At 38.7% G+C, this 72,089-nt stretch overlaps 1 protein-coding gene across 1 annotated transcript; it reads left to right on the plus strand.

The window, feature by feature from the left end:
* Positions 1-38,821: 38,821 nt before the first annotated feature.
* LOC101675404 (centromere protein V-like protein 3) lies at positions 38,822-40,491 on the plus strand. The gene has a single exon (XM_045068418.1). It carries the CDS (start codon positions 38,888-38,890, stop codon positions 39,671-39,673), a length of 786 nt encoding a protein of 261 aa, XP_044924353.1. The 5' UTR covers positions 38,822-38,887; the 3' UTR covers positions 39,674-40,491.
* Positions 40,492-72,089: the final 31,598 nt, after the last annotated feature.

Here is a 72,089-nt window from a genome sequence, read left to right on the forward strand (position 1 = left end):
AGCCTGGATGGGAGCAGGGGCCAGGTGCCATAGCTGGCCTACCACCTCAGTGAGCCCCAGCCCACATCAGCCCAGAAGTCCCACCAAGGCAGCCACAGTGCACCGCACAGTGGGACACACCTGGTCAAAGCTCACTACAACTCCAGCTGACATAGGTGTGAAGCACCCCAGAACTCTCCAGGCCCACACCACTTCAGCACCAGATGACTTGCTAGTGCACTCCTGGCACAGAGTACTCTGGAACCTCCTGGCTCCTGTCTTCTTTGGCTCTAGTGACACCACCAGGACACACCAGTTCATGCCCCACCTCGGTTCCTGCCATGCAGTGAGGGCATCCACTGTGCTGAGCACTGGCAGACCACCACCTGCTCTCACTTCAGCTTCAACTGTCCTGCCAGGATACCCTCTGTGTGGAGAGCCCAAGAACCACCCCAGCCCATGCCCACTTCACCTCAAACAATCCCATGAGGACAGCCCCAGCACAGACTCCCCCAGGATCCAAGCCCACACCAGCCACAGCTCCAGCTATCCAGGCAAAGTCACCAGGCACCCAGTCTACACAGGGAATGAGCATACAACCATTCCTGGAAGGTTAGAAGAAGTAGCTGTTCTACCTAATTCATAGAAACAAACACAGAAAGTCAAGCCAAATGAGGAGACAAAGGAATATGGTCCAAAAGAAAGAACAAGCAAAACCTCAGAAAAAGAACTAAATGAAACGGAGATAACCAATCTACATAATAACAAGTTCAAATCTTGGTCATAAAGGTGTTCACCAGGCTGTAGAGAAGAACAGATGAACTTAGTGAGAATTTCAACAAAGAGAAAATATATCAGGGTGCCTGGGTGGCTCATTGGTTAAGTGCCTACCTTTGGCTCAGGTCACGATCCCAGGATCCTGGGTTGGGACCCCACATCAGGCTCCCTGCTCAGCGGGGTGGCTGCTTCTTGCTCTCCCTCTCCCTCTGCCGCTGCCCCGCTGGTGCTCTCTTGCTCTCTTGCTCTCTCCCTGTCAAATAAATGAATACAATATTTTTAAAAAGAGATAGAAAATTTAAAAAAGAACCAGTCAGGGTTGAAAAATGCAATGACCAAAATGAAAAATGCACTAGAGAGAATCAACAGTAGATTAGAGGGTACAGAAGAACAGATCAGCAATATGGAAGTGTAAAGGAAAGCACCCAAGCTCGACAGCAAAAGGGGAAAAAAAAAGACCTTAAAAAAATGAAGATAGTTAAGGGATGTCTCAGACAACATCAAATGAACATCAAATGCAGATGAATATTTGCATTTTGGCCATCCCAGAAGGAGAAGAGAGATAGATAGGGATTTTAAAAAAAAAAACAAAACAAAAACTAATTCGAAGAAAGAACAGCTGAAAAATCCCCTACCCTGCGGAAGGAAACACATACAGCTTCAAGAAGCACAGAGAGTTCCAAACAAGATGAACCCAAGGAGGTCTGCACCAAAACACATAATAAGTAAAATGCCAAGGATTAAAGATGAAGAGAAAATTTTCCAAAACAGCAAGAGAGGGGTGCCTGGGTAGCTTAGTCAGTTACATATGCAACTCTTGATTTCAGCTCAGGTCATGCTCTCAGGGTTGCGAGACTGAACCCCATGCTGGGCTCAGTGCTGTGCATGGAATCTGCTTAAGATTCTCTCTCTCCCTCTCCTTCTTCTCCTCCCCACCCCCACTTCTCTAAAACAAAAACAGACAGACAAACAAATCAAAAACCAAAAACAGCAGGAGAGAAAAAAACTAATATGGACAAGGGAAACACCATAAGGCTCCCAGCTGATCTTTCAGCAGAAATTTTGCAGGTGAAAGAAAAGTGACATAATATATTCAAAGTGCTGAAACCAAAAAACTTACAACCAACAATATTCTAGCCAGCAAGGTTATCATTCAGAAATCAAGTAAAGATAGAGAGTTTTCCTAGGCAATTGAAACTTAAAGGAGTTCATCGCCACTAAATTGGCCTTAGAAGAAATACTGAAGAGAGTTTTTGAAGTGGAAAAGAAAGGGCCATAATTACAAGTAAGAAAATTATGAAATGAATAAATTACATGAGGAAAAGTAAACATACAGGAAAGGTAGTAGAGCACTCACTTAGAAAGCTACTATACAGGTTAAAAGACAAAGTAGTAAAATCAATTGTATCTGAAAAATTAGTTAAAAGGACTCACAAAATAAAAAGATATAAAATGTGACAACACACACATAAAATGTGGAAGGGGGAGCAAAAATTAAGTTTTTTAAGATTGTGCCCAAACTCATGTGACCATCAATGTAATATAGACTGCTATATACTTAGGATGTTCTATATGAACCTCAGGATAAACAAACACCCAAATCCTATAATGGGTACACAAAACATAGGGGCGCCTGGGTGCCTCAGTGGATTAAGCCTCTGCCTTTGGATCGGGTCATGATCTCATGGTCCTTGGATGGAGCCCCACATCAGGCTCTCTGCTCGGCAGGGAACCTGCTTCCCCCTTTCTCTCTGCCTGCCTCTCTGCCTACTTGTGACCTCTCTCTCTGTGTCAAATAAATAAATAAAGTCTTTAATAAATAAATAAATAAATATTTTAAAAATATATAAAAAATATATAAAGGGAAGGAAAGCCAAGCATAACACTGAAGAAACTCATCAATCAAATGAAGGTGAGCAAGAGAAAAAGAAAGGAACAGAGAAGAGCTAGGAGAACCAGAAAACAATTAACAAAATGGCAGTAAGTACATACCTATCAAGAACTACTTTAAATACAAATGGTCTAATTGCTCCAATCAAAAGACACAGGATGGAGGAATGGATTTAAAAAAAAAAAAAAAGCAAGACCCCACTACCTGCTGCCTACAACAGTCCTACTTCAGACCTAAAGACACATACAGACTAAAACTGAAGGGACAGAAAAAGATATTCTATACAAATGGAAGTGAAAAAAAACAAAAAAAGCCAAGGTACCAATACTTATATCACACAAAGTAGACTATAAAACAATGTCTGTAACAAGAGATAAAGTAGGGCATTACATAATAATAAAGGGAACAATCCAACAAGATGATATAACAATTTTAAGTGTCTTTTCTCCCAACACTGAACACCTAAATACATAAAGAGCATGCTAGATATTAACAGATATGATGGGAGAATCGGCAGGAATACAATAATAAGTAGGGACTCGAATGTGCCCAAACTCATGTGACCATCAATGTAATATAGACTGCCATATACTTAGGATGTCCTAATTACATCAATGGATAGATCAACCAAGAATAAAATCCATAAGGAAACGGTGTCTTTGAATGACCCAAAGGACCAGGTGGACTCAAAAGAGATACACAGAACACTCCATCCACAAACAACAGAATACACACTTTTCAAGTGCACATGCATCATTTCCAGCCACGACAGTATGAAACTAGAAATCAGTTATAAGAAAATACTGGGAAAAACACAAACATGTGGAGGCTAAACAACATGCTACTAAACAACTAATGGGTCAAAAAAGAAATCAAAGAGGAAATAAAAGAAATGCAAACACAATCATTGGCACATGGTGACCACATTTCCAAGAAGGAAATTTAGAGTGATACAGGCCCACCTCAAGAAACAAGAAAAAAAATCTCAAATAAACAATCAAACCTTGTACATAAAGGAACTGGGAAAAGAAGAATGAACAAACCCAAAGTAAAGAGAAGGAAGGAAATAATAAGATCAGAGGATAAATCAAGACAAAACAAAACAAACAAACAATGAAAAGATCAAAGAAACCAAGAGCGGGTTTTTGAAGAGATAACCACAATTGAAAATCCTTTAGCCAAACTCATCAAGAAAAAAAGAGAAGACCCAAGTAAGTAAACAGACGCACAGATCAATGGAACAGAATAGAGACCCAGAAATGGACCCACAACTCTATGGTCAACTAATCTTCCACAAAGCAGGAAGGACTATCCAACAGAAAAAAGGCAGTCTCTTCAACAAATGGTGTCGGGAAAACTGGACAGCGAAATGTTGAAGAAAGAAACTGGACCATGTTCTCACACCATACATGAAAATAAATTCAAAATGGATGACAGACCTAAATGTAAGACAGGAAACGATCAAAATCATAGAGGAGAGCACAGGCAGCAACCTCCTGGACCTCAGCTGCAGTAACTTCTTATCAGACATGTCTCTGGAGGCAAGGGAAACAAAAGCAAAAATGAGCTACTGGGATCTCATCAGGACAAAAAGCTTCTGCACAGCAAAGGAAATAATCAACAAAACTAAAAGGCAACTGACAGGATGGGAGAAGATATTTTCAAATGATACGTCAGATAAAGGGCTAGTATCCAGAATTTGAAAAGAACTTAACCTCAACACCCAAGAAACAAATAATCCAATTAAGAAATGGGCAGAAGGCATGAACAGACATTTCTCCAAAGAACGCATACAAATGGCTAACAGACACATGAAAAGATGCTGAATATCACTCATCATCAGGGAAATACAACCCAAAAGCACAATGAGATACTACCTCACACCAGTCAGACTGGATAAAATTAACAACTCGGGAAACAACAGATGTTGGCCAGGATGTGGCGAAAGGGGAACCCTCTTGTACTGTGGGTGGGAATGCAAACTGATAACCACTCTGGAAAACAGCATGGAGTTCCCTCAGAGAGTTAAAAAGAGAACTACCCTATGACCCAGTAATTGCACTACGAGGTATATACCGAAGGAATATGAAAGTGCTGATTAAAAGGGGCCCATGCACTGCAATGTTTATAGCAGCACTATCAACAATAGCCAAATTATGGAAAGAGCCCAAGTGTTCATCGCCTGATGAATGGATAAAGAAGTGGTGTGTGTGTGTGTGTGTGTGTGTGTGTAATCAAATATTACTCAGCCATCAAAAAGAATGAAATCTTGCCATTTGCAAAGTTGTGGATGGAATTAGAGGTTAGTATGCTAAGCAAAACGAGTCTGTCAGAGAAAGACAACTATCATATGATTTGACTCATATATGGAAATTAAGAAACAAAATAGATGAACATATGCAAAGGAAAGGAAAAGTAAAAAGAAATAAAAGCAGAGATGGAGACAAACCATAAGAGACTCTATAGTTAAGAGAACAAAGTAAGGGTTGCTGGAGGGGAGGGAGGTAGGAGGATGGGCTAAATGGGTGATGGGTATTAAAGAGGACACCTGCTGGAATGAACACTGGGTAAGTGATGAATCACTTATTTCTGCTCCTGAAACCAATACTACCCTATATGGCAACTAACTTGAATTTAAATAAAATTTTTTAAAAATGAAAGAGGAGAGGTAACAACTCATGTAGCACAGAAATACAAGGGATTTTTAACAGACAACTATGAAAATTTACATGCCAACAAATTGGACAGCCTAAAACAAATGGATAAATTCCTAGAAACATATCATCTTCCCAAACTGAATGAAGAAGAAATAGAAAATCTGTACAGATCAATTACTAGTAAAGAAGTTTAATTGGTAATCAAAAAAACTCTCAAGCAAACCCATAAAAGAAAAAACCTCTCAACAACTGAGATTGCAGGACCAGACAGATTCACAGGTAAATTCTACCAAACAGTTAAAGAAGAGTTGATATCTATTTTTCTCATACTCTTCCAAAAAATAGAAGAGGAAGGACAGCTTTCAAATACATCTACAAGGCCAACACCACTCTCATACTAAACTGGACAAAGACACTACAAAAAAAAATCAATCATTTGATTTTTTTTTTCAAACAACAGAACTACAGGCCAATCTCCTGATGAACACAGATGGAAATTCCTCAAGTGTACATTAACAAACTGCTCTCAACAATACACTAAAAGGATAACTCACCATAATCAGGTGGGATTTACTCCAGGGATGTGAGGGTGGCTCCATATTCACAAATCAAGCATTATGATACACCACATAAACAAAATGAATGCTAGAAATCATATGATCTACTCAACAGATGCCGAAAAAGCATTTGATAAAATTCAAAATCTGTTTATGATAAAAACCCTCAACAAAACAGGTTTACATGAGTACATTTCACCACGATAAAGGCTATAAATGACAAACCCACCGCTAACATAATACTCAATTATGCAAAAACTGATAGATTTTCCTCTAAGATCAGGAACAAGACAAGGATGTCCACTCTCACCGCTTTCATTCAACATAATACTGGAAGTCCTGGCCACAGCAATCAGACAACACAGAGAAATAAAAGGCAACCAAATTGGTAATGAAGAAGAAAACTGACACTGTTTACAGACAACACGATACTAAGCAAACTCTAAAGACATCACCAAAAAAACTCTTAGAAGTAACAGATGAATTCAGCAAAGGCGCAGGATACAAAATTCATACACTGAAATCTGCTGCATTTCTATATACTAATAATTAAGTAGCAGGAAGATAAATAAAGCAAACAATCCCATTTACAACTGAACCAAAAATAAAACAACTAGGCATAAACTCAGCCAAGGATGTGAAAGACCAGTACCCTGAAAACCATAAAACACTGACGAAAGAAATTGAAGACAACACAAACAACTGGAAATGTATACCATGCATATGGATTGGAAGAATTAATATTATTAAAATGCCTGTACTGCCCAGGTGATCTACAGATTCAGTGCAATCCCTATCAGAATACCAACAGCATTTTTCACAGAACGACAACAAATAATCCTAAGACGTGTATGGAACCACAAAGGGCCCCAAATAGCAAAGGCCATCTTGAGAAAGAAGAACGAAGCTGCTGGAGGTATCACATGGAACAAAGCCATAGTAGTCAAAACAGCATGGTACTGGCACAAAAAGAGACATACGGATCAGGATCAAGAGAAAGGAACAGAGAGCTCAGAAATAAACCCACACTTATACGGCCAATCTATGACAAAGGAGGCAAGGATAGACAATGGGGGAAAAGATAGTTTCTTTAATAAATGGTGTTGGGAGAACAAGACAGCTACATGCAGAAGAATGAAACTGGAGCCCTTTCTTACACTGTCCACAAAAATAAAGTCAAAATGGATTAATGACCTAAATGTGAGACGTGAAACCATAAAGCTCCTAGAAGAAAACATAGGCAGTAATCTCTCTGACATCAGCCTTAGCAACATTTTTTTAATATGTCCCCTCGGGCAGGGGGGAAAAAAAGCAAGAATAAACTATTGGCGCTCTATCGAAATTAAGAGTTTTTATACAACAACGAAAACCATCAACAACAGGAAAAGGCAACCTATTGAATGGGAGAAGATATTTGCAAAGGATGTATGCAATAAGGGGTTAATATCCAAATATATAGAGGATTTCTACAACTCAACACCAAAAAAACAAAACAATTCAATTTAAAAATGGGCAGAGGACCTGAATAAACATTTTTTCCAAAGAAGACATACAGATGGCCAACAGACACGTGAAAAGATGCTCAATATCACTAATCATTAGGAAAATGCAAATAAAAGCCACAATGAGATATCACCTTAAACCCATCAAAATGGCTAGAATAAAAAAGACAAGAGATAACAAGTGCTGGCGAGGATGTGGAGAAAAAGAAACCCCCATGCACTGCTGGTGGGAACGTTAATTGGTGCAGCCACCATGAAAGACAGTAGGGAGGTTCCACAAAAGATTTAAAATAGAGCCAGGGGGGAAGGAGGTGTGGAAATGGGAAAAATTTTGTAAAGGGTTATGGCAGACAGACTTCAAGTTATAGAATGAGTAAATCCTGGGAATAAGAGGTGCAGCATAAGGAATGTACTCAATGATACTGTAGTATCCTTTTATGGTAACATGGCAAGTACGCTTGTTGTGAGCACAGAATAATGCATAAACTTGTTGAATCACTATGTTGTACACCTGAAACTAATGTAACATTGTATGTTGACTATACAGGAAGGAAGGAAGGAAGGAAGATTGTATGTTGACTATACAGGAAGGGAGGAAGGGAGGGAGGGAGGGAGGGAGGAATGGAGGGAGATCATATGATCCAATAATTCTACTACTGGGTATTTATCCAACAAAAATGAAAATACTGAATCAAAAAGATACCAGCATCCGTATTTTTAGTGCAGCATCATTTATAATAGTTAACATATGGAAGCAAACTTCTATATCAAACAATCTTCCATATCAAGCAATGTCCACGGATTGATAAATGGATAAAGAAGATGTGGTGTAGATAGGTAGATAGATATAAATATACACGGGATGGAACATTACTAAGCCATGAAAAGAATCCGATCTTGCCATTTGTGACCACATGGGTAGGCCTAGAGGGTATTATGCTAAGTGAAATAAGTCAGACAGAGAAAGACAAATATGATATTATTTCACCTACATGTGGAATCTAAAAAACAAAACAAACGAACAAAGAAACAAAAAAGCAGAAACATACCCATAAATACAGATTAAAAACGGAAGGCTGGGGGCGCCTGGGTGGCTCAGTGGGTTAAGCTGCTGCCTTCGGCTCGGGTCATGATCTCGGGTCCTGGGATCGAGTCCCGCATCAGGCTCTCTGCTCAGCAGGGAGCCTGCTTCCCCCTCTCTCTCTCTGTCTGCCTCTCTGTCTACTGTGATCTCTCTCTGTCAAATAAATAAATAAAATCTTTAAAAAAAAACAAAACGGAAGGCTGCTGTGTGGTGAGAGAGGGAGGATGCACAAAATGGGTACCGGGGAGTGGAAGGTACAGGCATCCAGCTATAGAGTGAATAAGTCAGAGGGAGGAAAGGTACAGCATAAGGAATATGTTCAGTGATATAGTTATAGTGTTATCACTTGTGGTAAGCATAGAATAACATATAGAGTGGTCGATCATATGTTGAACACCTGAATCTAATGCAACACTGGGTGTCAACCCTTCTTCAGTAAAGAAAGAAAATTCCAAAAAATTGACAGAAAAATAAACAAACTCCTGGAACTAAGGCAACTAGAGCAGGGTTGTAGAATATTAGGATAATATACAAAAGTCAATTTTTTTCTTATATACCAGCAATGAACAATTGGAATTGGAATTAAAAACACAATGCCGGGGCGCCTGGGTGGCTCAGTGGGTTAAGCCGCTGCCTTCGGCTCAGGTCATGATCTCGGGGTCCTGGGATCGAGTCCCGCATCGGGCTCTCTGCTCAGCAGGGAGCCTGCTTCCTCCTCTCTCTCTGCCTGCCTCTCTGCCTACTTGTGATCTCTGCCTGTCAAATAAATAAAATCTTTAAAAATAAATAAATAAATAAATAAATAAATAAATAAAAACACAATGCCATTTAAATTAGCAGTACGCCCCCCAAAGAAATACTTACCTAATACAATATGTACAGGATATATAGGGAAAACTATGAAGGTCTGACAAAGAAAAATAAATATCTAAATAAATCATTATTGAGAGATCTTCCATGTTCATGGATTGGAAAACTCAATATTGTTACGATATCAATTCTTCCCAGCTTGATCTTAATGCAATCCCAATCAAAACCATAACAAATTGGGGTGCCTGGGTGGCTCAGTGGGTTAAAGCCTCTGCCTTTGGCTCGGGTCATGACCTCAGGGTCCTGGGATCAGGCTCTCTGCTCAGCAGGGAGCTTGCTTCCCCCTCTCTCTCTGCCTGCCTCTCTGCCTACTTGTGATCTCTGTCTGTCAAATAAATAAATAAAATCTTTTTAAAAAATCATAGCAAATTATTTTAAGGATAGTGAGAATTTGATTCTAAAGTTTATAGGGAGGGATACCTGGGTGGCTCAGTCGGTTAAGCATCGGACTCCTGATTTTGGCTCAGGTCATGATCTCAGGGTCATGAGAGTGAGCCCCACACTGTACTCCACACTCAGTGGGGAGCTGGCTTGAGATTCTTTCTCTCCCTCTCATTCTGCTCCTCCCCCAGTGTGTGCTCTCTCTCTCTCTGTGTCTCTGTCTCAAATAAATAAATATTTTAGAAAAATAAATTTTATAAAGAAAGGCAAAAGATCCAGAATAACCAACACAACAGTAAAAAAGTTTAGGATAATATACAAAGTATTACTTGACTTCAGGATTTACTATAAAGCTACACTAATCAAGACTGTAGTTTCAGCGAAAGAAGAGTCAAACAGATCAATGGAATCCAAGAGAGCCCAGAAATAGACCCATCTATGTAAAGTCAAGTAACTGTCAACAAAGACGCAAAGAGGGACACCTGGGTGGCTCAGTTGGTTAAGCAGCTGCCTTTGGCTCAGGTCATGATCCCAGCCTCCTGGGATGAGTCCCACATCCGGCTCCTTACTCAGCAAGGAGCCTGCTTCTCCCTCTGCCTCTGCCTGCCACTCTATCTGCCTGTGCTCACTCTCTCTGTCAAATAAATAAATAAAATCTTAAAAAAAAAAAAAACAAAGAAGCAAAGACAATTCAGTGGAAAAAGAATAGTCTTCAACAAAAGGTGCTATAGGAATTGGATGTCCATATGCCCCCCTCCAAAAATGGATCTAGACACAGATCTTGTATCTTTCACACAAGTTAAACCAATATGGATCATAGACCTAAATGTAAAACCCAAACTAGAAAACTTATAAAAGATAGTGCAGGAGGAAATCTAGATAACCCTGGGTTTTGTGATGATACCTCTTATAACACGACAAAATAAATATTTGAGAAGTTGACTTTAGTAAAACTAAAAACTTCTGTTTTGTGAAGGACCCTGTTAAGATAATGTAAAGACAAGATACAGAGTGGTAAAAAATATTTACAAAACATATCTGACAAAGGACTTATTTCCAAATATACAAAGGCCTTTGAAATCCAAACATTAAGAAAGCAAATAATGTAATTTAAAAATGGGGAAATGATCCAAAAATATACTTCACCAAAGAAGGTATAGAAAAGGCAAACAAAAATATGAATATGCAACATCATATATGTCATGAGGGGACTGAAAGTTAAAACAACAATGACATACCCCTATACATCTACTAGAGTGGCTTAAATTAAAAAACAAACAAACAAACCTGATATAAAAAGTGCTGCTAGGGATGCCAGGGAACAGGAACTCTCAATCATTGCTGGAGGACATGCAAAATGGCGCAGCCACTTTGGAAGACATTTTGGTAGTTCCTTACAAATTTAAACATAGTTTTATCTTACAGAAATCACATTCCTAGGTATACGCCAAACTGATTGAAAACTTGTATCAGAACGAAATCTTGCCATTTGCAACGATGTGGATGGAGCCAGAGTGTATTATGCTCAGCAAAATAAGGCAGTCACAGAAAGAAAAATACCACGCGATTTCACTCACTGGTGGAATTTAAGAATCAAAACAGATGAACAAATGGGAAGGGGGGAAACAGGAGGTGGGGGGAAACAAACCGTAAGAGACTTTTAATGATTAAGAACAAACTGTGGATTGATGAAGGAAGGTGGGCAGGGGGGGTAAATAGATGATGGGGATTAAGGAGGGTACTTCTTATGATGAGCACTGGGTATTGTATATAAGTGATGAATTACTGAATTTCACTCCTGAATCCATATTGCACTATATGTTAACTAAACTGGAATTTAAATAAAAAATTTTAAAAATTTAAAATAAAAAAGAATTCAACCTTTGTAGTCAAACCTGGGGTCCAGCAGCAGAAGGAAATTTTTGAAGGTGACGGATAAGTTTATGGTGCTGACTGTAATAGGAGTTTCAGAGGTGTGTACTTACCTCCAAACACATCAAGTTGTATATGTTAAATATCTACAGATTTTTGTATGTCAATCATAACCTCAATTAAGAAGTTAATAAAAAAGAAAACTTATGTCAACACAAACATCTACACACAAATGAGCAACTTTCTAACTGTCAAAACTAGTAAGCAATTAAGATGCCATTCTATAGATGAATGGATAAGTGAAGTGAGCTATTCCATGCAATAGACTATTATTCAGGGATTAAAAAGTCATGAGCTATCAGGACATGAAAAGACATGAAGGAACCATTAATGCATTTTGGTAAGCAAAAGAAGCCAGTCTGAAAAGGCTACAACTCCCGGATTCCACCCATATGATATTCCGGAAAAGGCGAAATTATCAGTGGCTAGCTGTGGTCCACTGTAGTGGGAGTTGGTAGCCAAGGGCTGAATAGGTGAAGCACAGAGGAGTTTTAGGATAATGAAACTATTCTGTTTGATACTGTGATGGTGGATACCTGACTTTATGTGTTTTCAAAGCCCATTGAATGTACAACACAAAGACTGAATGTCAATGTAAACTATAGACTTAGTTAATAGTAATGTGTTAGTAGTAGTTTATTAATGAACAAATGTATCACACTAATACAGTATCTTAATAACGGGGAAAACTGTGATGGGGGGCTATAATATGAGAATCCTCTATGCTATCTACTCAATATTTCTGTCAACTTAAAACTATTCTAAAAAAGTAAGTCTCTCAATTAAAAAAAAAAATACTGAGTTGTTTGTCACATTGACGTAACACTCACTTCCATCCCAGACTGTGCTGGCATGTCCTACCTCACAAGGAAGTAAGCCCAAACACAAACAGGCCTAAAAAGAGAGAGAATGGAAGGTGAATGGAGATTTTTGGTAATACGTTCTCAGAAATTCCTTCAGTTTGGCAACATCTTTGAAGCATTAGCCTCCATACTCCTACTCAGCCTGATCTAGGAATGGCCTGGAATAGTTCTCCCAGTCATAGATCTAGTCAACACTGTAGATACCCTATTGGCTCCACCATCTCATGCCCACATGCCTCCCTGTTTTGTCACAGGGCCACAGCTTATGCTGCCACTGTCATGTGCCATGCTCTTCCTCTCCCACCTTTGTCTGCAGAAATCCACTCATTGCTAAGACACAGTTGAAATAACCATATTCCCTAAAGCTTTAAACCATTTCTTGACACAGCACCTGCCACCTTCCTCTTGCCTTTCCTTGATATTCCAAGCCTGGGTGATAACATTGGACACATCAGTTGCTGTTCCCCACATAACCTTTGTTCCTCTCATTACGTCATACAGCCTCCTTTTTTTTTTTTTTTTTTTTCTCTGCAGAAAAAGAAACTTCAGTAGATGGAATGGATAGCAGTCAGGAAGTAGCTGAAGATCATGATGTTGAACCGAAGAGTCTCACAATGTAAAACTGAAGAAAATAAGATGAGAAATATAAAAGGCAAGAAATTTGAAGGTGGTTCGGAAGAACAGGACGGGGAAAATGGAGATGAGACATTTACGATGTAGGAAATATTCAGGTTTCATAAAACAACAACAAAAACCAAAAGGAGTTCCCCAGATAAGCACCAGTGTTAATAAAAAGGGATCCGCACCAAAAAAGCAAACAACAACAACAAAAATACCCTGGAAAATGTACTGTTTCATAATTTCTTCACTCACTCAGTCAAGTGCTTTGGTCTTCTTCATCCTGAATATCCCTTAAATCTGGGACTCACGGCATTTCCCCTCTTTCTTGCAAGCAGATCAGCTGAGGTTTAGAAATGGGAAATCCTGTAAGGAGAAAGAAAATATACAGTTGGTCAGGCTGGGAACAAAATACTGCCAGATCCATCCCACCCAATGTGTAAGCAGAAACAAGATAGGAAGAAGAGAAAATATTCAAATAGAACGACCAAAGGAAAGGCAGAGCCCATGTGAGAATGGTCAGGTTCCTACTAGTCTCCAGGCAAGAAGCTTATCATAATAATATTGGAAATACAAAGTAGTAAACAAATATAATCAAGTGTTACAAGCGCCAGAATATAAGGCAGAGAGAAGATATAGACTGGCAAAAATGAGAAAAAAGGTCCACTGGTTCTCAAATGAAAGCCCTTGGACTAGCTGCATTAGGTAGGACTCCTATGGAGCTTCTAAAAACAGTTTTCTGGGCCCATCAGCAAACATCCTATTTCATAGGTTAAGAGTGGGGGCTGGGGATCTTTATCAACATTCACAAGTTCACCAGGGCCGCGCTAAACAAAGACATTCTTTCCATTTATTTGTGTCTTCAAGTTTTTCATCTATGTTTTATACTTTTCAGCATACGGCTCTTTCTCCTCCTTGGTTACATTTATTCCTAATGACTTCACTGCCTTTGGTGATAATTCCTTTGCTCTGATAGTTCATTGTTAGTGTATAGGAACATAACTGATTTTTGTTTATTGATTTTGTATCCTACAACCTTGCTGAATTTATTCATTATAACAGATTTTTGTTTCTTCAAATGCCTAAGGCAGGCTAATTGGAAGACTCAACCTTAAGGCTACAGCCAGGAAAGTTAGGATGTTAGATACAACCATCCAGCCCTTAACAGGGAGAAACTTGAGAGGTGGGTGTTTGCGCCTACTCACTCTACTGAGCTGGAGGGAACAGTCTCTGGGAGTGCCTTTCTGCCCATGTATAATCATTACTCATATAATTTTATGACTTTAAAAAAAGCTGAGAGATTGTGTGCCGTGATAGAGGTATTAGCTAATACTACAACGGCAATCGCATGGCTATAAATAAATGCATAAAATCAACATGTGGTCCACCGTAAACTTACATTATATTATGTGCCAAATATATTTCCAATAAACTTAAATAGATTCTTTAAAAGCTGAGAGAAGGCGTGTAAGTCTTTATTTTACAGAGTTGGTTTTATTTTCCATTTCTGGTTCTCTTGGCTTGCACCTGTGGATTCAAATTAACATCTGGTGTTATTACCTTACTGCCATATAGCTTTGCTCTCACCCACCTTCATGTTTTTATTGTCAATTACATTACAGATCTTTATGCTCTTGGCTTATAAATAAAATTATACATAGGTTCTTTCATGCAATTCTTTTAAAAGTCTTTTTAGAGCAGGAAGATATATTTAATTTGTACGCATTTATTATTGCCTACAATAATTACCTTTACTGACACTTTTCTTCAAGCAAATTCAAGTTACTCTCTAATGTCATTTACCTTCTACCCAAATAACTTTAGTATTTTTTGTAAGGTGGCCCTGCTAGCAACAAATTCTCTCAATTTTTATTTATCTGGAATATATTTAAGCTACATTCGTGAAAGGTAGCGCGCTCTCTCTCTCTCTCTCTCTCTCTCTTTATTAACATATAATGTATTATTTGTTTCAGGGGTACAGGTCTGTGAATCATCAGTCTTACACAAGTCACAGCACTCACCATAGCACATACCCTCCCCACAATGTCCATCACCCAGTCACCCTGTCCCTTCCCTCCCCTCCAGCAACCCTCAGTTTGTTTCCTGAGATTAAGAGTCTCTTATGGTTTGTCTCTCCCCACCCTGGTCCCATCTTGTATCATTTTGCCCTCTCTTCCATCCACGACCCTGTCCTGCCTCTCAAATTCCTCATATCAGGGTAGCTCTTGCTCTTAATATGTGTGTGTGTGTGTGTGTGTGTGTGTTTGTACCTGTGTACATGTATATATCTATATACCCATGGTTTTGGCTCAAGATTTCTTTATTTCCTTTCGGCACATTGAATATATTACCACAGCGCCTCTGTCTGCCACTATTTCTGACGAAAACCATTCTGCAAATTGGCTAATCTTATTGCAGGTCCTTTGTAGGAGTTATTTTTGTCTTGCTGCTTTCAAGAGTTTGTGTCTGGTTTTCAAAAACTTTACTCTGATGTGGTACATAATCTGGGTATGAATCCCTTTGGATTTTTTTCCTACTTAGAACACATTTAGCTTCTTTGGTGCCCATATTAGTTTTCACCAAATTCAGACAATTTTCAGCCACACATTCTTTGAATATTTTTTACGTTTCTTTATTGGTCTACTCCCTTTTAGTACACCCCATTACATGTATGTTCATATGTTTGATGGACACGTAATACTGAATGCACATTTCTCTAAGGCTCTATTAATTTTTCTTTTGACTTGTTTTTTTTCTGATTTTAGGATTACCTGAGCTCTGCCAATCTCTCTTCAAGTTCACTTTCTTACTTCTGCCAAAACAAATTTACTCTGGAGGCCCTCTGGTGAATATTCCATTTCCGTCATTATATTTTTCAAATCCGGAAGTTCCCCATTTGGTTTCATTTTACAATTTATCTTTCTGGATACTCTCTATTTGGAGATAGTGTCATCACACCTTCCTTTATTCCTTTAAGCATAGTTTCCCTTAGTTATTTGACCATATCTATTATATGAGCTTTGAGGTCTCTTTCCACTAGATCCAATTCTGGGACCGCCCACAAGCAGTTTTTGTCGCCTGATTTTACTTTTACCCAGTGCATAGGTCACACTTCCCCATTTCTTTCTAGGTCTTAATGATTTTTTTTGAAAACCGGGGGATTTAGGTACGATAGTGTAGCAGCTCTGGTGTTGATCTCCCTGGACTTCTTGTTTGCCCATTTATTCGTGTAGTGATGTGTCTGGACCAGATCAGTGAAGTCTATTTCCCTGCAATGTGCAGCTTCTGATGGCGCCACTGAAAGGGCACAACCTTGAGCATGCATGCCCACAGTCTCCCTGACTCCCCTTCTCCCTTGTGGGTAACTGTTGTTTGGGCCAGGAGGTTTTCCCACAGTCTCTTTTCCTGATAGTTTCATTAAGCTTATGGATAGACTGCCTCTACAGGTTTCAATTCCAGCCTCCATTAATTTCCAGCCAATTGCTTTCCTTTTATTGACAATACCCTCCCTGGGCAATAAACGGATCCGCAGTCCGTTCCTGTTAACTTTGGAACTCTTTGCAGGGGTAATCTTTCAGGTCACTCCTTGATGGGTGCTCCAACTCTAGGAAGACTCTTCTTAGGTATCTCTTTCCCTCCTTCTCTCTGTCAGACTTCCAAATGCCCTATCGTTTGGCTTGTTACATTCACAGAGCTACCAGCCGCCTCTTAAATGCTCACTACCGAGATCTCCATTCTGATCAACAGTACCCTTAGGCCTGTACTTTCCCATGCTTTTCCAAATAAACTCAGTCCCCTTCAAGGCAGTCTCCCTTACAGAGAGCTACAGGGGTCTCTGTAGTTATAGCCTGTCTTTCCTCTTGGGCAGCACTCCTGCTGCTCCAGAACTAGTAGTGGGGACAGTGGCTCTCTTCCCTCAGAGTGATAGCCCTGCTCCACAAACAAGAATCTAGGCCAGTCTGGTAGCTCTCGGTCATGTCAGTTTTACTTTCCCAGTGTGGAAATTCTATCTCATAAGCGAGCTGGGGCAAGGGTGATTAGGGCCCCATAGTCTCAGTCTGGCACACCTGGAGTCTGTAAGCGTGGGTTAGCATAAGTACAGCCATCTTAGATTGGGCAGCCAACTCAGGCCCAAGGGCTGAACTTTCCCCTACTTTACTTTAGTTCCAGGGACCCCCACCCTGCTTTAGTTCCAGAGACACCCCCCCCCCCACCGCCCACCCTGCTGTAGTAAAAGGAATACCTAAACCTGTAAACACTTCCAGGAAAAACTGCTATACCTAACCCTGTAACCAACCCGGCAACAGCTAATCAGCTTACTGCAGAAAAGTCTGAAACTTCTCCTCCTCCCTTCCCCCCAAGCCTCTTGTAATGACCCATTAAAAACCCCTGCCTTAACTAGCCTCGGGGTCCAAGTCCCTACTCCACTGTGTCGGGTATGCTTGGGCCCAAGCTTTAGCTTGTCAAATAAACCTCGCTGTGTGACTTGCATTATCGAGAGTGTTCTCTGTTTTATTGAGGGGTGGTCGACTCCGTACCCTAACAAGTCTATCTCTGTCCTATGAATCAGGGCCAGGTTGGGTAAGGGAGCAGCAGATCTCTCACCTGTGCTTGCCTGGAACAGAATTTCTGAAACTTAGTGCTGAGAATGAGGAGAAGAAATTCTGGCAGCCTGCCTCTCCCATAAAGAAATAGTAGCTCCAGAGTGGGGGGAGCGTGGGAGCGGGGCAGGCAAGAGAAGGAGTTCCACCTTCTTAGCTATAACTATCCAGGGCAGAGCTTCCATCATACTGAGCTGGGGGAGGAGGTGAAGAGAAAACGTGTGGCTCAAAGGCCACAGTCTCTCACTGTTCTTACTGAGATTTAGTACATTTGCATGAATTATTGTTTCTCCATTTGCTATATACGCTTTGAACAATTGCTAGACACTTTAAATGATTGTTTTATAATGTTCACCAGTTTGATTTTTTCCCCCCTCTGGAAAATCATCTGTGGAGCTCCTCACATCATTCAGGAATTGCTTCTCTTTCCCATTACTTCTTAAATAGTATTATTACCACATTATAATTCATTAGTATCATATATTATTATATTATTCTTATAAACATGCATTTTTTAAAAGAACTCAAACAGAGTGGTTTTATAAAAGAGGAAGCAAAGGTCATCCCCCAGCCCTACTTATCGGGGTAGCAATCTGCTAGTACGTGTTCATAGGCATATGTGTATCATATTCTATTCAGTATAAGCTGCCAGGAGTAGAATCATAAAAAGAATTAAATTTACAAAATTACTTCTCTCACACTACCACTGAATACATTTCTCTCATTTCCCAAAGCCAACAAATACTTCCAACTGAGGCTAGATAAAAATCAATCAATTGATATGCATCTGCATATAAAATTTAGTCAGCTGAGAGATGAATTCCATCTACCACCATAGTGCAACCTTTAACAGATGTCTCAGAAAGTGACAGATCAGGTAGAAACAAAACTTAAATGCAGAAAATTTGAATAAGAAAATTAATATGCTTCTTACTCAAATAGAGATGAAAATACAAATGAAATATGTATTAGACCATAAAAGAAATCTTAATGAACGTCAAACAGCAGGCATTCCATACATTACAATACAATAAAAAACCAACAACAAAAGACAGATTTAATTGGAAGAAGGGCTATCTACCTGAGCAGATGCAAACGCCTTTCCAAGAAAATTCTCAGGTGACTAGAAATCCAAAGCAGCAATTACACACTAAAACTACAACACGGGCTTCCAGTTATGGAATGCGTAAGTCACGGGAATAAAAGATACTGCATAGGGAATCTTGCCAATGATATTGCAATAGCGTTGTGTGGCGAGCACAGCACGAGGTTTAAACTTGTTGAATCACTAGGTCATACAGCTGAAACTAATGTAATATCATGTGTCAATTATACTCAATCTTTTTTAAAATACAGAAGTACATAAAACATAGTAAAACAAAACCAACAAATCCTGTGCATTAATACCAAGAGTACTCAGAGTAAACTTTACAGCCTTAAACACATTTACTGCAAAGGAATATACATGAAAAAGTTATTCGAATTAGGAAGCTCGAAGAACACCAACAAAATAACTACAAAGAGGAGAGCATTAGTAAACATAAAACGGAAATTAATAAACACAAAATAGCAATCTATTCAACCAATATCTGGTTCTTTGAAAAGACAATGAAATAGAAACATATCTGGCAAATGTGACAAAAAATAAGAGCAGAGATGGAATTAACACTATCAGGAATCAGAAGGGACATTTTGTGGTTATTTTAAAAAATTTAAGGATGTTTGTACAAATTGATATCAGTAAATTCTGATAACATAATTATTGCAATTGGCCAAGGAAAAGAAACCTGAATACAGCAATAATCAATAAAGAGATCGATAATAGTAAAGAAAAAAGACTCCTAAAAAGAAACTATAATAGACAATATCACAGCTAATTATAGTACAGCTGATTATTAGACAGGTAATTACTGCATTTTGTAAACTGTCTCATTGCACTAAAAATTGTGAAGCCCACCTAAATTACTCTTCTAGTTTAGCATACCCCTGATGCCCATACCTGACGAGAATAAATCTCAATTTAGAAAATGCATGGCACAGTCATTAAAACAGTGGGATACTGGGGCACCTGGGTGGCTCAGTGAGTTAAACCTCTGCTTTCGGCTCAGGTCATGATGTCAGGGTTCTGGGATCGAGCCCCACATTGGGCTTCTCTGCTCGGCAGGGAGACTGCTTCCTCCCCTCTCTGCCCTCTGCTCTGCCTACTTGTAATCTCAATCTCTTTCTCTCTCTCTCTCTCTCTGTTAAATAAATAAATTAAATCTTTAAAAAAAAAAAACCTCTAAAAAAAAAACAAAACACACAGTGGGATACTGATGCAGAAACAGACCAACAGGTCAATGTAACCAAATCTTCCATGCATATATGAGAATTGAATTCAAAATAAGGCTGCCATTTCAAATCCATGGAGGCAGGTTGCAATTGAGACCTGAGACATTTGTGGCTATCCATTTAGAAAAATACAAACGTTGTTTATATTTCTATCAGTTGGTTCCACACTGGGTGTGGAGCCTGCTTAAAATTCTCTCTCCCTGTCTGCCTGCCCCTCCCCATCCTCACTCTCTACAGAAAATAGATACAGAGATCGATAAAATCATCCTTGTAACAAAGCATTCACGCACATACAAAAACAACCCAATTGATTAAATGTGCTTACCATGGGGAAAAAAAAAAAAAGAACCTTAAAGGTATTAGAAGAAACATTCAGTTTGTTTTTAGAATATTGGGTGGGAAAGGCCTTTTTTAATAATAAAAAATGTGGAATATGTAAAAATATGCAGGCTGGACTATCTGTATGATAAAAGAAACCACTATCAAAGGGAAGAGGTAACAGAGTCCCCCCTAGAAGATGATAGCTTAAGAAACTTCTCAGACCCACTCCCCAGAGAAACAAGCAAAATCGGTAAAAACTATTTTTAAAATAACTATTAAATGTCTCTGGAATTTGTTCTAAGAACATACGGCAAATAAGGAAACATTTACCCCCCCCCCAAAAAAAATCTAATGATCTAAGTAAGAACAGCGAGAGTCTGGCATTGGAACCATGCTCTGCTCCTTCCCTCCTACCTCTCCAGTTCAGTTTGATGTTAGACCCTTCCAGGCAGGTATCTCCCTCTTCCCTCAGCTCCTTATTAGTTACCCATAGCTCACCAGGAAGGGCAGGCCACCAGTATATGTCATCCTCCAATTCCAAACTGCAGAGGCTAAAATTCTTAATGAGTAAAGCCAAGAGGTGAGGAGCTTTTTTTCTCCAAACAGGCCCCACTCAGAGGATTGAGGAGTTACACCAGCCACAGCACGCTGAGAATAGTGCAGTCCTGGTAGCCCTTGCCCCAGTCTGACCACAGGACAGAGGTTCCAAATACAAGCAGTAAGCCTAAAAGACCAGAGGCTACTGCCCCACCCAGAGGCCAGAACAGTGGCTCCAAAACCTTTCCCAAGAGGAAAAGCAGCCCAAAAGGAAAAGAGCTCCTAAGCTTTCCCCCAAAGCTCTCTGTTTATTTGAAACAGGGTGTGGGAAAATTCAGGTCTAAGAGAGCTCTCAAAAACAATGGCTCCTCCAAATGAAGAATAAGGAACAAAACCACAGGCCAGCGATTTCACCAGAGAGAACCAGGGATAGAGGCAGCTAAGAAGAGGCCTCTTGGGGTCTGAACAAAACTCAAAGAGGCAGCTAAAGAATATTCCCACCTGAATTGAATCAGATCAGAGTGTGGCACAATTTATGCAACCAGGGCATTGCTGAAAACAATTAAAAAATAAATGGGCAATTAGTGGAGCCCAACAGGTGAATGTCACAACTAATGAGGTAGACAGCTTTGCAGAGAGATCAGAGGAGACAAAGAGAGCCCTGCGAAAATGCCTGTCATTGCAGAGTGAGTGTGTGTACCTACACCCAAGACTCCACTGACTGGGAAATAACAATGAAGGCTGCATACTTCAGGGTAAACAGACTTAACTAAAACAGCCACATCACTAGACAATTAAATAAGCAAATAACAACAAAGAGAAGCACCAGGGAGGAGCGGTAGAAACGGGATCTGAATGCAGAGTGCTACAAAATACTGCCTGACTGCCCAATATCTTAAAAACAAAACAAAAAACCACAACGGGGATATTCAAAGAAGCAGGAACATGTGACTCAGTTACAGGAACAAAGACAAGCAATAGAAACTGCCTGTGAAAGGGCCACTATATTGGATTTAACAGGAAAAAAAAAAAAGTCTTCAAATCAGCCAATACTAATATGTTCTGAGAATGAAGGAAATCATGCTTAAAGAAGCAAAAGAAGCTATGATGACATTTCTCATGACACAGAGACCATCCATAAAGAGATACAGGTTATAAAAAGAACCCGATGGATAATTTGGAGTTAAAACGACATTGACCAAACCAAAGGTTTACTACAGGGGCTCAATTATAGATGGGAGTTGGCAGAAGGAAACACAACATTGAAAACAGATTACGCAATGCTGAGAACAGAGAGAAAAAAGAATGAAGTAAAATAAACAGAGTGTCCTAAAATTGTGAGATACCTTTAAAGGCACCAACGTACAAGTAATAAGATGACCAGAAGGAGAGGCCCAAAAAGGGAGTAGAAAAAATATTCAAAGAAATCACGACTAAAATTTTCTAAAAATGTTAATCTACCCATGCAGGAAGGTCAAAGAATTCCAAGTACTATCCACAGGAAGAGATCTGTACCCTGACACATCATAGTAAAAATGCTGAGGGCTGACATCAAAGAGAACATCTTGAGAGCAATAAGAGAAATCATCACTTACAAGGTAAACCCATTAAGATTAATAGCCCATATCTTATTAGGGAAAAAGATCAACAAGGAGTCCAGAATATATCATATGGGATGATATATTCAAACTGCTGAACAGAAAATACAAAAAGTCAACTAAAAATCTTCTATCCTGCAAAACTACCTTTCAAAAACAAAAGAAAAATAAAAACTCCCAGATAAACAAAATCTGAGAGAATTCAAATGCTGGCAGCCTATTTGTAAGGAATTTCTTCAGGCCAAAAGGAAGCAAACCTAAACGTGAATTTAAATACCCATTAAAAAAAGAAAAACAAACAAAAAAACACTGTTAAAGGTAATTATATACTTATAAAACAAAGTATAAACACATATTTTTTCTTCTCTGTCTTAAAAAGCGGTTTGAGGGGTGGCTCAGTGGGTTAAGCATCTGTGTTCAGCCCAGGTCATGGTCCCGGAGTCCTGGGATCCAGTCCTGTGTAGCCTGCTTCTCCCTCTTCCCACTCATGCTCTCTCTAACTCTCTCTCTCTCTCTCCCTCTCTCTCTCTCTCAACTAAATAAATAAAATCTTAAAAAATTTTTTAATTTAAAAAATAAGTAAAAAGCGGTTTTATAAGTCAATATGCATATAATCGGTTGACTAGGCATCTAATATCAGAAATGTAATACATTTGACAATAACAGCACAAAGGAGGTTAGTGGGAGCAGAGTTGTATTTGACTAAGCAAATGACCTAGGATGGTAGTTCAAACCCACAGGAAGAAATGAATAGAACTACACATGGTTTAATAACTGTAACTATATACTTGCTCACTTTTCTCAACTTCTTTAGTAGACCTACATTCATACATTGCTTATATAAGTTATTATAACAAGAAATGTTTGCAACAAATGTTTGTAACAAGCATGTATTAAAATATGTATAACAATAATATCACAAAAAGGTGAAAGAAGGAATAGAGCTTCATAAAAGTAACATTTCAATATATCCCAGGAATGACTTTAAACCTGGGGTAGGTTCTGGTAAGATAAAACACTATGGTGTGGCCAAGAGAGAACATCAATAAATAACTTTAAAAATAATTAAATAACACCAGAAAATGTTTGCTTGAGGAAAAACCAAGCAGGAATAAAGAAACAGGAATTAAGCAGCATTATTAAAACAGGAATGAAGAAATAAAAAAGTTTTGAGACATACAAAAAACAAAAGGCAAAATGCAGACATTCATCAATATCAATAATAACATCAGATGTGAGTGGACTGGACCATCTGATCAAGCATCAGAGATTGTGAGACTGAATAAAAAAGAGAGAGAGCCAGCCATATGCTATCTACAAGAGACACAGTTTAGATTTGAATGTATAAATAGGTTAAAAGAAAAAGGATGGTAAAACCTGCATCATGCAAGCAGTAATCCTAAAAAGCTGTGGTGGCTATGCTAATATCAGGGGGAAAAGACTTTATTTTTTTTTTGAGTATTCAATTTTTTATTTTTTATAAACATATATTTTTATCCCCAGGGGTACAGGTCTGTGAATCACCAGGTTTACACACTTCACAGCACTCACCAAAGCACATACCCTCCCCAATGTCCATAATCCCACCCCCTTCTCCCAAACCCCCTCCCCCCAGCAACCCTCAGTTTGTTTTGTGAGATTAAGAGTCACTTATGGTTTGTCTCCCTCCCAATCCCATCTTGTTTCATTGATTCTTCTCCTACCCACTTAAGCCCCCATGTTGCATCACCACTTCCTCATATCAGGGAGATCATATGATAGTTGTCTTTCTCTGCTTGACTTATTTCGCTAAGCATGATACGCTCTTTATTTTTTTAAAAAAGATTTTATCTATTTCTTTGACAGAGAGAGAAAGACAGAGAGAGCACAGCAGAAGGGGCGGTTGGCAGAGGTAGAGGGAGAAGCAGGCTCCCTGCTTAGCAGAGAGCCTGATGTGCAGTTCCATTCCAGAACTCTGCCAAGCCAAAGGCAGAAGCTTAACAGACTCAGCCACCCAGGCACCCGAGGAGAAAAGACTTTAAAGAAAAAAAAACTACTACAAATAAAGGGAACTGTTTTATAACTAAAAAAGGTCAATCATAGGGAAGTTATAACAATTATAAACATACATGCAGCTAAAAACAGAACCTGAGAGGGCCTCCTGGGTGACTCAGTAGGTTAAGCGTCAGACTCTTGATTTCAGCTCAGGTCATGATCTCCAGCCCTGAGATGCAGCCCAGGGTAGTAGGATTAATAAAGGAGCACCACAAGGCACCTGGGTGGCTCGGTGAGTTAAGTGTCTGCCTTTAGCCTAGGTCATGAACCCAGAGTCCTGGGATCCAGCCCTGTGTCAGGCTGGGGAATCCAATTCGCCTCTCCCTCTGCCCTTCCCCGTTTCTAGTGCATTCTCTCTCTCTCTCTCCAATAAACACAATCTTTTAAAAAAATTAAATAAAATAAAGGAGCGCCACTCATTGCGGAGTCTACTTCTCTCCGGCTTCCTCTCTCTCTGTCCCTCCCCCTGCTGGCTTGCTCCTGCTCTCTCTCTAAAATAGAATCTTTTTTTTTTTTTTAATTAAAAAAAAAAAAAAAAAAACAGAGCTCCAGAATGTGTAAAGCAAAGGCTGACAGCTAAGGCCAGCCAGGTAAGCAGAAGCAGCACCTGTAGGTGGCGAAAACTCTATTCAAATGATGGAGGCCCCATGGGGCAGAAGACAGTGGGAGCCCACACAGAGTTTGACCACATGATGGCGATCTGAAAGGACATCAATGAGAAGAGGAGCCCAATTCCTGTACTTACATTTAAGTGACAAACATGGTCAAAAGCTTAAGGGACACACATTATGATAGCTTGTGTAAATAAGCTTGACCTTCATATGTCACCATTTGGGGCTTTTGCAAAGGAAGTCTTTTTGCAACTGGTGACAATACATTAGGAGAGAATCCCCTTCATCTTTCCCCCCCCCCAAACCCAATATCCTTTTATTAGATTGTGATTACAGAGCCTTGGACATTTTGCACTAACGAATCCTTTCCCCCCCCCCCCCTTCCCTTCCTGACCCTACTTGCACTGCTATGGGTTTTTTGTTTTTTTCCTAAGCAAAACCAAAGTAAACTCCTGTCCCTTTCCCTCCAAACATATATTCTGTGAGATAACTGTGCCTGCCACAAAGTGTTAATCCTAGGGTCTTATTTCACATAGTATTCACATATTTTTCCCTTTAATTGGTGTTAGATGGCATAAGTAATTTAAAAAAGGCAAGATGTTTTCAGAATTTGAAAAAGTAAATGGAAACTTATCTCCAGTCAAATAAAGTACCAGTCCAGAATTAGTATGGAGAACACTATTCAAGGGATCATGGTATCGAAAAGGGGTGGGGAGAGGCACTGTAGTAACACAGAGAATACTCTGACCATTAGATCAGCAAGCAGCTCAAGAGTTAGGCCAAAAGGCTCCTTCCTTTACAGAGAGGACCCAGAGAACCTAGGGTGGAGGAATGGGATGAACGGGTGGTGTGAACAGACAGTGAATCAAGGAGTGCTTCACCCTGAAGCCAGCCTACTCTCAGAAGGGGCTGTGTGCTTGCACCTACTGCTAGTGGGTCAAAGTTCAGAAACCCAGGGAAAGGACAGAACCTTAAGCAGAGTCTGAGTAACAAGTATTTTTGCTCCACGTGTTCCAGTAAACACAAGTAGTTCAGCTAATCATTTATGAATTGAGAGATGGGAGTTCAGAGCGACCATGCCTGGTTTTGTCACAGCAAACAAGAGGGCAGCTGTGAACCTCACCCGGGTCATATGGGGAAGGAAGACTCCTTGCCGTAAGGGGTTTCCTGGAACACAAACTTGGGAGATCTCTTAACCTTCATCGTTTTCCAGGATCACAGGACAGCAGCAAAGGCCAACATTGTCTGTCCGCACAAAATCCTACACACCGATGTCTATAGCACCTTTACTCATAATTGCAAAACAGGGAGCAATCAAGATGTGCATCAGAGGTGAATGAATAAATGATCTGGCTGCATTCATACGATGGACTACTATTTGGCAAAACAAAGGAATGATCTTCCAGGCCACTAAGAGATATGGATGAATCCTGAATTCCTGTTGCTAAGTTGAAGAAGCCAGTCTGGAGTGGCTGTGTGTGTGTGTGTGTGTGTATGAATAATATGTACATACACACACACACATACCCATATATATACACATACACACTCATATCTATACGTGTGTGTGTGTGTGTGTGTGTATTCTCTGTGTGATCCAATTATAAAAATTGTGAAAAAGGCAAAAGTGGAGAGAGCACAATGGTAAATAGGTAAATACCTTGAATAGGTCAAGGACAGTTTCTATTTCAGTGCCATGTGATAATGTAACGGTGCGTACCTGACACTGTGCATTTGTCATTATTCACAGTCATTTGCTGCACAAAATGGATGGATGGTGGGGGACAGATTTCTCCTTACTACAGTGGGAGGCTGCAGATAATGAGGGGCAGAGGTGAAAATGATCCATGCAATAATAAATTAGAGTTGGAGACATCAGCATGTATTCATATTTAGTTTAATACCAGGACTGATGTTTATGTATAGACATTTGTATAGAAATGTACGTATATATGAGTTAATATACACACATATATTTCTTTGTTTTGTCAGCTGCGAGCACCTAGCAGCCACTTCATTCAAACAGCAAAGAGGACACCTGGTGCACAGACATTGGTTTCTACTACCTTCTCCTAACAAAAGAAAATAGTGTTCCTTGGAGAATTGGCTGGTTCTAGGATTATGAAAATATGAAAGATGAGGCTGGAATACATGCAACATGGAAATGTGTAAGATGAGCCTGAAAACAAGGGATTGTTAAAAAAGCAAATCCCATATAATGGGAATATATCAAAGGGAGTTGGGAGCCACATGACAGTGTTCGCAATGACCAAAACCAGAACAATTTACGAAAAAGAAGAAATAAGAAAATATTGCCTTTTTATCCAATATTATTTAAAAATCCAAGAGAGCATTATGAGATAAATAGATGTTCCATGTTGAAGAATTCCAAACAATTAATATATATACTCTTTCCTCATGTAAAGTATGCATAACTCTCCACCAGTTAAGTGTGATCTGTTCTTAATGACTTCCAGCGATTAGAGTGTGGAATGGGGTTAAAAAGAATAACTTTACACTTGGATAAACTCAAGAAACACAACTATAACCGAGAGATAAAGGTCTGCTTTACCAATCATAACTTATGATCATATTATATACCCTTGATTTGTAATAAAATGGCATTCTTAATAAAAATGGCATTCTGTGGTTTTCTGCCATAACTCACAATACATGTTTAATCATGAGGGAAAATACAAAAAAACAGACAAACCCCAACGAAGGATATTCTACACAATATCTTACCTGTAACCCTCTCAATTGTTCAGGTCATCCAAACCAAGGGAAGTCTGAGAAAATGCCACAGCCAAGAGAGTCCTAAAGTCACATGACAATGAGCTATCATATGATAGGCTGGATGGGCTCTCATAACACAGAATGAACATGAGACAAAACTTAAGAATAAAACAAAGACTTCAGCTTTTCTGCCTCTGAGGTACCACCAGCAAGGGGGCCCCAGAGGGACAAGATAAACCAAGCAGATAAAAATAGCACCACAGAGGCTCTGAAAATTAAATTTTTCTAAAAAGTAGAACCTCAGAGAGGAGGTCAGGAGCTGGTACACCTAAAAAGCCTGGCTCCCTTCTAAAATAAAATATTGACATAGGCTCCAGAGACTCCTATGGCCAAAAGATCAAAGATACAATAGAAAGTAATCACTACAGTGATAAAGGAAATTTCAAATTTTACTGTTTGTGAGCCCTACTCTTGAGCCCCCAGGAGAGGTATACTTTAATTTTTACCAAGGTCAGAATGACTACAAAGCATGAGCTCTATTTCTGCCCCCAGCGGACATTGTACATCTGCTTCATTAGCAAAGAACCTAAAAGAAACGTTGCAAATTAAAGAGTAAAAATCTCCTAAATTCCATTCCCATAATCTGAAGCCTATAGCCTGGTACATACTAAAAGCATAAGATGAAGTTTACAACTTTCTGAAATGCCCTTTTGCATGATGCTTTGTGACCTATTTTTTTGGTAACAAAAATAAAAATAAAAACCTGTATTAAGCATTCCTTCTTTGGAGCAATGTCTTCTTTGTGAAGATTGTGTATCCCATGCACCTGTCCTCACTTGGGCTCCAAAAAAAATTCTCTTCCTCTATTTCTTTTAAAAGAAATTGTACAAGGTTTGTTCATTTTTTCATTGACAACTGATAGCAGAGCAACTTGCCTGAGAACACCTGGAGGTCCTTTGGAACTCAGCCCTCAATATCAGCATGGGCGCTTTGTGCCCCTCTGGCTTCTCAGCACCTGACAGGTGTATCTGGTGAGTTCTCCTGATACCGGGGCCTCCTCGGTTTGAGTTGATAGTCCTGACTTGCATTCAAGATGTTAAAGGTTACCAGTGGGAATAACATGGCAGGGCGGGAGGCGGGGGGTAGTTGATGAATCGGTTGTTGTAATTTGGCATTATACTAATTGAAGTTATTAATATAGGGCTTGAATGAATTTCTTGGCTAGAAATATGAGAGGCTGAGTCACTTAGCTCCAAAGAGAAGGGACACTTGCTCCTTCTGGCCAAATGGCTCTCTCAGGTGACCAAAAGGCTAGCAGAAGTGTCTGATGATATTCCTCAAGCCCTGTAGGGGTCCCACAGGAATTTCCCATCTCACGAGGTAATGAACAACTGGCTCCTCCAGGGATGCACACATAAGCAGTGACCATCCCTGTGAGTGCTCCTAGCACCCTCAGTGCTCTGAGACCCCACTGGGGGAGAAACCAAGACACGCACGAGACTGTATCACGGCCATTTGGCAGTGATACTCCCAAGGCAAAATTAACATCCTAGGACCTTATTCAAGCCTCACTCTAAAAATAAAAAACTGAAACTAAAAGAAACCTGCACTTCAAAGAACCCCAGGAATACCAACAACCACCCACAGGAAACCCTGGGAGGCTGTGTGTATAGCACATAGGAGCCTAGACTTGCAAGTGCCCACTTAAATGGGAAAATTTCAGGATAGCCTCGAGTCTCAGATGGCCCAAATGGGTTCTTTTGACATGCATGAATTCATTTCTTGAGCACACAAACTAGAGAACGCTGGCTACAAGATTAAGTGACAAGACACTAGCAAGCCATTTGGTTCAGTCAATGAAGTCCCTGGCTTTTGGCAAGGAAACCTATGATCACAGAGCTACTCTGACTTCATCTTGTTTGTTTGTTGCTGCAGCTTTTGGTATCTTTGCACAAAACCAGCCATCTTCTAACTGGAAATGGAAAATGACCAATTAATGGATCCACAAAATATAATGCTGTCTTAAAATTGATTTGTGTCAATAAAAAGGGGGATACTTGGAAATTGGGTTTTTAGTGTCCCCTCCGCAAATATTAATGAAACATAGACTAAATTTTGTTTGCATCCTGTGTGTATGTTCCATCTGTGTTGTAAACATGAGATATTTTCTCTACCTCCAGATGGTATTGCTAAAATTAATTTGTTAAAGAGCTCTATTTAATCAGTTTTAAAGACAAGTGCTTGTAAAAATGGGCATTCTAAAACTCAAAAGGATAAAAGTTAATCCAAATGATTTTCAAGTTCACGTGTTCTGAGATAACATTCCCTACATTCAGACTTTTATGGTACTCCATACTAAAGATGCATCACAGGAAGGGCCCTGCTCAATGGCCCAAAGAGACGAAGATGAACAGAATTTAAGGGCACTTGATCCCCTTTCCAATGGTCAGAATAATGAGGAAGAAGAGGAGGAAGGCAGGAAGACATTAGAAATCCTAAATCCCAGCCCCTGCTCTCCGTGCACCAACATCACAAATGGTGCCCAACCCATTGCCTGCTCCTCTGCCTCTTCCAGAGGGCTCAAAAGCAACCAGACAGGAGACGGAGATTTAAAAAAAAGTGGTGAGTCCATAATTTTAAATCTGCCCCCAGCCTTGCCTGGGGCACTTTGCCTCTGCCTCCAACTGTTCCTGCGCCACCACCTGGGCTGCTCCCACAGCCAGCTCATATGTCATTTTTGGTGCCTCTAGGGTCATCAGCTCTTGCCCCCCCAACCCTCACTATCAAGGAGCAAAGAGCACCCCAATCTACTGGGCCACCTCCTTATGAGGTTCAAATGGAAGCACCTCCCAAATCAACATGAAGGAGCCCAAGGTCTCCCCCTGGACTTAAACCACTCTCTTTAGACCTCTCCACAGGAGCCCCAAATAAAATTGACCAGTGGGGAACAGGGTTTTTTGGGGTTTTTTTTTTGTTGTTGTTGTTGTTTTATTTTTTTTTTTTTTTAGTGGATACATGTGCAACATATTTGATGCTAAAGTTAATTGAAGGTTGTCGATTTGATTAAAATAAGCTTCTCTTTAGTGTTATCAACTTCAAATATAGTACAGATAGCCAACTTCTGTTCTACCTGAATTTATTAGTTAAGTTCATGTTATCTCTGTTGCAACCTACCAGCAGAGGGGACTTAAAATAATGGTTGAGGGGCACCTGGGCACAGTTGGCTAAGTGCCCGACTTTTGATTCTGGGTCAGATAATGATTTCAGGGTGAGACTGAATCCCATGTCAGGCTCCACACTGGGCACGGAGCCTGCTTAAGATTCTCTCTCCCTCTACCTCCCCTACCTCCCTCTCTAAAAAAAAAAAAAATTTTTAATTTTAAAAAATTTAAAAAATAATGGTTAATTCTGTCTGTCTCATGAAATTTTTATGGGTAATTGTTAAGCACAAATAAGTTAAATAAGTAAAAACATGTATAGGTGAACATTTAAATAGCTTCCAAAAGTCACTGGTAACCTAAAACTTGAAGTTAAATCATTGGATATCTAAGACTTTTCCCAGTTAAAAAAAAAATACTAAAGTTTTTATTTGAATTCCAGTTAACATGCAGGTAGTATTAGCCTCAGGTGTACAATATAGTGATTCTACACTTCCTTATAACAGCCGGTGCTCATCACAAGTGCCCTCCTTTTTTTTTTTTTCTTTAAAGATTTTATTTATTTATTTGGCAGAGAGAGACCACAAGTCGGCATAGAAGCAGGGAGAGGGAGAGGGGGAAGCAGGCTCCCTGCTAAGCAGAGAGCCAGATGCCGGGCTCGATCCCAGGACCCTGAGATCATGACCTGAGCTGAAGGCGGGGGCTTAACCCACTGAGCCACCCAGGCACGCCCCTAATCTCCATGATGTATTTAGCCCTCCTCCCTGAACAACCTCTCCTCTGGTAACCATCAGTTTTTTTCTTCTATAGTTAGGAGTCTGTTTCTTGGTTTTGTCTTTCTCTCCTTTTAACTTTGCTCATTTGTTTTTGTTTCTTAAAATTCCACAATATGAGTGAACTCATGTGGTATTTTGTCTTTTCTCTGACTGACTTATTTTGCTTTTGTCTTCCTATTGCAGAGGAACTAGATACTTGGGGTCTGTTGGCAAACATGCTTTGTGCCTTATTGGAAGACTCTTCTACGAAAAGAAAGACATTTCGAGATATTCTGAAATATATTCACAATTTTTCCAATCTAAAGAATTCTAATGGAGTAATTCTCAATTTGTTATTAGTTATTTTTTCACCGGAGACTAAGACTCCTAAGAATTAAAATTCTGATCAATATGATTGAGACTGCTGGAAAATGATAAAGAAAGCAACTTTGTATGTAGGAAAGAAGGAGATAGGCAAGAAAGGGATAAGGGATAAGGAATGTGAATACATTTTGTTGACAGAAAAGAAAAATAATTTTGTCCTAAAATGAGACTGGTTATTTTGAGAGGGAAAGTTTAGGATGAAATCTAAAAGAAAACTACAAAAGTTTTGTGAAGGGGAATCTTTGGAAAAGAATTTTTTGTGTGCCCAGGACTGAAATCAGATTAGAATAAGTTGAGTTTTAAAAGCACACTAGGGATAAAATTAAATTTAGGCTTTTTCTGTGTGTTAAAAAAGACAAGTCTTTCATGGATTACTGATCTGCTATTAATAAGAGAGTATAAACAAGGTTTTATCCCCGTTTTGCCCCAGAAAAATGAGGTTTCCACATTTGGCTTTATTGGCTTTATCAGGTCTTTAATTACTTAATACAACTAAATTTTCTCAACATTAAAGGAGCTAGTTTTTTGCTAAACAACTATTCCGTCAAATCTCATGGAAACCTTGGTTAAACAGATAACTGAATATCAGGTTTTAGAATAATCTATGATCCTATCTATGTAAGCACATGCTTTAAAACTTTCTGAGGCTTTTTAAAAATCCAGCTCCCCAGGGGCATCTGGGTGTCTCAGATGGTTAAGCGTCTGCCTTCGGCTCAGGTCATGATCCCAGACTCCTGGGATCGAGTCCTGCATTGGGCTCCCCGCTCAGCAGGGATTCTGCTTCCTCCTCTGCCTCTCTCCTCTGCTCATTTCTCTCTTTCTCGCTCTCTCTCTCTCTCTCTCCAATGAAAAAATAAAATTTTAAAAATATCCAACTTCCCAGAAATTCAAATCCTAAATGAAGTCTTTTTGAATAATTAGGCTTGTTTATTTAATATGTTAAGTAACACGGGAAGCAACATCAAACAAATGATGATAAACTTTCTGAGGTTATCGTTGTGGGTAAATGCTATATCTGTTCTAAAACCATATAAAATTCCTAAGGTTTTAATGTGTTCTGGTATAATGTCATCACTTAAACTCCTAATTATTTAGAATGTTTGTGTGTCACAAAAATAACCACATTTCCTTGTCAACTGCATTGTAGTGAACTCTCAGCAGTCTCATCAAACCATGTCCATTTTTTTTAGTCTTTTGTCATTTAACAGTTATTGTTCTGGTACTCTGGAAAAATATAGTTTTCAGCTTCGAGGAGATTCATGAGAAGGACTTTTGACAAATACAAATTCCTGATCCCCTTAAGATCATAAAAGTAAACTGAGTAAGGATTTCCAAATCTAATAGGAAAACTGCATCCAAACAGAAGAAAAATTAATAACGTGGGAACTAAATGAGTTAAGGAAGATGAGGTTTTTCATGACTCTTGTTTGAAAATATTGCTGGTTCTCTAATGTTTGCTCTTCCAGGTTTAAGGAAACTTTTTCTCTTAAGGGATCTATGACTCACAAAATTTGATAAAATATTTCTTTATGAAACAAATTGAAGCCTTTTTCTTTTTCTCCTTACCTGGAGCCCTCCAGAATTCAGAAACTCCTAGTGAGTATTCTTTCTGTCATGGCAATTGTAATTATTTACACAAGTTCGATAAAAATCTGTTCTCCTCATAACAGGACACCATTAGTAATATTGGTTATATGATCAAGGCTTTGACTGGAATGTCATATTTGAGAGTCATGCATAGACTCAGATACGACAAGGCAGTTTAAGGAACCCAGGTTGACTTTATGAAGCCGGTAGAGTCCCTTGGAAATGTCAGCCTGACACCTTGCTTACAGAGTCCCTCAGCAGCCTTACCAGTCCTGCAGACTGAAGCTAGACAACTGGAGGTAACCTTCAGAGAAATTGCAACAACCCCTCATATATGGACAATTGCTGTGCCTGCTGCTCAGTGGGTCACTCAAAAGAATCACAAGAAACATTTGAACTGCAAACCCGAAAAATCCATCAGATTGCCACTACCTGCTCCCCCTCCATGTGAGGTTGCTTCAAGGCTCACATCTAAAATATTCTCACTGGCAGCATGAAGAAATTAGGCACTGGGTTTATAATTGGCTCCAACCATTAACCTCTGTTTTTCTTTTGTTTCCATAAAAATGCCTCTTCTTGATTACCTGATTGCTTGCTAACTAAGGCAGAGTCTATATGATGGCTGACATCCCTTGCTGCGCCTATATTAACCCCTTCTGGGAGGGAAATAGCAATCCACACTGATAAAATCAGGCCACAAGCTACTTGGCTATGAGAAGTCCTTTCCCACCATACCTCCTTCCCAGGGTGAACCGGAACTAATTTACTGATCTATTCTCTTAGAGATGCAGGGATATCAGATCAGCTTTAGAGGGGATAGAGAGTTTAACTCTGCTGTCACTTTTCCTTAAAATATAATTGGGGATAAAATTAATGATGTCATGTAGTACCAAAGAATGTCACAAACTATCCAAGCTTTCAGATAAGGAACTCCCTGATAGTTCATTCCCCTCAATTAGCACAAAGGACCAAATGTTGTGTCCTGCACCATGCCAAATGCTTCCATCCCAAAGCCCCTACTGCACCCTAAATTAGTTTTAAGCAGTTACAAATGATGGACCTCCTTCAATGGTCCATAGAAATGAGATGAATGATTGACAACGGGAAATTATAACTGAAAAAAAGTTAGCATGTCTGATTCCATGTTGCTTATGTTTCCCTTGCTGTGACCCCTAGAGTAACAGTTTCTGCTTGGCCCTACACATAGGCATGTCACAATATTATTTGCAAAAACTTTGCACTTCATGCAAAAGCTACGTCACCTGAGGACATAAAGAAGTAGCTAGGGTGTTTATTCTCTCAATTCTTCAAGATTGAGGAATGGTCACCAATCAGGGGGGACTTGAAACCATGTCCCACAGGGTTAATGAAGTTAAAACTAACAAAAAGTTGGGGCACCTGGGTGACTCAGTCAGTTAAGCGTCTGCCTTTGCATTGGGTCATGATCTTAGGGTCCTGGGATTCAGCCCCATGTAGGGATCTCTGCTTAGTGGGGAACCTGCTTCTCCTTTTCCCTTTGTTGGCTGCTCTGCCTACTTGTGTGCTCTGTGTGTGTGTGTGTGTGTGTGTAATAAATAAATAAATATTTTAAAGAACTAACAAAAATTAAGAACTTGTTTTTCAGATAACTGTTTCCCCCTAATCTGTTCTCGTGTCTTCTCAGACCCCACTAACGAACTCACTGTACTTTAACATTTAGCAATGTCAGAATGACTTCAAACGATTCTATTTCTGCCCTAACTACACAGTGTACATCTGTGTCATTAGCAACCTAAGAGAAACATTTCAAACTAAAGATATAATTTAAAAACCATCCTAAGTTCCCATACCTCCAAAGCCAGCAACCTCCCACATACAAAAAGTATTAACATAATGTTTGTAATTTTCTGGAATGACCTTTGTTATGATAATTTGTAACTTTTGATATAACCAAAAATGTATAAACCCTGTATTAAACATTCCTCTTCTGGAGCACTCTCTTCTTTCTGAATATTGTGTATCCTGAGCTGTGGTCACATCAGTTCGAATAAAACTCTTTTCCTACTTCTTTTAGAAATGTAAGAGGTTTGTTCATTTTCTGTTGACAATACCAAGAACCATGAAAATCATAATTCGAATGAGAAAAGATAAGCAAGTAGCACTAACAGAGATGAATCAAATGTTTGCTTATCTGACACATATTTTAGAACAACCATCATAAAAATGTTTCAGTAAGCAATTACAATTTGCCTTGAGCCAGATGAAAAAAAAAAAACGGAAATTTCAGAGATAAATAGAAGTTATTAAAAAAAAAAGGAAACTATGGAACTGAAAAAAAAAGAACAACAATAGAAATTTTGAAACACTGCTGGATGGGCTCAAAAGTAGAGTGGAGATTGTAGAAATTAGCATTACTCTACTTGAGCACTGATCAATTGAATTTACCCCATTTGAGCAAGAGAGAAATAATTGACTGAAGAAAAGAGAGCAGATCCTTCTTCAGAGAATTTTAGGACAATACCAAATTTTCCAAAATTCCATATGGTCAAAGTTCCAGAAAAAGTAAGTGGAACTGAAAACTTATAATAAGAAATGATAAGTTAAAATGTCTAAAACCTGGTGAAAAATATAAACCTAGAGAGTCTCAAAAATAAGTGAACCACATATATGACAAACCCAAATAAATCTATGCCAAAACACGTCAGAGTCAATCTTTTATAACTAAAAAACAAAAACATTGGGAGCAATTAGAACAAAATGACACATAGATTACAGATGAATAACTGTTTTTGAGATGATAAATTTCTCATCTGGCTTATGAGGGGTATTAAGTATCCTGGTATTTTTTAAGTGTTCAACATAGTGCTGTGAACCAAGAGTTTTGTATCCAGCAATACTATATTTAATGAATGAAGGAGAAAACACAACATTCTCAGGCAAGGAAAATGAAGAGAATTTGTTAGTGACAGATCTATGCTGAGAGAATATTTAAAATATGTGCTTAAAACAGAAATGATAAAAGGAGATTTCGAGGAGCATCAGAAAGAAAGTATAGTTGGAAAAAAAAGAAAATGTAGGAGAAAGAACATGCATATGGGACATCCAATAGACTCATGAGTTGGAGAAATCACATTATGTGATTACAACAAATCATAAAAGCATCTGATAACTATGCAACTTTGTTCAAAAGTAGGAAAAGTAAAGGGACCTAAATAGGAGCGAGGTTCCCACACTTCAGGGAAACGATGAAACTTGTTACCAGTAGACTGTGATAAGTCACATACACATATTGTAAATTCCACAGCAGTCAATAAGAAAATTTTAAAAAGCAAAACATGAAAAAAAACCACTAAAAAAATAAAATCAAGACGGAATCCTATAGTGCTTAAAGTAAGGCACAGAAGGCAAGAAAGAAGGGATGGCTGAATGAGATATATAGGAAACAAAAGAAAACAAATACTAAATCGGTAGCCATAAACACTAGCATATCAACGATTAACCTAAAATAAACTATGTGAATTTAAAGGCAGATATTGGCAGTAGCAGTAAGACACACAGCTAACCACACAATGTTTGTATTAAAGTCACTTCAGAACAGAAAGAATCAAGGTAGAACTAGAAGCTATTGGAATATTCCATTTGTATATGGCTAAGAGCTTACAAAGGTATCACAAATTCAATACTTCAAGAAGTCAGGCAGGTTAAGGTTACCTAGGCTAGATGGGGAACATAATGAACTAAGAATATATGTCCTATCTAAAAGGGAAGGGAGAGAGCAGTTCATCAACTCCACGCAATTGTTGACAAGAGGGAGAACTGGTTCAGTATCTTCTGATTATTCCAGAGAAGTTCTAATACTGAGTTTTAATTAAAATTTGATTTTGAAGGGGCGCCTGGGTGGCCCCGTGGGTTAAGCCGCTGCCTTCAGCTCGGGTCGTGATCTCAGGGTTCTGGGATCGAGCCCTACATCAGGCTCTCTGCTCAGCGGGGAGCTTGCTTCCTCCTCTCTCTTTGCCTGCCTCTCTGCCTGTTTGTGATCTCTCTCTCTGTCAAATAAATAAATAAATAAAAATCTTTTTAAAAATTTGATTTTGAAAAAAAAAACACAAAAAATCAAGTATTAAAAATACTTGGTTAGGAATATATTCTAAAATGTTGTTTCACAATATTACAGAGTTTAACAGAATAAATACAATTGAGCTTCTCAAAAAACAGGCATGCCCAGGGTAAAAATATTGAATTCTATTGTCCCTCTCCCTTCAGCCTATTTTCAAGCTACTTGTATCACATCAGGGATATGAAACAGAATTCTCCAAAACATCACATAAATTTCCTGAAATCAACTACAGACTTTGAATGCATCATGTCCATAAAGTGGGAAAGTCCAATAACTCTGCTCGGACTTGGATGGACCGTGCAAACTGTCGATTATATAGTTCAGTTTTGAAGATCCTAGTCAATAACAAAGATGTGCCATTTTTCCATTGTGATTTAATGCTTTGTGTTAGGAAAATCAATCTCCAAACTGCCATCGACATTTAATAAACACATGAAAATCTTAAAAAATAAGAAAATCACTTCAATTTAAAGAATATAGATAAATGTGAAAAGAATGGAAAACAGCATATCATGCAAACATTAATTAAAAAGGAGTAGCTATATAATTATATAGACTTCATCACAAAGAAAGTTAGCACAGATGAAAATAAAACATAAGTAATAATAAAAGAATCAGTCCTGCAGGAGGACTCTTATTATCCCTCCTAGTCACCCTACCTATTGTGTCTATGGATCCTTCTCTGTGTTTCAGAGGCTTCTGTTCCTATCTCTGTCAGATTAAGCACCACAATATTTGATTTATATTTTTGTATAACTGACCCTAGGAAATTCCAAGTGTTTTGGAAAGCTTAATACATCTCTACATCCTCAGAATCCAGTCCAGTACCTGGTGCCCAGCAGGTGCTCAGACAATAAATGCCTTATGATTGAATTTCAGGCCAGTAAAGGCTGTTTTGATAGGGTCAAAGAAAGGGTCTCTACATCACATTCAACAAGTGGCCAATCAGGCTGACGCAATGAGGCTGCTCAGTAACTTACTAGGAAACCAGGGGCGGTGGGCGCGCGCTTGGAAGGCTGCAGGCGCCATGGGCAGAGTGAGGAACGGCGCCAGCACCCAGTCGCGGGGGCGAAAGCGTCCCGGGGATCCCGCCACCGCCTGTGCAGCCATCCCGGCCATGGGCGCCCGGCGCCCCCCTTTCCAAGTCCGCGTGGGGAGCCACGCGGCGGGAAGGAAGTCGGCGGCGGCCAGGCGGGATCCCGCAAGGTTGCGGCGGAAGCGCTGGTGGCGGCGGACCCGGGAGGCAGGCTCCAAAGGCCCGCTGCGATCCCCGAAGCCCCCGGCGCCCGCCGTGTCCTCTGGCGAGATGGACCTGGGCGCGCAGCGGGAGCGCTGGGAGACGTTCAGGAAGCGGCGGGGCCTCAGCTGCGAGGGCGCCGCCAAGTTCCTGCTGGACACCTTCGAGTACCCAGGCCTGGTGTATCACACCGGAGGCTGCCACTGCGGCGCGGTCCGCTTCGCCGTCTGGGCCCCCGCAGACCTGCGCGTGGTGGATTGCAGCTGCAGGCTGTGCAGGAAGAAGCAGCACCGACACTTCCTCGTCCCGGCCTCGCGCTTCACTCTCCTGCTGGGCGCCGAGAGCATCGTCACCTATCGATCCCACGCGCACCCGGCGCTGCACAGCTTCTGCAGCAGGTGCGGGGTGCAGAGTTTCCACGCCTCTGTCTCTGACCCCGGCGTGTATGGCGTCGCCCCGCACTGCCTGGACGCCGGCACCGTGCGCAGTGTGGTCATCGAGGAGGTCGACGGTGGCGACTGGGGGGAGGAGGCCGTGAAGGAGCCCAAGGCCATCCAGAGCGCGTCCCCCGAGTGAGCCCCTGCCTCTCCTCCCGAAGAGGAGCAGTGACTGGGGCCGCAACACGCCCGAAACATTCCCCTCCCCCCGCTTCCCCCGAGGGAGCCACCTCAGTGCTTGTGAAGGGATTGCTGTATGAAAGAGGTCGGTTTCTGGACTGATGAACCCGTGATGTCTCTCCAGGCTTCCACCCCTTCCCTTTCAGTGTTTTGCAACGAACTTGGACTTGCTTATGATCAAAAAGCTGAGCACACATTTGTCTGTCAACAGCCATAATCTTCCAATCCAATAAGCAAGTAGTGTCTCTACTTTTTCAAGTCGCCTTGTGTAACCCTGCCTTTTATTCTTTATTCTTCGTGTAGTTCTCGTAGATCATTTTCAGATCATTCATATGTACTGTACCGTTACGGTGCTATTGTGAACGAGATTGTTTTTAATGGTCGCATCTGGTATGCAGGACCACTCCCTATATCCAAACACTTTGGTGAACATTTCTTAGGAAGTTTCCTGTTGATTATCTGCGTGCGTGTGTGTAATTTAGGTCAGCACTCGCGTTTTCGCTACTTAGAGATAGGCGTTGATTTCAGCCATGTTGTTTATTTAATGTGTTTTTATATAATATGTTTAAGGCTCATTAGTGTGACATACCCCATTGTGCTTATGTTTTCACATGATGCTGCCACTTTCCTTGGTTTTGTTTTAGAAACTGCCTGTGCGTAGGGTGATGGGGAGGCAGAAGGATGAGAAAGATGTCTGCGCTGTATATATGTCCTACTTGATGTTTTGAAATTCCTATCTTGAACATGTGTTATGTATTGAGAAATTAGTAAATACTTTTTAAAATGAGATTGTGTGGTTTCATTTATATTTTCAGCTGGGCTAGCCTCAGGGAAGTGTTGGCTTTTATTATTTGAAAGATGGTGGTATCTCTGGTTTTTATAGTGGCAATAAATTCTCCAGATCCCCCAAATTTTTCAGAAGGAAAATAGTAAAGTGTTTACAGGTTCAACCTCCTGAGAAGAGTATGTTTGAATCCAGGCATTGCTACCTCCTATGTATATAATTTACATGGAGTTGCTTAAAGTCCACATTCATGAATTTTATTCTTCTGTAAACAATGCTAGCAACTAACAGATATATTGTTTTCAGGATTAGCATAGTACTTTGTGTTTACTAAATTATCAGTGAATACTTGTTTTCGCTTTTCCATTGATTTGAAATCCCAAAATCTACCTATCAAGTCATCACATAGTGTAGGAGTATCTCCAGATAGCTGAGAGTTAGCCATCTCATGCTGGCTTAATGTTTAAGATCAGAAGATAGTATGATACTAGGGGAAAGTAATTAGTATAGCAATATGTAAAAATCACAAGTCCAGAACGAAACCAGCAGCAGGAATTTGTTCCTATAAAGAATATATAGAAGTCCAATGCGCTATCCATTGCGCCACAGAGCCACCTTAAAGAATATATAGAGGACAACAGTGCGGTACTCAGAAAAATTGAAAGGAAATAAGGTTTTTCTCTAAGAATGAGACAGAAGATCAAAGCAGAGATAGGCAAATTTTCTTTAAGTAGTAGGACTAATAAATACAGTGTAACTGCATGTTAAAAATGGGTGACGGAAAACTATATTGTTTAGGGGTATATGTATGGTGGGAGAAAAACAATAAAGAAAGGCAGGAACATGATTTAAGCAAGCGTCAGATTAAGCCTTAACTCTACAGAGGAGGGATGGCTTTGTGATTTAAGTGGAGAACATGTCCTGTGTTCCTGTTACTTTGGTGTATAATACACTACCCTAGACTTAGTCCATAAAATAACAACCATTTTATTATATGCATGGAATCTCAGAGTAAGTAATTCTGAAAGAGCACAATGAATATGACTTGTTTCACATGATGTCTGTGGCCTCAGTGGAAAAAAAAACCTGAATGGCTGGGGGCTGGAACCATTTGAAGTCTCATTTACTTACATGTCTAGCACAGGCATTGAGGAGTCTGGAAGACTAGGATTGACAAGCAGAGTGTCTACCTATTACCTTGCTATGTAATTTGGCTTCCTCACAACATGACAGGCCTCACGGTAGTCAGGCTTCATACTTCATGACTCAGGCTCCAAACAAGAGTGTTTCTGTAAATAAAGTGGTAGTGGTATCGCTTTTTATGACCAAGACTCTGAAGTCCTATCACATGACTTCTGTCGTACTCTATTAATTATAACTAAGTCATAAACCCTTCCAGATTCAAATAGGGGGATTAGACTTCATTTCTTAAGGGGGACATTGAAAACTTTTATCACAGCAGGAGAGATAGAAGATATTGCTGTGGCTATCATTGGAAAATACAGTCTTTTTTTATGTTTCAAGTTTTTATTGAAATTCTAGTTAGTTAACAGATAGAGCAATATTGGTTTCAGAAGTAGAATTTAGTGATTCATCACTTACATAAAACATCCAGTGCCCATCACAAGTGCCCTCCTTAATACCCATCACCCATTTAGCCCATCAACCCTCAGTTTGTTCTCTATAGTTAAGAATCTCTTGCGGTTCTCCCTCTCTCTTTATTTTTTCTTTCCCCTATGTTCATCTGTTTTGTTTCTTAAATTCGACATATGAGTGGAATCATGATGTGGTTTTTTCTGACTGACTTAATGCACTTAATACACTACTTCCAACCACATTGTTGCAAATGGTAAATTTTTTCATTTTGACAGCTGAGTAATATTCCATTGCCTACATGTACTGTATCTTCTTTTCCCATTCATCAGTCAATGGACCTTTGGGCTCTTTCTAGATTTTGGCTATTGTTGATAATGTTGCTATAAACATCTGGGTGTATGTGCACCTTCAAATCTGTATTTGTGTATCCTTTGAAGAAAATACAGTCTTACAGGGGACTTTTATGTAGCTGTTTATGCTTCATTCAGATGTTTACTCTATAATTATTTATTAGTTCACATATACTTTATGTACAATTAGTGTATGGTTTAATTCACAATATAAAAAAGAATGACTGACTCCTATCTTGGAGCAAGCTCAAGGCCAGACTAATGCATTCCTGGAAGAATAGAGAGAATATGACAGCCAGGGGGAAGCTGGTTGTTTAAAATTTGGAGATGTCCATCCAAGCACAGTCCAAGGCAGAAGTCCAGAGGATCATAAACATTTCTGATCCCACTGGAAAAGTTTAAACTATCACTACTTGGACTTATTGGACTGACTTGACAAATGTAACTGAATGCCCTTTCCTCTGGCCTTTCTATTTTTGTTTCTTTTTAAAAAAAAATCTTATTTATTTATATGCAAGAGAGAGAGAAGACAAGCAGGGGAATGGCAGGCAGAGGGACAAGCAGGCAGAGGGAGAAGTAGGCTCCCCACTAAGCAAAGAGCCCAATGTGGGCTTAATCCCAGGACGCTGAGATCATAACCTGAGCTGAAGGCAGACAATCAACTGAGCCACCCAGGCGTCCCATACTGTCCTTTCTAAGCATTCATTCTACAGATATTTACTGAGTGTTTACCAAGTGCTAAACAGAATGTTATAAGGACTTAAGGCTCTGGGGGAAGAAGCAGAGGTAGATAAAGATGTTCAAGTGCCAATGCTTAGGGTGGCACTTCTAACTCAGAAGATCCATTTCTCTTTTTCTACAAAAAAAAATACTATTTATAGTATTATACAAAAGGAAATGAGAAGGGAATCAAAGTGTGTCACCAAAAAAATCAATTAAATATGATGGCAGTAACAGTGGCCATCATAGCCATAAATGCTATAAGACATGAAAACCTACAGAACACTCATGAAGGAAGTTGAAGAAGACACAAAAAGATGGAAGACCATTCCATGCTCTTGGATCGGAAGAATAAACATTGTTAAAATGTCTATACTGCCTAGAGCAATCTATACTTTTAATGCCATTCCAATCAAAATTCCACCAGTATTCTTCCAAGAGCTGGAGCAAATAATCCAAAAATTTGTATGGAATCAGAAGAGACCCTGAATCGCTCAGGAAATGTTGAAAAACAAAAATAAAACTGGAGCATCACATTACCTGATTTCAAGCTTTACCACAAAGCTGTGATCACCAAGACAGCATAGTACTGGCATAAAAACAGACACATAGACCAGTGGAACAGCATAGAGAGCCCAGATGTGGACCCTCAACTCTATGGTCAAATAATCTTCGACAAAACAGGAAAAAATCTACAGTGGAAAAAAGACAGTCTCTTTAATAAATGGTGCTGGGAAAACTGGATGGCTATATGTAGAAGAATGAAACTCAACCATTCTCTTACACCATACACAAAAATAAACTCAAAATGGATAAAAGACCTCAACGTGAGACAGGAATCCATCAGAATCCTAGAGGAGAACATAGGCAGTAACCTCTTTGATATCAGCCACAGCAACTTCTTTCAAGATATGTCTCCAAAGGCAAAGGAAACAAAAGTGAAGATGAACTTTTGGGACTTCATCAAGATCAAAAGCTTCTGCACAGCAAAGGAAACAGTCAAGTAAACAAAGAGGCAACCCACGGAATGGGAGAAGATATTCGCAAATGACAGTACAGACAAAAGGTTGATATCCAGGATCTATAAAGAACTCCTCAAACTCAACACATACAAAACAGATAATCATATCAAAAAATGGGCAGAAGATATGAACAGACACTTCTCCAATGAAGACATACAAATGGCTATCAGACACATGAAAAAATGTTCATCATCATTAGCCATCAGTGAGATTCAAATTAAAACCACATTGAAATATCACCTTACACAAGTTAGAATGTCCAAAATGAGCAAGACAGAAAACAACATGTGTTGGAGAGGATGTGGAGAAAGGGGAACCCTCTTACACTGTTGGTGGGAATGCAAGTTGGTGCAGCCTCTTTGGAGAACAGTGTGGAGATTCCTCAAGAAATTAAAAATAGAACTTCCCTATGACCCTGCAATTGTACTACTGGGTATTTACCCCAAAGATACAGATGTCGTGAAAAGAAGGGCCATCTGTACCCCCATGTTTATAGCAGCAATGGCCACAGTCGCCAAACTGTGGAAAGAACCAAGATGCCCTTCAATGGACGAATGGATAAGGAAGATGTGGTCCATATACACTATGGAGTATTATGCCTCCATCAGAAAGGACGAATACCCAACTTTTGTAGCAACATGAACGGGACTGGAAGAGATTATGCTGAGTGAAATAAGTCAAGCAGAGAGAGTCAATTATCATATGGTTTCACTTATTTGTGGAGCATAACAAATAGCATGGAGGACATGGGGAGTTAGAGAGGAGAAGGGAGTTGGGGGAAATTGGAAGGGGAGCTGAACCATGAGAGACTATGGACTCTGAAAAACAATCTGAGTGGTTTGAAACGGCGGGGCATGGGAGGTTGGGGGAACCAGGTGGTGGGTATTAGAGAGGGCACGGATTGCATGGAGCACTGCGTGTGGTGCAAAAACAATGAATACTGTTACGCTGAAAAGAAAAAAAAAGAACCACACACACACACAAAAGATATGAAAACCAATGAACAAAAGGACAATTCTAAGTACCCATCAGTAATTCTTAAAATATTAATGGATTGGGGTGCCTGGGTGGCTCAGTGAGTTAGGGCCTCTGCCTTCGGCTCAGGGCATGATCTCAGGGTCCTGAGATCGAGCCCCACATCCATCTCTCTGCTCGGCGGGGAGCTTGCTTCCTCCTCTCTCTCTCTGCCCACTTGTGATCTCTCTGTCTGTTAAATAAATAAGTAAAATCTTTTTTAAAAAAAGTTAATGGATTAAATGTGTCAATCAAAAGACAAAGACTGGAAGAATGGATCTAAAAAGAAACAGATTCAACTATAAGCTATCTACAAGAGATTCACTTTAGATCTAAGGACATGCACAAATAGAAAATGAAGTGATTGAGGGATGGCTAGGTGGTTTAGTTGGTTAAATATCTGTCTTCGGCTCAGGTCATGATCTCATGGTCCTGGGATCAAGTCCTGCATCAGGCTCCTTGTTTAGTGGGGAGCCTGCCTCACTTTCTGTCTGCTTCTCTCTTTCTTGTTCACTCTCCCTCTCTCTCTGACAAATAAATAAGATTGTTAAAAAAGAAAATGAAATGATTGAATAAATATATACCATGCAAATGGTAAATAAGAAAGAGTAGGAGCAGCTATATTAATATGAGAGAAAATGAACTTTATGTCAAAAACTGTCAGAAGAAAAAGAAGGACATTGTGTAATGACAAAAGGGTTAATACATGGAGAAAATACAACAATTATAAATATATATGTATCAAAGATCAAAGCTATTAATATATGAGGACAATTGAAGAAAGACATAGGCAGCTTTATAATAATAGTAGATTTCAATACCCCAATTTCAATAATGGACACTCTAACCAAAAAAAGTATCAGTTAGGAAACAGAAGACTTGTATAACACTATAGAACAACTGGACCTAACAGCAACTCCTCTTTTTGTCCTCATACACTACACAGGGCACAATAATAAAGGAGTTCTCCAGAAACAACAATTCTCTGGGAAAGGTAGGGGAAGCCTGCTTCAGAGTTTTCACCTCTAAGGGTTCTTCAGCAGCAAAGGCCCATGAAACACCAAAGAGACTTGCAGCTGTGTTTTCCTGGAAGTTATCTTCTGATCAACTACTATATTGTATTTAGCATCTTTAGTGACTTATGGGCATGGAGAACAACATACAGGCCTGACTTTTATTTGGAAAGCAGGAGTTTTGAGGCCTTGTCATAGTCAAATTCTGAGCCCTGGTTACAAACTCGTATCCTGTCACAAAGAAGCCTTATAACCCAACCCTTCTCCTCATGCTTTCCCTAAGAAGGAATACATGGGGACCCAAACAGACCGCTGCCATTCAAAGGATGAATACCCAGCATTTGCATCAACATGGATGGAACTGGAGTGAATTATGCTAAGTGAAATAAGTCAAGCAGAGAAAGACAATTATCATATGGTTTCACTCATATGGGGAAAATAAGCAATAACATGGAGAACAATAGGGGAAGGAAAGGAAAACTGAAGGAGGGAAACCAGAGGGGGAGATGAGCTATGAGAGACTATGGCCTCCAGGAAACAAATTGAGGGTTTTAGAAGGGAGGGGGTGGGGTGATGGGTGACCCCAGTGATGGGTATTAAGAAGGGCTTGGATTGCATGGAGCACTAGGTGTTATATGTAAACAATGATTCAGGGTACGCTAAATCAAAAACTAATGATGTGCTATATGGTGACTAACATAACATAATAAATAAATAAATTTATTTTTGTTCAATTAAAAAAATGTTTTTTGTCTGCAACATCATCAATATGGAGAAGCAGCAAGCCAAAACCCTTGGGGGATGGGAACAGAGAGTAAGATTGTCATTTAATCATCTCTTTCTTGTCCTCTCTCTAAGGAATAAATATGGTTTCTTCCTTAGGTGGTTTATAAAAATTAGCTGTAAATTATTAGCCCTAACAATTCATTTTGTAGTAGCTGGCAACAGCGAAGAGGTTGTGCCCTCCAGTGGACTTTGTAGGAACAGGCACAGCTCTGTGTAACTAATGGATCTTTTGTGGACCCTAAAATGCACAGAAGAGAATTTCTGGGAGCAGCATCAGAAGTCAGAGGCACCTGAGTCTTGTCTTCAGATGGTACAGGAAGAAATTCTTTGGCGTCTGGTTGATTTCTCAGTTATGATACTTTCATCAATACTAACAGTTTCAGGCATCATATCTAGGCACAGCATAATCTAGCAAAAAAGCATTGTTTACCCTTGAACATATTTTTTGGAGATTGAGGTAAAAATTTTCCATAAACTTGCTCCCAAATTCAGATTAAACTTATCCTTTCTTAATCCTGAATGTGATCTTGATTCATTCAGGATAATAAGTCTTATCCTCCATTATTTTCCATTCCAAGAAAAAGTAAATTTTTTTGCTTTAAATTTTCATCCATGTTTTAAACTGACCTAGATGAGTAACACAAGAATTTTGATGGATTTCTCCTATATATCCTAGTCCTCCTATCCTAACTACCCAATTTGACCTCTCAGATGTGTGGACCTCAGGTGTGGACCTTGCATCACTGTGCAATAGGGATTTGGGGCTTCATGGTTGAACAAGGGGTTGAACATGGTTGAACAAGACCCTTTTAGGGGATTCAGTCACCTGCAGACAACAAATACAGAATCTTCAACTTTGACTAGAGCACTATGTGATAGGCAAAACTCTCCCTCACTCTGGAACAGTGGACTGTTTAGGGGGTATATTCTCCTCAAATGAATTGTATGTTCAGATGTGAAGGATGAGTATGAGTTAGGCCAGTGGGAAGTAGGTACAGGTTTCAAAGCAGAAGAACTGCATGCTTGAGGTCCCAGGGACCAGGAAGCATGGAATATTCAAGGAACAGGCTTCATCCCTGGCCCCAATAGCAGTTCAGAGAAAATATTGGTTTACCCAGCTCATTCCCCATTAAAACTATGAGTTTAATCTGATTAACGTGAATAAGTTAAAAAATGTGGGCATAGGGTCAGGCCAACTGGGTTTACATTCCAGTTCCACCTTTTACTAGCAGTGTGAAGTGTCCAAGTTGGAACACATAGTTCAAGCATTAACATTATGTGAAACCACCTCTAGAGTGGATGTGTGATGGGGTGTTGCACACATATGTTCCCATCCAGACAGCTTATGATGCAGGATTGGACAAAATTTTTGGAATTTTTTTATGTCAAGGTAATTTCAAATTTATAGAAATGCTGCAATTATAGTAAAGGAATCCCCATTTACTCTCTATCGCTTTATTCAAATTTCTCAGTTGTTAACATTTTACCACCTTTGCTTTATCATTCTCTCTCTCTCTCCCACACACACCTATTTATTTCTGAATCATAAATTGCAGATTTCATGTCCTTTTGTGTCTAAATATTCATTGTCATTCCCAAGAAAAATATCATTATCAAAATAAGGACATTTGCATAGATGAAAATATTATAGATACATAAGTATCACCAATTTTCCCAATACTTTTTATATCATTTTTTTCCTGATCAAAGATCCATTTCAAGATAATGCATGGTACTTAATTGTCATGTCACTTATAGACTCCTTCACTTTTGACTAGTTTCTTAAGCTTTCCTTATCTTCTACACCTTAACATTTTTCAAAACTCTGGGCTAATTATTTTATAGAGTGCCACTCATGGTGGGATCATCTGACAGTTTTCTCATGATTCAATTGAGGTTAGGCATATTTGACAGAAACACCAATGTAAATTTATTATTTTCCATTGCAATTATTAATGATTCTGTGAGGAGATATTTTGAGAATATATAAATATCTATCTCATTGATCATAAAACTTTCATGGAGTAATTTTAGTGCTCCTTTTCATTTATATATTTATAGCACAAACTTAACCACTCTTTTACACCATACACAAAGATAAACTCAAAATGGATGAAAGACCTCAACATGAGACAGAAATCCATCAAAATCATAGAGAAGAACATAAGCAGTAACCTCTTCAACATCGGCCACAGCCAACTTCTTTTAAGACATATCTCCAAAGGCAAAGGAAACAAAAGTGAAAATGAACTTTTGGGACTTTATCAAGATAAAAAACTTCTGCACAGCAAAGGAAACGGTCAACAAAACAAAGGGGCAACCCACAGAATATTCGCAAATGACACTACAGACAAAAGGCTGATATCCAAGATCTATAAAGAACTTCTCAAACTCAACACCCAAAAAACAGATAATCACATCAAAAAATTCAGAAGATGTACATGAACAGACACTTCTCCAGTGAAGACCCACAAATGGCTAGCAGACTCATGAAAAAATGTCCATCATCTTTAGCCATCAGGGAAATTCAGATTCATAGATTCTTATTTTATTCAATTAGTTACAATTCATTGTTATCATTGTTTGCTCTTTTTTGTTTCTGGTCTTATTTTATTTTTCCAGCTTTACTGAGTTATAACTGACACATAACATTGTGTAACTTTAAGGTGAACAATGTGATGATTGGACTCACACATATATTACAAAATGATTACCATGATAAGCTAAGTTATCATATCCATCTTACCACATAATTACATTTTTATGTGTGGGGAGAACATTTAAGGTCTACTCTCTTAGCAACTTTTTTTTATTGTGTTTTGTTAGTCACCATACAATACATCATTAGTTTTTGATGTAGTGTTCCATGATTCATTGTTTACATATAACACCCTGCGCTCCATGCAATTAGCAACTTTTAAGTGTATAATACAATACAATATTGTTAACTATGGTCACCACACTGAATATTACATCCTCAGACTTATTCATCTGATAACTGAAAGTTTGTACCCTTTGACCAACATGTACCCATTTCCCCCACCCCAAGCCTCTGGCAACTATCACTGTGTTCTTTGTTTCTATAAATATGTGTTTGTTTGTTTTTTACATTCCACATATGAATAAGATTGTATAGTATTTGTCTTTATCTTCCTGACCTATTCATTTAGTATAATGCCCTCAACGTCTATACATATTATTGCTAATGTCAGGATTTCTTCTCTTTTATACTTGAGTAATATTCACACACACACACACATACACACACACACACACGCATTTTCACGTCTTGGCAATTTTGAGTAATGCTGCAATGAACATGGGGATGCAGATACCTATTTGAGATAGTGATTTCATTTCCTTTAGGTATATACCAACAAGTGGTATTGCTGGATCATATGTTAGCTGTATTTCTAATTTCTTGAGGAAACACCATACTGTTTTCCATGGTGATTATACCAATTTATATTCCCACCACCAGTGCACAAGGGTTCCCCTGTCTTCACATCCTTGCCAACGCTTGTTATCTCTTGTGGGTTTTTTTTAAACTTAATTTTTTCAGTGATCCAAGATTCATTGTTTATGTACCACACACCGTGCTCCATGCAATACATGCCCTCCTTAATACCCATCACCAGGCTCATCTAACCCCCACCCCTACCCCTCCAAAACCCTCAGATTGTTTCTCAGAGTCCACAGTCTCTCATGGTTTGTCTCCCCCTCTGATTTCCCCCCCTTCATTTTTCCCTTCCTTCTCCTAATGCTATTCCTTATGTGCCCCATAGAAGGGAAACCATATGATAATTGTCTTTCTTTGATTGACTTACATGCAAACAATGAATCATGGAACACTCCATCAAAAACTAATGAAGTACCGTATGGTGACTAACATAACATAATAAAAATTAAGCATTTCTTGTATTATAAAAAATAAACAAAAGCTTTCTTTTCAAGCTAAAAAAAATAAACATTTGGTTGAATTCACCAGTGAAACCCTCTGGTCCTGGGCTTTTCTTTGTTGGAAAAATTTAGATTTTCACTTCAATCTCTTTAGTCATTATTGAACTGTTGAGGTTTTTAATTTCTTCATGATTTGTACATGGTATATTGTAATTTCATAGGAATTTATCCATAGCTTTTAAATTGTTCAATTTGTTGGTATATAATTGTTCACTGAAGCCCCTTATCATTCTTTGTATTTCTGTGGTTCTAATCTCCATTATAATTTTGTTTATTTGAATCCTCTTTTTGGGGGAGGGTTAGTCTAGCTAAGAGTTTGTCGATTTTTTTCCAAAAAGCCAACTCTTGTTTTTTTCTTTTAAATCTCTTGGTCTTTTTCTAGTCTCTATTTCATTTATTTCTGTTTGAATCTTTTTTCCCTTTGATCTGCTAACTTTGGGTTTAGTTTGTTCTTTTTCTAATTCTTTGAGGTATAACGTTAGGTTGTATATTTAAGATCTTTCCTTTTTCTTAGGCATTTATTGCTATAAGCTTCCCTCTTAGAAATGCTTTTGTTGAGCATGATTGGGAGGAGTTTGAGAAGATGGCAGAGTAGGAGTACCCTGAGCTTACTCCATCTCATGTTTATAACTAGATATCATCTACATCCAAGTCAATATATCAGAGAGTGATCAGAACACTTGCAAAACAAACTCCACAACTAAATACAGAGAAGAAGCTGCATCTGAAAGGTTAGGAAGGTCAGGAAGGTGGAGGGAAAGTGAACATAGGAGAATTGGAACTGTGCAAGGAGAGGGAGAGAAACAGGCACTCACACCAGGGAGCTCATATAAGGAAGACTAATTTCCATAACATTTGGCTTTAAAAACCAGAGGGGCTGAATTCAGTGAGTTAATAAAACCAGTTATATTTGGAGCCTGGAGCTTTAAAAGCAAGCAGATTCATCACTGGGTGAGCAAGAAGGGCAAGTGATAGCTGGATCACCGCCCTTAGAAAGACAGTAGCCCAAGGAGAACGCACATAAAAACAGCAGTTTGCACAATGCTGGTGGGGGGCAAATGGTAGACAGATCTGTTAATACAGTTTTTGGAACATGTTGAGGCAATTCTTTGAAAACAAGGGACCTGGCAGGTGCTGTTTTTCCTCCCCTGGCCCCCAGCACAAGCACAGAGCCACCTGCAGGAGGCAGGCTGCACAGACACTTTAAGCCTTAGCCCAGGGCTGAAGAGAGATTTAATTAAAGCTGAGCACACATTGAACCCACCTGCCAGGTTGCTAAAGGTAATTTTTCACTTTTAAGGTTTGTGGGCACTGCTCCTGGGCTCCCCAGGAAGCTCTACGATTACCACGGTCAGAATGACTCCACCAAATTTCTAAGCATGGGCTCAATTTCTGCCCCCAGCAGACATTGTACATCTGCTTCATTAGCAAAGAACCTAAAAGAAACGTTGCAAATTAAAGAGTAAAAATCTCCTAAATTCCATTCCCATAATCTGAAGCCTGTAACCTGGTACATACTAAAAGCATAAGATGAAGTTTACAACTTTCTGAAATGCCCTTTTGCATGATGCTTTGTGACCTATTTTTTTTTTTTTTTGGTAACAAAAATAAAAATAAAAACCTGTATTAAGCATTCCTTCTTTGGAGCAATGTCTTCTTTGTGAAGATTGTGTATCCCATGCACCTGTCCTCACTTGGGCTCCAAAAAAAAAATTCTCTTCCTCTATTTCTTTTAAAAGAAATTGTACAAGGTTTGTTCATTTTTTCATTGACAACTGATAGCAGAGCAACTTGCCTGAGAACACCTGGAGGTCCTTTGGAACTCAGCCCTCAATATCAGCATGGGCGCTTTGTGCCCCTCTGGCTTCTCAGCACCTGACAGGTGTATCTGGTGAGTTCTCCTGATACCGGGGCCTCCTCGGTTTGAGTTGATAGTCCTGACTTGCATTCAAGATGTTAAAGGTTACCAGTGGGAATAACATGGCAGGGCGGGAGGCGGGGGGTAGTTGATGAATCGGTTGTTGTAATTTGGCATTATACTAATTGAAGTTATTAATATAGGGCTTGAATGAATTTCTTGGCTAGAAATATGAGAGGCTGAGTCACTTAGCTCCAAAGAGAAGGGACACTTGCTCCTTCTGGCCAAATGGCTCTCTCAGGTGACCAAAAGGCTAGCAGAAGTGTCTGATGATATTCCTCAAGCCCTGTAGGGGTCCCACAGGAATTTCCCATCTCACGAGGTAATGAACAACTGGCTCCTCCAGGGATGCACACATAAGCAGTGACCATCCCTGTGAGTGCTCCTAGCACCCTCAGTGCTCTGAGACCCCACTGGGGAGAAACCAAGACACGCACGAGACTGTATCACGGCCATTTGGCAGTGATACTCCCAAGGCAAAATTAACATCCTAGGACCTTATTCAAGCCTCACTCTAAAAATAAAACTGAAACTAAAAGAAACCTGCACTTCAAAGAACCCCAGGAATACCAACAACCACCCACAGGAAACCCTGGGAGGCTGTGTGTATAGCACATAGGAGCCTAGACTTGCAAGTGCCCACTTAAATGGGAAAATTTCAGGATAGCCTCGAGTCTCAGATGGCCCAAATGGGTTCTTTTGACATGCATGAATTCATTTCTTGAGCACACAACTAGAGAACGCTGGCTACAAGATTAAGTGACAAGACACTAGCAAGCCATTTGGTTCAGTCAATGAAGTCCCTGGCTTTTGGCAAGGAACCTATGATCACAGAGCTACTCTGACTTCATCTTGTTTGTTTGTTGCTGCAGCTTTTGGTATCTTTGCACAAAACCAGCCATCTTCTAACTGGAAATGGAAAATGACCAATTAATGGATCCACAAATTATAATGCTGTCTTAAAATTGATTTGTGTCAATAAAAGGGGGATACTTGGAAATTGGGTTTTTAGTGTCCCCTCCGCAAATATTAATGAAACATAGACTAAATTTTGTTTGCATCCTGTGTGTATGTTCCATCTGTGTTGTAAACATGAGATATTTTCTCTACCTCCAGATGGTATTGCTAAAATTAATTTGTTAAAGAGCTCTATTTAATCAGTTTAAAGACAAGTGCTTGTAAAAATGGGCATTCTAAAACTCAAAAGGATAAAAGTTAATCCAAATGATTTTCAAGTTCACGTGTTCTGAGATAACATTCCCTACATTCAGACTTTTATGGTACTCCATACTAAAGATGCATCACAGGAAGGGCCCTGCTCAATGGCCCAAAGAGACGAAGATGAACAGAATTTAAGGCACTTGATCCCCTTTCCAATGGTCAGAATAATGAGGAAGAAGAGGAGGAAGGCAGGAAGACATTAGAAATCCTAAATCCAGCCCCTGCTCTCCGTGCACCAACATCACAAATGGTGCCCAACCCATTGCCTGCTCCTCTGCCTCTTCCAGAGGGCTCAAAAGCAACCAGACAGGAGACGGAGATTTAAAAAAAAGTGGTGAGTCCATAATTTTAAATCTGCCCCCAGCCTTGCCTGGGGCACTTTGCCTCTGCCTCCAACTGTTCCTGCGCCACCACCTGGGCTGCTCCCACAGCCAGCTCATATGTCATTTTTGGTGCCTCTAGGGTCATCAGCTCTTGCCCCCCCAACCCTCACTATCAAGGAGCAAAGAGCACCCCAATCTACTGGGCCACCTCCTTATGAGGTTCAAATGGAAGCACCTCCCAAATCAACATGAAGGAGCCCAAGGTCTCCCCCTGGACTTAAACCACTCTCTTTAGACCTCTCCACAGGAGCCCCAAATAAAATTGACCAGTGGGGAACAGGTTTTTTTGGGGTTTTTTTTTTGTTGTTGTTGTTGTTTTATTTTTTTTTTTTTAGTGGATACATGTGCAACATATTTGATGCTAAAGTTAATTGAAGGTTGTCGATTTGATTAAAATAAGCTTCTCTTTAGTGTTATCAACTTCAAATATAGTACAGATAGCCAACTTCTGTTCTACCTGAATTTATTAGTTAAGTTCATGTTATCTCTGTTGCAACCTACCAGCAGAGGGGACTTAAAATAATGGTTGAGGGGCACCTGGGCACAGTTGGCTAAGTGCCCGACTTTTGATTCTGGGTCAGATAATGATTTCAGGGTGAGACTGAATCCCATGTCAGGCTCCACACTGGGCACGGAGCCTGCTTAAGATTCTCTCTCCCTCTACCTCCCCTACCTCCCTCTCTAAAAAAAAAAATTTTTTAATTTTAAAAAATTTAAAAAATAATGGTTAATTCTGTCTGTCTCATGAAATTTTTATGGGTAATTGTTAAGCACAAATAAGTTAAATAAGTAAAAACATGTATAGGTGAACATTTAAATAGCTTCCAAAAGTCACTGGTAACCTAAAACTTGAAGTTAAATCATTGGGTATCTAAGACTTTTCCCAGTTAAAAAAAAAAATACTAAAGTTTTTATTTGAATTCCAGTTAACATGCAGGTAGTATTAGCCTCAGGTGTACAATATAGTGATTCTACACTTCCTTATAACAGCCGGTGCTCATCACAAGTGCCCTCCTTTTTTTTTTTTTTCTTTAAAGATTTTATTTATTTATTTGGCAGAGAGAGACCACAAGTCGGCATAGAAGCAGGGAGAGGGAGAGGGGGAAGCAGGCTCCCTGCTAAGCAGAGAGCCAGATGCCGGGCTCGATCCCAGGACCCTGAGATCATGACCTGAGCTGAAGGCGGGGGCTTAACCCACTGAGCCACCCAGGCACGCCCCTAATCTCCATGATGTATTTAGCCCTCCTCCCTGAACAACCTCTCCTCTGGTAACCATCAGTTTTTTCTCTATAGTTAGGAGTCTGTTTCTTGGTTTGTCTTTCTCTCCTTTTAACTTTGCTCATTTGTTTTGTTTCTTAAAATTCCACAATATGAGTGAACTCATGTGGTATTTGTCTTTCTCTGACTGACTTATTTTGCTTTTGTCTTCCTATTGCAGAGGAACTAGATACTTGGGTCTGTTGGCAAACATGCTTTGTGCCTTATTGGAAGACTCTTCTACGAAAAGAAAGACATTTCGAGATATTCTGAAATATATTCACAATTTTTCCAATCTAAAGAATTCTAATGGAGTAATTCTCAATTTGTTATTAGTTATTTTTCACCGGAGACTAAGACTCCTAAGAATTAAAATTCTGATCAATATGATTGAGACTGCTGGAAAATGATAAAGAAAGCAACTTTGTATGTAGGAAAGAAGGAGATAGGCAAGAAAGGGATAAGGGATAAGGAATGTGAATACATTTTGTTGACAGAAAAGAAAATAATTTTGTCCTAAAATGAGACTGGTTATTTTGAGAGGGAAAGTTTAGGATGAAATCTAAAAGAAACTACAAAAGTTTTGTGAAGGGGAATCTTTGGAAAAGAATTTTTTGTGTGCCCAGGACTGAAATCAGATTAGAATAAGTGAGTTTTAAAAGCACACTAGGATAAAATTAAATTTAGGCTTTTCTCTGTGTTAAAAAAGACAAGTCTTTCATGGATTACTGATCTGCTATTAATAAGAGAGTATAAACAAGGTTTTATCCCCGTTTTGCCCAGAAAAATGAGGTTTCCACATTTGGCTTTATTGGCTTTATCAGGTCTTTAATTACTTAATACAACTAAATTTTCTCAACATTAAAGGAGCTAGTTTTTGCTAACAACTATTCCGTCAAATCTCATGGAAACCTTGGTTAAACAGATAACTGAATATCAGGTTTTAGAATAATCTATGATCCTATCTATGTAAGCACATGCTTTAAAACTTTCTGAGGCTTTTTAAAAATCCAGCTCCCCAGGGGCATCTGGGTGTCTCAGATGGTTAAGCGTCTGCCTTCGGCTCAGGTCATGATCCCAGACTCCTGGGATCGAGTCCTGCATTGGGCTCCCCGCTCAGCAGGGAGTCTGCTTCCCCCTCTGCCTCTCTCCTCTGCTCATTTCTCTCTTTCTCGCTCTCTCTCTCTCTCTCTCCAATGAAAAAATAAAATTTTAAAAATATCCAACTTCCCAGAAATTCAAATCCTAAATGAAGTCTTTTTGAATAATTAGGCTTGTTTATTTAATATGTTAAGTAACACGGGAAGCAACATCAAACAAATGATGATAAACTTTCTGAGGTTATCGTTGTGGGTAAATGCTATATCTGTTCTAAAACCATATAAAATTCCTAAGGTTTTAATGTGTTCTGGTATAATGTCATCACTTAAACTCCTAATTATTAGAATGTTGTGTGTCACAAAAATAACCACATTTCCTTGTCAACTGCATTGTAGTGAACTCTCAGCAGTCTCATCAAACCATGTCCATTTTTTAGTCTTTTGTCATTTACAGTTATTGTTCTGGTACTCTGGAAAAATATGTTTCAGCTTCGAGGAGATTCATGAGAAGGACTTTTGACAAATACAAATTCCTGATCCCCTTAAGATCATAAAAGTAAACTGAGTAAGGATTTCCAAATCTAATAGGAAAACTGCATCCAAACAGAAGAAAAATTAATAACGTGGAACTAAATGAGTTAAGGAAGATGAGGTTTTCATGACTCTTGTTTGAAAATATTGCTGGTTCTCTAATGTTTGCTCTTCCAGGTTTAAGGAAACTTTTTCTCTTAAGGGATCTATGACTCACAAATTTGATAAAATATTTCTTTATGAACAAATTGAAGCCTTTTTCTTTTCTCCTTACCTGAGCCCTCCAGAATTCAGAAACTCCTAGTGAGTATTCTTTCTGTCATGGCAATTGTAATTATTTACACAAGTTCGATAAAAATCTGTTCTCCTCATAACAGGACACCATTAGTAATATTGGTTATATGATCAAGGCTTTGACTGGAATGTCATATTTGAGAGTCATGCATAGACTCAGATACGACAAGGCAGTTTTAAGGAACCCAGGTTGACTTTATGAAGCCGGTAGAGTCCCTTGGAAATGTCAGCCTGACACCTTGCTTACAGAGTCCCTCAGCAGCCTTACCAGTCCTGCAGACTGAAGCTAGACAACTGGAGGTAACCTTCAGAGAAATTGCAACAACCCCTCATATATGGACAATTGCTGTGCCTGCTGCTCAGTGGGTCACTCAAAAGAATCACAAGAAACATTTGAACTGCAAACCCGAAAAATCCATCAGATTGCCACTACCTGCTCCCCCTCCATGTGAGGTTGCTTCAAGGCTCACATCTAAAATATTCTCACTGGCAGCATGAAGAAATTAGGCACTGGGTTTATAATTGGCTCCAACCATTAACCTCTGTTTTTCTTTTGTTTCCATAAAAATGCCTCTTCTTGATTACCTGATTGCTTGCTAACTAAGGCAGAGTCTATATGATGGCTGACATCCCTTGCTGCGCCTATATTAACCCCTTCTGGGAGGGAAATAGCAATCCACACTGATAAAATCAGGCCACAAGCCACTTGGCTATGAGAAGTCCTTTCCCACCATACCTCCTTCCCAGGGTGAACCGGAACTAATTTACTGATCTATTCTCTTAGAGATGCAGAGATATCAGATCAGCTTTAGAGGGGATAGAGAGTTTAACTCTGCTGTCACTTTTCCTTAAAATATAATTGGGGATAAAATTAATGATGTCATGTAGTATCAAGGAATGTATGAAAATATCCAACTTCTTTGATAAGAAACTATCTCTGATAACAGAAAGGACCAAATGCTGTATCTTGTACCATGTCAAATCCTTCCATTCTGTAACTCCTATTGTGTCCTAATTCAGCTTAAAGCAGTTACAGAAGATTGACTTCCACCTATGTTATATAGAAATGGAATGAATGGGAAATTATAACAGGAAGAAAACTTAACAAGTCTTATTCTGTGTTTCTTCTATTTCCCTTACGGCTGTGACATATAAATTAAAAGCTTCTGCCTCGCCCTGCACATTAGCATGTTATAATTGAAATTTGAAGAAACTGGTCTATATGCCAAATCTACCTCACCTGAAGAAATAAGGAAGTAGCCAGAGTGGTCATCATTTAATTTCATGAACAATAGGAATGACCATAACTCTGGGGAGAATTGAAATGGTACCTCACAAGGTTAATGAAATAAAAGCTAAGAAAAAATTAAACTTTGTTTTCAGACAATAGCTTACTCTTAATTAGTTATTGTGTCTTTTTAGACCCATTTATCAAATTCACTAGCTTTGTCCTAGAAGCCAGGACTGAAGGTCAAGTGATAGGGCTTCAGCCTATGAACAATCAAGGCCCTGAATTTGTTGCCAGACACACCAAGCCTAAGACACCATCCAGGTTATACCAGTTTTGGGAGCATACCCATAGTCCCTTCTCCTTATTCTAAGAAAACCTCCTAATGTCAGGGACTGAATTTTACCTCCTTCTGAAGTTAAGTTTCCACCTCCAAAGAAACATAGGAATATACATTATGTTTGCTCAATGTGCAAACTCCATCTCTCCTCATAAATAATCATAAATTTGTCTACCCTTTTATCAAGAGGTATGTAAAAGGGTCTTTGTATTTACTACTTCTGTCTGAATCTGTTCAGACAGAACAGATTCCTTTAAATTGTACTTTCTAGAATTCTTTTCCTTTCAAAGATCTTTTTATAAATGTTTCTCTCAAATGTAAATATATGTGAACTCACACCTAACAAAAGGGACTTGATGGACCCAGAGCAAACAGCCTAGTCATCTTGGTACCAGGTACATAAAATAAGGTTGGTCACTAGTGCATTCAGAGGAAAGATTATTGACCTAAGGTGGGAAATGATAATGGAAATTTTTATCTTTTCTTTTTTAAAAATTTTTCAACTTTTAATGTTTGTGGGCACTGCTCCTGGGCTCCTCAAGAAACTCTACTTTTACCAAGGTCAGAATTACTTCACCAAACTTCAAAGCATAGGCTCTATTTCTGTTCCCAGACACTTTGTGCATTTCTTTCATTAGCAAAGAACCTAAGAGAAACATTTCAAACTATAGATAGGAGTAAAAACCTCCCTACATTCCATTCTCATAGCTCTGAAGCTTAAAACTTTGCACACACCAAAGCAAGATAAAATTTGTAATTTTCTGGAATTATTTGTAACGCTTGATGTAACAGAAAACATATAACTCCATATTAAACATTCCTTATCGTCTTTGTGAAGATTATGTATCCTGGGCAGCTGTCCTCACTTGGGCTCAAATAAAGCTCTCTTCTTTAAAAAGAATATTCTGAAAAGTTTGTTCATTTTGCGTCAATAGGGTGTATGGCTGCCACTGTGCTTAATATCCAGGCACCACATTGCAGCAACTCATGTGGCCCCAGCCACTAGCATGTGCTGGTCTTATCTGCAATCAGCCATGGTAGTAGCTCATGCCGACACCTGACCCAGCACACATCTCCCAGCCACTACAATTCTTCAGGGTATCTGGCATAGGACTAATGGCCCCATGAAAATTTAACACCACTGCCCTGCTCCCAAGTTCCGTGGCAGGCATGCCCTCTCAGAGCTGGCCTGCTTGCATTCCACTACACTACAGAGAGTAAGCCTAGTTGACAAAACGCAGAGAGTCACATGACTGCACTGAAAGGAAAAGTGACTCAGACACAACAAGAAGACAAAAACAACACACTCTCCTGAAGTATCAGGTTCTGTTGAACAGGGGACACTGCACTGCTGGGCACTCCAGAACTTCCTCTCCATAAAGTCATTACTTTAAAGAGCAGAAGACATAGCTGACTTTTTCAGCACAGAGAAGCAGACAACCTGAAGAGACAGAGAAATGTATTCCAAATGAAACAACAGACAGAGATTTAAGTGAAGCAGATATAATTAATATGTCTGATGAGAATTTAAAGCAATTTAAAGCAATGATCATAAGGATACTCAATGGCCTTGAGAAAAGAGTGGAAGACATGAGTAAGACAGTTAACACAATAGAAGAGAATAACATAGAGAAGGGCTCAATAGATAAAATGCAAAACACATTTGATGGAATGAACAACAGGCTGGAAGAAGCAGTGACTTAGAAGACAAAGGAATGGAAAGTAACCCAAAAAAAGAGAGGAAATAATTATGATAAATGAGAATAGACTCAAGGAAATCAGTGACTCCATCAAACATAATAACATTTGTATTATAGAAGTTCAAGAAGAAGAAGAGAAAGAAGGGAGGCAGAACATTATTTGAAGAAATAATAGCTGAATATGTCCCTAATCAGGGAAAGGAAACAAATGTCCAGATCCTGGAGGAAGAAGGAACTGCCATGAAAATCAACAAAATCAGGTCAACAGCAAGAAATATTGTAACTGAATTTGAAAAATACAGTGACAAAGAAAAAACAATACTAAACTCAACAAGACAAAAGAATTTAGCAAATTAACAAGGGAAAACCCATAACACTAGCAGGAGATTTTTCAAAGAAAATTTGGCAAGCCAGAAGCGGTGGCATAAAGTATTCAAAGTGCTGAATGGGAAAAGTCTGCAGCCAAAGATACTCTGTTCAGCAAGGCTATCATTCAGAATAGCAGGAGAGATAGTTTCTCAGACAAAAACTAAGAGTTAGTGACCACTAAAGCAGCTCTGCAAGAAATATTAAAGGGGACTCTCTCTTTTAAAAAATTTTATTTTTTAAAGTAATCTCTATATCTAATGTAGGGTTCAATCTCATGACCCTGAGATCAAGAATTACATGCTTTACTGAGTGAACCAGCTAGGTACCCCTAAACGGGACTTCTTGAGTGAAGAGACCAAAAGTGAAGGTATAAAGGTAGAAAACACAAAAGGAGTTAAGAATGAATATTTCTGTAAAAACTCAGTGAAGCAACTCAAAAAATAAAAGGATATGAAATAAAATAACATATGCCTAAAACAAGTGGAGGAGAGGAGAAATGAATGCATTTAAACTTCAATGACCAACAACTTAATTGACTGCTATATGCAGAAGAGGTTATATATAAACATAATGGTAGCCACAAATCAAAAACTAATAAACAGGCAAAGAATAAAGAGGAAAAAATCCAAATATATCACTATGAAAATCAGCAAAACAAGAAAGAGAGAAACATAGGCAAGGATCAGAGAAAATCTTTAGAAACCACTATAAAACAACTAATAAATTGACAATAAATACATATCTATCAATAATTTCTTTGAATGTAAATAGACTAAATGCTCCAATCAAAAGGCATAGGGTGACAATGATTAAAAAATTAAAAAAACAAGACCCATCTATATGTTGCCTATAAGAAATTCAGTTTAGATCTAAAGAAACTTGCAGATTGAAAGTGAGGGGATGGAGAGACATCTATAATGCAAATGGATGTCAAAAGAAAGATAGAGTAGCAATACTTATATTGGAAAAAAACAGACATTAAAACAAAGACTGTAATAAGAGAAAAAGAAAGATAATATATAATAATAAAAGGGACAAACAAACAGGAATATGTAATTATTTTAAATATTTATGCACCCAACATCAGAGCACCGAAATACATAAAACAATTAACAACCATAAAGGAGCAAATTGATAACACTACAATAATAGTAGGGGACTTTAACACCGCACTTACAAGAATGGACAGATCATCTAAAGCAGAAAATCAACAAGGAAACAATGACTTTGAATGACATACTGGACTTGATGGATTTAACAGATATATTCAGAACATTCCATCCTAAAGCAGCAGAATACACATTCTTTTCAAGTGCACATGGGACATTCTCCAGAATAGATCACATATCAGCCCACAAAACCACCCTCAGCAAATTCAGGAACAATCAAAGTCTTACGTCTTTTCTGACCACACTGTGAACTACAAGTCAACCACAAGAAAAAATCTGGAATGACCACAAATACATGGAGGCTATATAAGATGCTAGTAATCAATGAATGTGTCAACATTCATTCAACATTATTCAAGAAGAAATAAAAATGCATGGAAAAAATTAACCTAACCTTCTACCTAAAGGAGCTAGGAAAAGAAGAACAAACAAAACCTAAAATCAGCAGAAGGAAGGAAATAATAAAGATTGGAGCAGAAATAAATTATAAAGAAACTAAAAACCAATAGGACAGATCAATGAAACCACGAGCTGATTTTCTTTTTTAATCATAAAATTGATACAGCTCTACTTAGACTTATCAAGAAAAAAAAGAGAATGATTCAAATAAATAAGGTCATTAATGAGAGAGGAAAAATCATAGACAATGCCACAGAAATACAATCATAAAAGAACATTATGAAAAATTATATGCCAACAAATTGGACAATGTGGAAGAAATTGATAAATTCCTAGAAACATATAAACTACCAAAACTGAAACAGGAAGAAATAGAAAATTTGAACAGACAGATATCCAGCAAAGAGATTGAATCAGTAACAAAGAAACAAAAACAAAACAACAACAACAAAACTCGCAATAAACAAAAGCCCATGGCCAGGTGGCTTCATAGGCAAATTCTATCAAACATTTTTTAAAAAGTTAATACCTACACTTCTCAAAAAATTCCAAAAAATAGAAAACTAATGAAAACTTCCAAATTTATTCTATGAGAAAGCATTATCCTAATATCAAAACCAAATAAAGACACCACTACAAAAGAAAAATGGAAAAGTATAGGCGAGTATCTCTGATAAACATAAATGCAAAAATCCTCAATAAAATACTAGCAAACCAAATCCAATAATACATTAAAAGAATCATTCACCATGATCAGGTGTGATTTATTTCTGGGTTGCAAGGGTGGTTCAATATTTGCAAATCAATAAATATATTACATTAATTAAAAAAAGGATAAAAACCATATGATCATTTCAATAGATGCAGAAAAAAAATTTGACAAAGCACAACATCCATTCATGATAAAAGCCCTCAACAAAGTAGGTTTAGAGGGAATATACCTCAAAGTAATAAAGGCCATATATGAAAAACTCACAGCTAATATCATTCTCAATGGGGAAAAATGGAGAGATTTTCCTCTATGGTAAGTGATGTCCACTTTCACCACTGTTATTTAACATAGTGCTGGAAGTTCTAGCTTCAGCAATCAGACAACAAAAGAAATAAAAGGCATCCAAATCAGCAAGGAAGAAGTAAAACTTGCACTATTTGCAGTTGACATGACACTATATATAGACAACCTGAAAGACCACCCAAAACTGCTAGAACTGATCAATAATTCAGTAGAGTCACAAGATACAAAATCAATATACAGAAACATTTTGCATTTCTATATACTAATGAAGCAGCAGAAGGAGAAAGTAGGAAAAATCCCATTTACATTTATACCAAAAATAATAATATACCTAGGAATAGACCTAACCAAAGAGGCAAATGACCTGTACTCTGAAAATTATGAAATATTGGTGAAAGAAATTGAGTATGACATAAAGAAACAGAAGGATATTCCATGCTTATGGATTGGAAGAAGAAATATTGTTAAAAGATCTGCAATACCCAAAGCAATCTACACATTTAATGCAATTCCATCAAAATACCAAAACCATTTTTCATGGAAGTAGATCAATTCTAACATATATGGAACCACAAAAGACCCCCAATAGCCAAAGCAATCTTGAAAAAAAAAGGCAAAGCTGGTGGTACCACGCCATAGTGATCAAAACAGCAAGGTACTGGCGCAAAAATAGACACATAGATCATAAAATAGAATAGAAAACCCAGAAATAAACCCAGAATTATATGGTCAATTAATATTTGGTGATGCAGGTAAGAATAGTGAATGGGAATAGGAAGAGGACAGTCTCTTCAACAAATGGTGTGGGGAATACTGGACAGCTACATGCAAAAGAACCAATTTAAAGTGATACAGGCACCTCTATGTTTATAGCAACATTATTTACAATAGCCAAATTATGGAAGCAGCCTAAGTATTCATTGATTGATGAGTGGATAAGGAAGTGGTAATATATATACAGTGGATTATTACTTAGCCATAGAAAAAGAATGAAATCTTGCCATTAGCAAGGATGTGGATGAAGCTATAGAGTATTATACTAAGCAAAATAAGTCAGTCAGAGAAAGACAAATACCATGTGATTTCCTTAATATGTGGAATTTAAGAAACAAAACAATGAGCGAAGGGAAAAAAGAGAGAGAAACAAGCCAAGAAACAGACTCTAAACTCTAGAGAACAAACTGATGGCCACCAGAGGAGATGAGTGGTGGGGTGGGTAAAATAGGTTATGGGGATTAAAGAATGTACCTGTTGTAATGAGCACAAGGTGATGTATGGAATTGTTGAATCACAATATTATATACCTGGAATTAATACAACATTGTTAATTACACTGGGATTAAAATTATAAAAAAGAGAATGAAAATTGAAACCATAAAAATAAATAAAACATAAAACAAATTGAGAAAAAGAGCTGCTTTTTCTTCATCTTGTATATTTTAGTATGTTCTGTTTCCATTTTCATTTGTCTTAAGAAATGGGCAGAACACATGAACAGACATTTCTGCAAAGACATCCAGATGGCCAACAGACACATGACAAAGTGTTCCATATCAGGGAAAGACAAATCAAAACCACAATGAGATATCACCTCACACCAGTCAGAATGGCTAAAATTAACAAGTCAGGAAATGACAGATGCTGGAGAGGATGTGGAGAAAGGGGAACCCTCCTACACTGTTGGTGGGAATGCACCTGGTGCAACCACTCTGGAAAACTGCATGGAGGTTCCTCAAAATGTTGAAAATAGAACTACCCTATGACCCAGCAATTGCACTACTGGGTATTTACCCTAAAGATACAAACGTAGTGATCCGAAGGGGCACGTGCACCCGAATGTTTATAGCAGCAATGTCCACAATAGCCAAACTATGGAAAGAACCTAGATGTCCATCAACAGATGAATGGATAAAGAAGAAGTGGTATATATATACAATGGAATACTATGCAGCCATCAAAAGAAATGAAATCTTGCCATTTGCGATGACATGGATGGAACTAGAGGGTATCATGCTTAGCGAAATAAGTCAATCGGAGAAAGACAACTATCATATGATCTCCCTGATATGAGGAAGTGGAGCTGCAACATGGGGGTTAAGGGGGTAGGAGAAGAATGAATGAAGATATTTTTTAATTTTTTATTTCTAATTTGACACATTCGCTGTTCAGGAGTGTGTTGTTTAATTTTCATGTATTTGTGCATTTTTCAGGTTTCCTCCTGTTATTGATTTCTAATTTCATATTATTGTAGTCAGAAAAGATATTAGATATGATTTCAGTATTCTTAAATTTCTTGTCTTGCTTTGTGACCCAAGGTATGATTTATCCTGAAGAATGTTCTATATCTTTATTTATTCTAATTCTCAAATTATGCAGGTTTAGACAGTGTGAGCCCCATTTAAGATGTTTCTTGTGTTCTTTTGACAAGACCCTATCGTTTTTTGAATACCTTTCATTTTGTTTGTTTTTGTTACACAGAGAGAAAGATAGTGGCAGTGGCAAAGGAACAGAGGGAGAGGGAGAGAGAATCAGAGAATCCCAAGTAGGATCTATGCTCATTGAGAAGCCTGATGCAGGGCTTGATCTCACAGCCCTGAGATGAAATCAAGGGTCGATGGTTAACTGACTGAGCCTTCCAGGGGCCCCAGCACTTCCTCATTTTCTATTCTATTCAGATATTCCACACTAATCTCAGATTTTCTTTATTCCACCTCTGGAATCAATGATTTGTCCAAAGAGCCCTGATTCCTTTCATTAGGAAATGGTATTTAGAAACAATGATCTGGGTGCCAGATGGTCTCATTGTGACTGGGATAGAACTATTTTAATTACATTCTGTGCTTCCAACCTTACTGTGTCGTGAAGCTACAAGTGTTTTAATAAAAATGTGCTAGCTTTAGTATAATACTTGGAGAACTAATTGAATCTTGGTTTTTCATTTTGCTAGAGTAAAACAAACCCTGAATAATTGAATTAAAATATTTTAGATATTTGTTGTATGACTTACCACTGATTTCCATTTGCATTCCAGGAGTAATTGCCCTTTGGAATTAAAAGCTTATTTTGTCTATAAAACAAGGTTTCATAACCTTATTAGCTGAAGCCAGAAATATAACCAATTAAAGAACAAATATATTTAGATTGTAATATGTCAAAAATTAGTCCATATACTCTGGTTTTTGGACAATGGCATGGGCTCCCATTCCCTTAGCTACCTCTGTGAATACAACTAAATATCCTGGAAATAATTCAACAGACTTAAAGATAGAAAAAAGAAGGTAGACTGAATAAGGACCTGAAGACTTGAAGAATGATACCACAGTGAGTTCCCTAGGGTTTCTTTCTATACCCTACATATCCTAGACTGGGTGCCTGAGCAGTCTCCAATCCTGACACTGCCAACAGACATTGACAAAAAAAAAGGAAAAGGAAAATAAAATACTTCTCTTTATATACAAAGATCTGGGAAAGGGAAAACTTAGTAGGGAGATCCATACCCAGTGGCAGCAGCTGTCATCTGCCTGAAGTAGCTTCACCAGAAGAGCTGGGGGAGGGGATGAAAACTATTCATCTTCCATGCTCCACAGCAGCCAGAAGTGATCTTCTCTGAGCAGTAACAGCAGAACCCAGGGAAGGCCAGCACACTCCCTGCTCCACACTGGGTGGCTGCAGATTGAGCTCTTCCATCTGTAATGGTAATGCCAGTTGGCTAAGTGTCTCCTAGTCCCCTAGCAACTGCATAAGACTGTCCAAGGCCAATGTTTCCCTATCTTCTACACTGGCAGACAGCCACCTAGTTCTAATGGGTCCTGGACCTTCACCTAATGGCTGAAGGCACCCATACTGGTTACATCTGGCTGGCTCTATACCCAGGTGCAGATGGTGAACTAGACCAGAGTTTCCTGACCTTCCACCTAGGCCCATGGCTCCTGGCCCTCCACACAATGGCAGAAGGCAGCCCATCTCTGACTATGCCAGGAGAAGTCAAGTGGGAAGCCCACTGGCACTAAATAGCTGGAGAACAGGTTAGGGGAAATGTTTTCTGTTTCATGATAGTCCAGATTCCCCACAACTCACTTAACTACAATGGGAGATGAATGAGGCATCTTCCTTCTCTGCATGCAGTACCAATAAGAGCTCAAGAAGAGCCAGAAGAATAAAACATATCAAAATAGCATTGCAGAGACACCTGAGTGGCTCAGTCGTTTAAGCATCCATCTCTTGATTTCGGCTCAGGTCATGATCTCACTGTTGTGGGATCGAGCCATGCGTTGGGCTCTGAACTCAGTACAGAATCTGTTTTAGATTCTTTCTCCCTCTCCCTCTGCCCCTCCCCTCCTCCCTCTCTCCCTCAAATGAATAAATAAAATCTAGAAGAAAATAGCATCGCAAAGTCTCAAGAAACTAAATTGTCATTGAAACTACAGTTCACAAAAGTAGGCCAGAACCCACACACTGCTCGTGGTGATTGCCAAAGAAAATAAAAGCCATAAATAGGATAAAGAGTCTCTTAACCTAATGTTCAGAATGTTCAAAATACAATTGAAAATCATTTGTTATACCAAGAATCAGGAAGATTAAAAACTTGAGTAAGAAAAAACAATCAAATGATACCAAATACTGAGATGAATTAGATGTTGGAATAATCTCATAAGGATTTTAAAGCAGCCACTATGAAACTGCTTCAAAAAGTAATTATATATTTATTTAAAATAAAACAAAAGAAAAAAACTCAGCAAAGAAATACAAGCTGTATAAAAGAATCAAGTAAAAAAGTATGCAACTGAAAAAAAATAATGGTGCAAAAAATTCACTGGATGGGCTCAATAGTAGAGTAGAGTTGACAGAAAATATCGTCAGTGAGCTTGTGGAGAGATCAAAATTTACTCAATTTTTTAAATTAAATTTACTCAATCTAATGAACAGAAAGAACATTACTGAAACAAAGAAATGAACAAAGCATTTTAAATACACATGTGTAAACATATTCATAATAAAAAAAGGAGGAAACTCTCATGACAATTATAGTTCTCCTTTCTGTAACTGGTCATATAGTCATAGTTGGTATTTGTAACGTACTTCTTCTACCCATTCCACATTTCATTTGCCTTCAGCAAGCACTTCAGCTGGTTGTGATTTTTTAATCTGGTGGGGTGATCCATACCTTCATTCCTGAAGGGTATGGTTCACTAGTAGTCTTACATGGACTGGGTTGCTATAATTTTCCATTGACCTTAACCAGAGGGCACGGTAATACTAAGATATGTCCTGTATCCCAGACATAATTTTCCTTATCTGTATTGTGGCATAGTGGACCAATTTCCTTTTAGTAGTCAGTATCAATCACCCCAGCCAGCACAATATCTCCTTTCTTTACCCACTGATTCAGTGAACTGAGATGTTCACACTGGTCAGGTGGCAGACTTAACTTCCAGTTCAATTGAATTATTGTTGTATATCTCCTGGTGAAAGCATCCCTCCCCTTATAACTAAGGTCTGTAGGCAAGTGGACCATATGGTTATCAGAACAGAAAGGAAACATTTTGCTAGTGGGTCACTAAGGGTAATAGTGTTGCTACTCCCATTTCTATCTCTTGGTTACTGAATCCATGAATTCTGGCTCTGGGAGAACCAGTGTCATACACTGGACACTGATTCAGAGTATATCCAGCCTTCTGGAGAAACTTGTTCCAGCACTACAGTGTTTTGCCACCTACCTAGAGCTGTAATTGAGTTTTTAAAAGGTCATTCCACCTTTCAAAGACAGCTTCTTCTATCTCTCTGCCTACTTGTGATCTCTCTCTCTGTGTCCAATAAAAAAAAAAGACTAAAAAAAATTTAAAAATAGAACTACCACATCATTTAGCAATTCAATTTCTGGGTATATCCCCAAATAAATAAAAAGAGGATATCAAAGAGATATATGCATTCCTATGTTTTCTGTAGCATTATTCACCCACAATAGCCAAGATATTAAAACAACCTAAATGCCCATCAATTGATGAATGGAATATATATATATATATATATATATATATATATATATATATATATTCAGCCATGAGAAAGAAGGCACTCCTGCCATTTGCTACAGCAAATGATATATATATCAGCCATGAGAAAGAAGGTACTCCTGCCATTTGCTACAGCATGGGTGGACCCTGAAGTCATTATGATAAGTGAGGTAAATCAGGCTTATAAAGACAAGTGCTATATGATATCACTTGTATGTGGATTCTAAAAGGGCCAAACTTATAAAAACAGAGAGAAAACGGTGATAACCCGGGGCAGGGTCTGGGAGAATAGGAGAGATGTTGTTTAAAGTACAAACATACAACTAATATATAAATAAGTCCTGGAGATCAAAAACAAAGTATAGTGAATATAGACAACAATATTATATTATAGTCATCAAACTTGCTAAGAGACTAGATCTAAATTATTCTCACCATGAAGAAAGGAATGACAATGATGGGCATGATAAAGATTCTTACTTTTGCTACAATGGCAATCACATTATAATATATAAATGTATCAAGTCAACATTTTGAACACCTAAAATTTACATAATGTCAAATGTGAAATATATTTTTTAAAATGTGAAAACTGAAAACCAACAAACAAAAAGACTTTCAGCAAGTAATAGGATTACCTGAAGTTGGTAAAGAACATTGACCAAAAACCTATTTCCAACATAATACTTAATAATGAAAAACTGAATGCTTTCCCCTAGGACTGGGGAGAGGGCAAGGGTTTATGTTCTTACCACTTTTGCTCAACATAATACTGGAATTCTAACCAGTGCAATAAGACAGGATAAAGAACAAAATTAAAAAGTACATGGAAAAATAAAACTGCCTCTATTTACGGATGACATGATTATCTATATATAAAATTCCAAGGAATCTACCAAAAAGTCCTAGTGTTTAGTGTGAAAGAAAAATCCTAGTACTTAGTGTGACTTCAGCCAGGTCACAGGTTAGAAGATCAACACATTAAAATATATCTCATTTCTTGGGGCTCCTTGGGGCTCCTTGGGGCTCAAATGGTTAAGTGTCTGCCTTCAGCTCAGGTCATGATTCTGGGGTCCTGGCCTTGAGTCCCGCATCAGGCTCCCTGCTCAGTGGGGAGCCTGCTTCTTCCTCTTCCCCCCCCCCGTGACCCTCATGAATAAATTTAAAAAAAAACTTAAAAAAAATAAAATATATCCCGTTTCTATATACTATGAATGAATATTTGGAAGCCAACTTAAAAATGCAATTCCATTTACAATTTATTTATTTATTTACTTACTTACTTATAATTTTTTTAATGTAGGATTCTCATCCAGCATGGAGCCCAAAGCAGGGTTGAACTTATGACTCTGAGATCAAAACCTGAGCTGAAATCAAGAGTCTATCGACAGACAGAGCCACCCAGGTGCTCCAATTTTCAATTACTTTAAAGAAAATATATTACTTAATGCTAATGAATTAAGCAAACCACCCCCCTTTCCAAAATTCATATGTTGAAATCTTAACCCCCAATGTGATTTTTTCTGGAGGTAAGGCTTGTAGGAAATAATTAAGGTGAAACAATGTCATAAATTTAGAGTCTTAATTCAACCATTGGTGGCCTTAAAAGAAGAGGAAGATCTCTCTTTCTCTCTCCTCATGCATGCACTGAGGAAATGCCATGTGAGCACTTGAAGAGAGCTCTTACTAGAACCCAACCATGCTGGCACCTTGATCTCCGATATCTATGCTTCAGAACTGTGAGAAAATAAATTTTCCCTCTTTAAGCCACACAGTCTATGGTGGCTTGTTATGGCAGCCCCAGAAGACTAAGACACTTAGGTATGCACTTAAAACATATACAGTATTTTTATGCATACATATACATACATATGTATACTGATGAAAGTAATCAAATAATTAAATAAATGGAGAAGCAAACTATATTCAGACATATGAAGATTCAACATAGTAAAGATGTTAATTTTCTCCAAATTAATCTATAGATTTAATGCAATTTAATATCCAAATTCCAGCAGGATTTTTGTAGCATAGACAAGCCTATCCTAAAATTTACAGGGAAAATCACAGGCCCTGGAATAGCTTAAATAATCTTGAAAGAGAATAAAATGTCAGGAACGACTTTATGTGATACAAAGTCTTACTATATAGTTACACTACTTAAGACTATGTGTAATTAATGCAGGTATAGA

This window comes from Mustela putorius, unplaced genomic scaffold (genome assembly GCF_011764305.1).
Source record: "Mustela putorius furo isolate JIRA1106 unplaced genomic scaffold, ASM1176430v1.1 tig00003903_pilon_pilon_pilon, whole genome shotgun sequence".
Classification (NCBI taxonomy): domain Eukaryota; kingdom Metazoa; phylum Chordata; class Mammalia; order Carnivora; family Mustelidae; genus Mustela; species Mustela putorius.

Excerpts from the sequence above, each read along its gene's own strand:
- LOC101675404 (XM_045068418.1), top strand. The coding sequence starts at position 38,888 with ATGGGCAGAGTGAGGAACGGCGCCAGCACCCAGTCGCGGGGGCGAAAG.